The sequence below is a fragment of the Dasypus novemcinctus genome, chromosome 1 (genome assembly GCF_030445035.2).
Source record: "Dasypus novemcinctus isolate mDasNov1 chromosome 1, mDasNov1.1.hap2, whole genome shotgun sequence".
NCBI classification, from domain to species: domain Eukaryota; kingdom Metazoa; phylum Chordata; class Mammalia; order Cingulata; family Dasypodidae; genus Dasypus; species Dasypus novemcinctus.
In genome coordinates this window covers 139,798,631-139,870,719 of record NC_080673.1, presented here as the reverse complement: position 1 = coordinate 139,870,719, position 72,089 = coordinate 139,798,631, and the positions used below count along the sequence as shown (strand labels likewise).

Here is a 72,089-nt window from a genome sequence, read left to right as displayed (position 1 = left end):
TTATAAATATTAGAATTTCTTCAGTTCAAGGAGGTAGTTTCTGGGGTCAGTAGGCTACTGATCTCCTTAGTTTACACTAACATAAATTCTCTTTCTCTTTGAAACCCCAGAGCCCCAGGAATCGGCTGTAAAGTGCATTGGCAGGAAGGAAAATGCTTTTGTACATTATCAATACTGGGAACAACAGAGAGATTTTTATTGTTTACACTAAAGCACATGACATCCCCTACAATTTCAATCTCCTCCCTATTCTACATTTTCCTTAATTCCTATCATGTGAACTTTTAACCATACTTTAATTTATTACCTTATTTTGTTTGTTATTTATTTGCTGTCTGTCCCTGCCACAATATAAACTCCACAAAGTCAGGGATCTTTGCTTTGTTCACTAATATATTCTGAGCACTTAGAAGAATGTCTGGCTCTTAATAAATACATGTGGAAATAAGTAGGATTTATATGACATGATTCTTTTTTTCAGGGATCTTATATTGTCATTGGAAACCCAGAGAAGCTTACTAGAAATAATTCAAAGGGGTGAATTGGAGTTTTTTTTAAGAAAAGAAGTCTGGTCAACAATGATAAATCTAACTGGAGGGGTCAAAGAAGCAGTGAAGTAAAATAGACTTTTTTTTTTTTTTTTTTTTTAGATAGGCTTCTAATTCTAGAATCAGACCACTGGGAGAAATTGAAAGAGGAGCAGAATCATATTTTTTCATATTGCAAGTATTATTGTTATGTATTTCGTAGACCCAGGTTTTAAAAAGCAGAAGCGCAAAATCCAGTTCAAATGGAAAAAGAATTAGTGAGAGATGGATCATGCAAGAACCAGGAGCAAAGCCTTTTTAAGTCTTTAAAGTAAAGGAGCTTATGAAGATAGGAAATGAGAGGGAGAGCCGTGACACAAGAAATGCATGCCTTAAGGCCTCTCTTATCTATTGACAAGAATGTTATATATTAAGAAAGGACAAAGGCAGAGATTCATATCCTCCACTTAGGCGAAACAGTATCTTCCTACAAATACCTGTTTAGAGGGTTAAAAATTCAGTGTTCTTTAATCCCTTTTCCAAGGAGAAAAATTAATGATAAAAGGAAATTTTAAATATTAACCAGCAAAATTTTAAAAAATGGATAAACTCCACTGGACTTCAAATTCCCTTCTATCCCCACAAAAGAAACAGACTCTACATGTTAGTGACTTTGCCAAGGTTTTAACATTCAGTAATATCCCACTAGTGCACACTAAAGAAAATGGAAAGCAAATGCCATGCCAAGATTAGACATTTGCAGTTCTGACTGCTTTTCCAAGTCTCATCATATGCAGACACTAGGGAATGAAACAACATCATTTTAAACTTAAAAGTAAATTTTGTCATGTGAAAATTGAAGATGAAATAAATCCTAGATAAGCATGCCCTTTTCTCTTAGGAAAAAAAAAAAGTAAACCGGATTATAAGGATCAATTTGCCCCACAGGTTTGAGACATGTTCAAATATTCAACGATGCACTATGCATCTGCAATTTATGCATTCTTATTATACTCCTCTTTTGCCATGTTCTAATGCAAGATAAACAGATTCTCTGTAAAATAAACTCACTGAAGATAATTTAAAACTAGGTCATGTGCATTTGAAAGCCAGCAAATGCAAAGCAAAGGCATCCTCTTGGTACTTAGATTGCCCAGCTGGATAAAGAAAACACTACATTCCATTTTATGGTTAGGATTTCCTCAGAATTTTGGATGCATGACTCTTTAATATTTTCACAACAGCTTTATTGAGATATAATTCACATACCATACAATTCACCCATTCAAGTGTACAAATCAATGTTTTTTAGTATATTCACAGATCTGTGCAACCATCACCACAATCAATTTTAAAACATTTTTATTATCTATAAAAGAAAGCCCATACTCTACCTACACCCCTGAAATCCCTATCCCTCTAAGTGCTAATTTACTTTCTGTCTCTGTAGATTTGCCTATTCTGGACATTTCGTATAAATGGACTCATATAAAATATGGCCTTTTGTGACTACTTTCTTTCTCTTAGCATAATATTTTCAAGGCTCATTCATTTTATAGCATATATCAGTGCTTCATTCTCTTTAATGGTTGATTAATATCCCATTGTATGCATATACCGCATTTTACATATTCATCAATTGATGGCTATTTTTGTTGTTTACACATTTTAAATAGTGTGAAAAATGCTGCTATGAGCATTAGTAAAGCATTTTTGGAAGGAAAATGTTTTTGATTCTCTTGGGTATAAACCTATGAATGGAATTGCTGGGTCAAATGGTAACTCTATGCTTAACCCTTTGAGAAACTGCCAGGCTGTTTTCCAATATGGCTGCACCATTTTACATTCCTACTAGCTGTCTATGAAGCTTTCAATCTCTGTACATACTGTGGTACATTGAGTTATATAACCCAGAACAGACATGTTCTTAACCTTAACCCCATTCCTTTGGGTGTGAACCCATTTTATAAAGGACATTTTGAAGATGTTATTTTCAGTTGGTTTGTGGACACCTCAAACAGGGTGTCTTAATCCTATTACTGATGGCCTTATAGAGAGAGAGCCATGAGGAGAAGCTGGAGGCTGGAAGTCAAGGGGATCCATAATAGAAAGACCAGGACAGCACTGTCTATCAGGAAAGCCAAGGAATCTGAGGATTGCCAGTCAACAAGAATGCTACTGACCCTGGCAGGAAGCGATCCTTCTAGACACAGAAAGCATGAGTCTATAAATTCATGTTTGTAAACCAACCTATTGTGTGTTATTTGTCATAGCAGCTTGGAAACTAAGACATAGTTTTATCTGACTTTTTAATATAGCATCCTGCTAGATGTGAAGTGTTATCTCATTGTGGTTTTGGTGTGTACTTTGATAATGAAAAATGATAATGAGCATCTTTTCATGTGCTTATTGGCCATTTGATTATGTTCTTTGGAACAATATTTATTCAGATACTTTGCCCATTTTTAAATTAGCATTTTTGACATTTTATTATTGAGTTTAAATGTTCTTCATATACTTGACATACATGAACCTTATAAGATATATGATTTTGTAAATATTTTCTCCCAAACTGTGGATTGTCCTTTTACTTTCTTGATCATGTCCTTTGTAGCATAAAAGTTTTTGATTTTGGAAGAAGTTAAATTTTTCTTTTTTTCACTTTTCAGCTTGTGCTTTTGATGGGGCACAAAAATTTAACCCCAGGTTTTCTTTTGAGTTTTATAGTTTGATCTCTTACATGTGAATTTTTGATACAATATGGATTAACATTTGTATATGGGATGAGGAAGTGGCACATCTTCATTATTTGCTTATGGATATCCATCCAATTTCCCTAGTACTATTTGTTGAAGAGACTACTTGTCCCCATTGAATGACCTTAGCAATCTTGTGGAAAATCAGTTGACCTTAGATATCTATGTTTCTGACCTCTGAATTCAATTCCGTTGATTCATATACTTATCTTTATTCCAGTACCATACTGTCTTGATTACTATTGTATTGTAGTAAGTTTGAAAATTGAAATGGGAGTCCTCTAATTTTGTTCTATTTCAAGATTGTTTTGAATAGTCTGAGACCTTTGAGTTTCCACGTAAATAATAGGATCAGTTTGTTTCTAAAATGAATACAGTTGAGATTTTTATAGATATTCTATTGAATCTATAGGTAAATTTGGGGAACATTGCAATTTTAACAATATTAAATCTTCCAATCAATGAATATGAGATACCTTTCCATTTATTTAGATATTATTTAATTTTTCAACACTGTTTTGTGGTTTTAAGAGCACAAGTTAATCTTTTGTCAAATTTGTCTCTACATATCTTGTGTTTTTGATGCTATTGTTAATGAAATTGCTTACTTAATTTCATTTTTAGATTGTTCATTAAAATTATATAGAAATAAATATGACTTATTGAACAAATCAATTTTATTGATACATTTTAATAAGTCATAAATCATTTCAAAGTGTTCAATCAATGATATTTGGTATAATAACATAAAAGTGCATTCATCACTTCAATCATTTTTAGAGTATTTTCATTATTCCAATAATAATAATAAACAAAAACCAAAAACTCATCACCTCTCAATCTATCTGTGCCTCCCCACCACACATGGCTCCTATTGTTTCCTTCTCTCTAGTTTATTTGTATTTATATTTTGTAAAAACAGTCTTATATATGCAATATCACCCATATTTGTATTTTACATGAGGTTTCACTATGTCATACAATGCCATGGTACTTTTTTAGCTTTCCTTCTATTGATAAACCTGTCCTTATGCTTATGCTTTTTCATCACTGTCATACCCATCTAATAGCTCTGTTAGTTACAAACACAGTGATGTGCTTCCATCATTTCTATTTATTCCATACACTTACAACAAACTTTTTACCAATTCTGCATAAATTAACCCTCAGCTTTCTATTCTCTACACTCATTTTGTTTTCTGGTCACCTATAGTCTAATTATTAAGTCCATAAATTTATACAATATATTTAGTTCATAACAGCGCAGTTGTACAGTATTTGTCCTTTTGAGTCTGGCTTACCTCACTCAACATACTATATTCCAGGTTCATCCATGTTGTCATATGCTTCATGACTTTATTTCTTCTTATTGCTGCATAATATTCCATCACGTGTATACACAATTTGTTTATCCATTCATCAGTTGATGAACAACTGCATTGTTTCCAACTTTTGGCAATTATAAATAAGGCTCTATGAAAATCATGTACTGATGTCTGTTCATGTCACTGATAATAGTTCTTCTAGGTATATACCTAGCAATGATATTACTGTATACCATGGCAAGGCTATATTCAACTTCCTTAGGAACTTCCAAACAGTCTTCCACAGTGGCTGTACCTTTCTGCATTTCCACGAACAGTGAATAAACATATCTGTCCCTCCTCATCCTCTCCAACACTTACAGTTTTCTGATTTTTTAGTAGTGGTCATCCTAAACGATCTAAATGATATTTCACTGTAGTTTTAATTTGCATTTCCTTATCACTAGTGATGCTGAACATTTTTTCATGTGTTTTTTCACCATTTGTATTTCTTTAGACTATTGTCTTCTCAAGTATTTTGCCCATTTTTAATAGTGTAGTTTATCTTTTTATTGTTGAGTTTTATGGTCTCTTTATATATCATGAATATTAAACCCTTATCACCAGAGTGTGGACTTGTGAAACTTACAAGCCACTTATATGCTTCCTATATACCATGGAGGGACAGTCATAAAATAAATATACCAGTTGCCATTGGGAGAAACTGGAAGGAAAACTGTGGTCAGTGGTTCCAAACTGTTCCAAAAAACCTGGAGGACACACCTAGATTAGATTTCAAAGTCTGAGAGTCATCTGTAGAATGGTGGTTTTTTACCTCAGGCCATACCCTGAGGGACTTTCACAATGACCACGTTTTAGGCTCTACCTTATCTAACATCTCCTTGGCCACCCACCCTCTAAGAACACAGGAGTTATGGCCACACTTTCCTCAATCTCTAGGTCATAAACTCAATCCCCTTAGCGCAGAAGGATGAGAGCCAGATTCTCCCCAGTGTCTAGGGAGTGTGCCCCACCATTTCTGAAGCCTGGGGCAGGAGCACTCTTCTTGAATGATCAGGCAGAATATCTGCCCTCTCCAAGGATAGAAGCATGCTTACACTTTTTATGCACATGGGTGGTGTCTTTCTCTTGGCACACAGGGATGTCTCAAACCATACCTTAGCTTCCACAGTTCTGCCCTTGAAGTAATTTTTCCTTCAGTTTCTCCCTTTTCAGTCCCTTTTAGTCCAGGCTGGCATTAGATGAATTCATAAAACTCTCACAAAAAGTCTTTGTTTTGAATGCTGTTCACAGGAGTTCCAACCATCAAACAATAGACTTTTCCACAAATCCTTTCTAGATAACTGCATTTTCAATCCTGATTTACACTGAAATGACTGATTTATTCCAAGTTCAATTAAGTCCTCACATGGGGTACCTATCCCTGGGGACTAACTTTTGAGAAGCTTGAAATTTCCCAAACCATCAATTTCTGGTTTGTTTGTGCCCAGGAGTTCCATTCTCAGCTAATCCCTTTTCTCTCACATTTTACTGTTAGCAGCAAGGAAAAGTCAGACCATGCTTTCCACATTTAGTTTGGAAATTTACTCAACTAAATATCCAAGCTTATTACTTTCAAATTCTGCCTTCTGTCCAACATCAGAACACAAATTTTGCCAAGTTCTTTGACACTTTAAAATATGGGTTGCCTTTATTTCAGTTTGCAATGACAGTCGCCATTTCTGTAAAACGTTTCATCAGCAGTATCTTTAGCTTCCCTTTTTTTTGCCAACAGTCTTGTCAAGGAAATCTAGGCCTTTTCTATCAAGCATCTCATGTTTCTGCTAGAATCTTCTTATCCAAGCATAAAACTATTCCAACATATTTGGTATTTGCATAACAATACACACACCACTCTCCTGGTCACAAGTTCTGTTCAGTTTGCTAAAAGCTGCTGTAAGCAATATACCAGAAATAGATTGGCTTTTAAAATGGGAATTTATTAAAAGTTTACAGTTCTGAGTTTGGGAAAAATGTCCAAATTAAGGCATTGGGCAAAACTGTCTCCAAATGTCAGCTACTGGTGATCCTGGATTCCTGCCATGTGGCAAGGCACAATGGTGACTCTGCCAGTCTCTGCCTTCTCCTCCAGGCTCACGTTCTCAAGCTCAGCTGAGGGCAATCAAGCACATGATAGTGTCCATTTATCTCTCCTCTCCCATGCCTCTTTGCTTCATCTTCTGGTTGCTCCATTTGTGGCTTTTCTCTCTTCTGAGTTCATGAATTTCACCTTATAGAGTCTTTTCTCTGTCTTACAGCTCTTTTTCCTATGCCTATGGCTTTTAAAAAAAATTATTTTTAAAGGACTCCAGCAAAATGATTAAGACCCACCCTAAGATATGCCCTACTAGAGCAATCTAAACAAATGGGCTTGCAAATCTAATCTAATTAAATGTTCACAATAGGTTTAAATACAAAGAAATGGATTAGCTCTAAGGACATATTTTCTGGGATCTGCCAAGCTTTAACTGTCACATTAGTATAAATTCTTCAGCTTTCTTATAACTGCTGTTCCCATGTTCTATATTTTTCCATCCTTATAATTTCAATCTATTTTTATGTTTGAATCTAAAGTGTATCTCCTATAGAGAACATATAGTTGGATCTTTTTTTTAATAAAATCTGAAAATCACTGCTTTTTTATTGGATTGTTTATTGCATTATTTATTATTAGTACGATATAGTTGGATTGATGTCTGCCATTTTACTTTTTGTGTTCAATGTCTTATATATTTTCTATTCCTGTATTTTTCTTTACTGCTTTTTTGTGCATAAAATGAATGCCTTCTAATGTAACATTTTAAATTCTTTAATGATTTTTCACTACAGATTTCAAGCTATTTCTTTAGGTTTTGCTCTTGGGATTACCATGTACCTCTTCACTTATCAAATTCTACTACAGGGAGAAATGTGGGGAGATGGCATGGTATGGAGCTCCAGATCTCAGTTACACAGGTATCTATTACACAGATAACAACTGTCTGAAACAATAATTTAAAACTCCAGAGGCCAGAAAATCATTATATAGCATCCAGAGAATAGTGGAAGGAAGAGGCTGATAAATTAGGGTAATATATAATAAATTGCTCTCTGTATATGATGACTACTTGCAGATTCATTCCCCTCTCTTGCAGCAGACTTCTGTAGAGTCCAACACCTGGCTAGCTTGCTGGTGACAGAACTAAACAAAAAAAAATCCTCTTCTGCAAGGACAGGTATGTACACCCTGATCACAGCTTATGATTAGCAAATTCAAATAACTGGATGCTCCACTGGATGCCCAGCTCTGAGGACAACCCTTATTTCAACCCATACTGGAAATAGACAGCAGTAGCTGTTGTTTCAACCCACCTAGACAAAAGGGGCAGCAGCCATTGTGTAAAACCACACTGGACATGGATAAGAGTGGTGGAGATTTAAAGATAGTGTTTTCTCAGGACTGTGGGGCAAAATTAGTTGAAGGGCTATATTTTATGGGTAGGCCAGGAAAACACAGGTTTGGGAAGCCATCAGAAAAGCTTTTGGAGCCTTTTCTGATCCAATGCCCAGGACACTTTGGAGTCAGTCTGTGACAAATTGAAGGGTCCCTGGTGCTGTTGTCACTGGAAAAGAATGACTTAGGGATGTCTTCTCCATTGTGTTTTCCTCCAAGAATTTGACCTTCAGGCAAAAACTGCTACAGACAATGAAAGGAGTCTAAGAATCTCTAGAAGAGGTCAGTCTGGGGCAAAGACCCTATGGCTTCAAACACATGGGAGACAGAAGTCTGTCTCCTGGGAAAAAGAGGGTACAACCAAACCCCTTTAAACAAGGAAAATCTGCAACAACTAAAAAATAAAAGCCCCGGACATGAAAGAGCCCCAGTAAGACAGGAAAACCTGCATACTGAATTGACATTGGACAGACCTTTCTGATAGGATGGATGAAGTTCAAGAAAATTACTGTCTTAGGAAGAACTGGTTACAAAATCAAGAAACAGATATTTCAGGAAATAGATCCCAGTGTTGATATTTAAAATACTGAAATGTACAATGTGTAACAAGAGTACAAGGAAAATAAAGAAGCAAGAAATTGTGACCCGTTAAAAGAACAAAATCAAAATCCAGAAAACACTAATAAAGAATGAAATGTGGACAGAATAAAAAAAATAATAAAATGATTTTAAAAATTCTCCAGGAAATGAAGGCAAATACTGAGAAAAAGCTAAGGGATATCAGGACAACAATGAATGAGCAATATGAGAGTATTAGTAAAGAGATAGATATTTTAAAAATGAACAAAACATAAACTACTGGAGTTGACAAACTACTGAAATGAAAAATTTACAGGAGTGTTTCAAGACCATTTTGGAACTTGCAGAAAAAAGAATCAGTGAAATCAAGATAAGATACTTGAAATGAGTCAGGTTGAGGAACAGAAATAAAAAAGAATTTCAAGGGCAAAAATAATCTGACACCTCTAGTGCACCATCAAGCACACCAATTTACACATTATGTAGTCCCAAAAGGAGAAGGAAGCATAAAAAGTGAAGAAGGAATATTCAAAGAAATAGAGACAGCTTGAACTTAGCAAAAGACATGAATATGCAAATCCAAGAAGCCCAGAGAACATCACATGGGAATAATATGAAGAAAAATGCAATCCATCATTTATTGATCACTCTATGAAATGCAAAAGATAAAGCAAAAGTTCCGAAAGGTACAAAAGAAAAGTAATAGTAGATTAAGGTAAGTGTTGAAATAAAACAACTGCTAGCCATGAATATTATATCTGGTGAAACTTTCTGTAATTTATTCAGAAAATATTTTTAAATAATGTCATATATTTTGTTTACTGCTAGCAATTATAATTAAATAGCAAATGGCAGACTATATTAATTGATAGAAATTTTTACTTAATAAAAATTTTGATTCAGGAGTCTTTGACCAACTCTGTTCCTGTGTAACCTCCAATTTGCTTCAGATTTGTTGAAAAATGACAACTGGTTTATCTTTCCTTATGCCAATTCATATATAAGACATAGGTCACAGTTTAAGGCTAAAAAAATACATTTAGACTGCTATAGCCTTGTTTCCTTTTAATCATGTTCTCTATTTTAATATGGATTAATAATATTTATAGAAAGGTTTAAAGAACCTATCAGACATTATCTCCTCACTTAAAAGATACATTTTACTTACATTTTACCACATTAATTTTGAAAGAAGTTATTACCAAAATGATTCTTAGTAATAAATATCTTTTTTCTGGTTCTTTTCTGATAAAAAACAATTAGACTGTCAATAAATTGTAGGAAAAAATATATATACACATACACACATATTTCTGGTTTAGTTTCCTGGGTTTCTCAAACATATACCATGAATTTATTTGTTAATGATTGTGAGGCTAAAAAAAAAGTCCAAAGAAAGGTGTAATCAAGGAAATGGTTTTTCTTGAAGATGGGCTTTCTGAAGTTGGCTGCTGGTGATCCTTGGTCCTTAGCATGTTACATAGCAAAGTATGTAGTGACACCTTCTGGTCTCTCTCTTCATTTTGGGTTCCATTAATGTTCAACTTCTGGTTGCTCTCACTGTGGTTTTTGCTCTATGTCTGAATTTCACTCTTCTTATAAAGGAGCTCAGTAATAAGATTATGACCCATCCTGATTGGTCTGGTCCATATCTTAACTGAAGTAACATCATCAAAATGTCATACTTACAATGGGTTCACCCCCACAAGAATGGATTAGATTTAAGATTTTCTTCTGGGGTACATATAGCTTAAATCAACCACACTCAACCCTCTTGACCCCCAACAAACATGTTCTTTTTACAGACAAAATACATTCATTCTATCACAAGATCCCAAAAGTCTTATTTCAGAAACAATAAATACAAAGTCTCATCAAAATCAATTATAGATGTGGTCTCTCCTAGGCACAGTTTCTCTCCTTGGACCTTTGAAACCTTGAGAACAAGTTGTCTACTCCCAATATAAAATAGAGGGATGAGCATAGTATAAATATTTCCATTCCAAATGGAAGAAATTGGGAGGAAGATGGGGTTCAGGGGTCCCAAACAATTCTGAAACCCAGCTGGGAATACTCCACTGGATTTCAAGGTCTGAGAGTCATCTATGGAATTATGATTTATTTTCTCGACCAGATGAGGCAGTAGCACCATCTTTCCAAGTGCCTCTCCAGCTTCCATGCTTTCCTCAAATGCTGGGGTTACGGCTCCATCCAAGAATTGGGATTGCAGTCAGGATTTCCATGAACCCTAGTAAATGGTCCCACTATTTCTGATCACTGAGGTGATGGCCAGACTCTCCAGGACACTGAGGCATAGTTCTCACCCTTACTAAGCATTGGGGTGACAGCATTCTCCCTGAACATCAGGGCAAAGGCCTTTTCCACACACATAGGTGTGCCCACTCCCTTCGCCCAAGGTTATGTCTTCAGTCCAGACCTCAGCTTCCATGGTTCCATTCCTGACTTCCATCGAAATGCCTGACTGTTTCCTTGATCAGTTAAACTCTCACATGGAGATAACTTTTCTCTAGAGATTTGCTTTTCAGAAGCTCTGAATTTTCCCAAAGGAATGGATTAGATTTGACAACTCTTTTTTTCTGGGCACATAGAGCTTTAAACCACCACAACTTCCATCTATTCCTGAGTATATTTCATTAAAAAAATACATCATAATCCACATAAGTTATAATTTTAAGCTAATTTTTCCTTTTTCCTTGAATATAATGTTAATTTGGTACTAATAGTACAACCATAAAGCAAATCAATACTGTTTTTGTTCATAATGTCTCTTTCTTAGCCTTATACAGAAGTACATAATTTATGTCATTTCAAGCTTATTCTTTTTCTTTCTCATTATTGTTGTCATTACATCTGCAAACATATCAAGTTTGCTTGATACACAATTCTAGTTAACCAATATGCATTTAATATAAAAAATCAGATAATGTCCTCTCCTACTAACAAAGTTAAATTAAAATCTAAATGGACAAGACAGACAAAACAGGGAGATTGGACATGTAGTATGTATTCCCCACCCACAGATACACACAGAGGCACACACACACACACATTCAACAGACACATTCAGACAATATGACAAATTGCTAGAATTTTTAACCAACTTTATATGTTAAGTAATCCAGAAATGAGGTTAAACATGTGATGCCTTCTTATTATAGGTTACCCAATATAAGTAGCTGTAATAAAGCCATCTGGGCATATCCACATTTGCACAACTTGGCAGATTGCACTGCAGCTTAAGAAAGTCATATACTAAGTTTGGACTTTCAGGCCTTCCAATTACACTAAATTTTCAAAGGCAGATTTTGATGAATGGATCTAGGAATTCAATGCATGAAAATAATTAGCAATATTTTTTCATTTGACATATTAAAAATTGATTGCACATTCAAAATGTAAAGATGCAGTTATGTGCTTTCTAACCCCATACTAAACACATCACGGGAAGTCAGTTTTAGAGTAATTGCTTTACAAGACAAGCAGATTAGGTTCTTAAATGTGTAATGCAAAACTGTGTTTTGACCAAGCATTGTGATTAATTCCATAATGAAAATTAACTTCCACTGTTTTTGAAAATCTAAGAAATTGCAGCTAGATAGATGATAGGTAGGTAAGTAGGTAGGTAGATAGGTAGGTAGGTAGGTAGGTAGATAGATAGATAGATAGATAGATAGATAGATAGATAGATAGATAGATAGAAGCTATTCGAGACTGTATGTGCCCCAGAAAATCATATTTTTAAAGCTAATCCATTTCTGTGAGTGTAAACCTATTGGACGTAGGGTAATTGCTTAGTTTACTTTAGTTAAAGCATGGCCAAGTATGGGTTTTAATCCTCTTACTGAAGTCCTTTATAAGTAAAGAGAGAGAGAACCACTGAAGGAGGAGGATGGAGGCAAAGAAATTTAGGAGAGAAGGGAAAAACCAGCAGATGCCTCTATGTGTCTTACCATGTGCAGATGAGTCTAGGATTATGGCTGCTGGTCTTTGGGGAGAGAGCATCACCTGATGATGCCTTGATTTGGACATTTTTCTTAGCCTCAAAACTGTAAGCTTGTAAGCTAATAAATCCCTGCTGTTAAAAGCCAACACATGGGAAGCAGACATGGCTCAAGCAATTGGGCTCCCTTCTACCATGTAGGAAGTCCAAGGTTTGATGTCCAGGACTTCCTGGTGAAAACAAACTGGCTTGTGTGGTGAGCTGGCCCATGCAGAGTGCTGGCCTGAGTGGAGTACTGCCCCATGAAGGAGTGTTGCCCCTTGCAGAAGTGCTGCCCCACACAGGAGTGCTGACCCATGTGAAGAGCTCGTGCACCAAGATGATGCAACAAAAAGAGACACAGAGGAGACATAAGAGACACAGTAGATCTGGGAGCTGAGGTGGTGCAAGAGAATGATCACCTCTCTCCCACTCCAGAAGTTCCCAGGATCGGTTCCCAGGGCTGCCCAATGAGAATTCAAGCAGGCACAGAAGAACACACAGTGAATAGACATAGAGAGCAGACAATGAAAGGAGAGGAGAGAAATTTTTTTTTTTTAAATCTAAAAAAAAAAAAAGCTAACACATTTTATGATATCTTCTGTCAGCAGCCAGCAAACTAAAAACAGATTTCAGTACCAGAAGAGTGGGGTGCTGCTATTGGAAATACCAACAGTGTTGTAAGGAAAAAATACTTTAAAATTGAGTAACTAGTAGAGACAGGAAGAATTGCGTGGTATTTGATAACGAAGTCTTAGATTGCTTTGAAGAGACTGTTGGTAGAAATATGGATGCTATAGATACTTACAGTGAGGTCTTACACAAAAATGATAAATACGTCATTGCAAATTAGAAAAAGGTAACCCTTATTTTAAAGTGGCAGGCAACTTGGCAAAATCAAGCTCTGGTATCAGATGGACGGCAGAATTTGAAAGTGATGAGTTTGGATATTTAACTGATTTCCAAACTAAGTAAGGAAAGAATAGCCTGGCTTTTCCTTGCTGATTATAATAAAATGTGAGAGAAAAGGGATTAACTGAGAATAGAATTCCTATACACAAAGAAGCCAGAAATTGATGTTTTGGAAAATTGTGAGCTTCTGGAAAACAAGTCTCCAGAGAATAGTGTTCCATGTGAGTATTTAATTGAGCATGGAACCAGTCAGTCATTTCAGTACAAGTCAGACTTGGAAATGTAGTTATCTAGAAAATATTTATGAAAAGTCCTAATGTCTAATGGGTTGGACCCCTGTGTGCTATATGCAATACTGACAAGTTTTTATGAGGTCTGTATGACCAAAATCACCACCAGTCTGGACTAAAAGTGACAGAAAAGGGACAGATTGAAATAAAAATGACTTCAAATGAAGAACCAAGGAAGCTGATGTAAAGACCAAAGATATCTTCTCCAGTCAAGAGAGCAAGCCCACCCTGTGTGTGGAAAAAGCGTGTATATCTCAGCCCTTGAAGAGGTCTGACTTTCTTTCCCATTGTTCAGAAAGAGTGTTTCCACCCAAGTTTTCTCAGATGTCTGGGGAATTGTGGAGATCCTGGCCACCCCAGTGCTTGACAAGATTGGAGCCAACCTGATATTTGACATGGGTAGAGCCTAGAGTCTGTCATAACTACAATGCTTGAAAATGTTGAAACCTCATCCCTTCATCCCAGTGTTTGGGGAAAGCACGGTCACTGTGCAAGCCCTTGGAAAGGGTGGAGCTGCTGCTCCATCAAGCCTGGAGGACAAACCATAATCCATATTTGATTCTCTGAATTGAAATCTAATGGAGTACATCCTGCAGATTTTTGGAATCATGTGGGACTCATGACCCCTGTTTTCTTTCCAAGTTCTCCCAATGGAAATGGGAATATTTTCCTATGCCTCTCCCTGCATTGTATACTAGAAGCACATAAATTCTTCTCTAGGTTTCACAGATCCACAGCCAGAGAGGTAATTGTGCCCCAGGACAAACCACAACCAAAACTAATTTTGAGGAGACTTTGCACTTGTTACTGAAATTATTTAAGGCTTTTGGGATTTTGCGATGGAATGAATGTATTCCTCATATGGGAAGAACAAGTCTTTTTGGAGTCTAGAGGATAGAATATGGTGATTTGAAACTGTATGTACCCCAAGAAATCCTTTTTTTAAAGCTAATCCATTTTTGTGGGTGTAAGTAGGGTTTTTTAATTGGGTTACTTCACTTAACGTGTGGCCTTGTTTGGGACTTAATCCTCCTACTGGAGTCCTTTATTAATAGGATGAATACAGAGAGAGAGATGAAGCAAGAAACTGAAAGCAAAAAAAAAAAAAAAAAAAAAAAGACAGAAGAGAAGGGAGAGACCAGCAGGTACTATTCAAGTACCATGCCATGTGACAGAGGAGTTCAGGATTGCAGTCAGCCAGTCTTGGTCAAGAAAGCTTCGCTTTGATGATGCCTTGATTTAGCCCTTTTCATGGCCTCAAAACTGCAAGGTTGTAAGCTAATAAATCCTTTTGCAAGAAGTCAAACCATCTTGTGGTATTTATTTTAAGTAATAGAAAATGGAAACAGGTATATGTTATTTTGCAGTGGTTCTAACTAAGGATGATTTTGCTTAAAAGGGGACATTTGGCAGTTTCCATTTTTATTGTTACAAATGAGGGAGGGAGTGCTACTGGCATTTAGTTGGTAGAGGCTAAGTAAGCTGCTGAATATCCTATAATGCACAGGACAGCCTTCTTAATTATCTAGCCAAAAATGCCAATATCCCTGTAATAGTTTAATATTTGATGATATTTTATTGTGATATCATTACATCATAATTATACACATGGCCTTTTGTGTGTTATATGCCAGAAAAAAGAAGACATCATTGGATAGGCTTAAAGCAGATTGGATAGAGCAGAAGAAAGAATCAGGAATTTGGAGTCTGATCATTAAGAATTATCCAGTCTGAGGAAGTGGGGGAAGAAAAGATTTGTTAATAATAATAAAGAAAGCCTCAGTGGTGTGTGAAACATTATAAGAAGATCTCAAAAATATCTCTTTGTAGTGCCAGAAGTGAAAAGAAACAGAGAGTAAGTCAGGAAGAGTATCTGAAGGCATTGTGGTCAAACATTTCCCAAATTTGGTGTTAAACATTAACTTAAAAGTCCAAGAAGTTTGGTGAACTTCCAGAAGGTTAAAAACAAAGAAAAAAATGTCAAGGAAAAACATAGTCAACATTTTATAGTCAAAGATACCTTGAAGTCAATCAAGAAGAGAAAAAGAAAAAGATATATCACATACAAAGAAACAATAATACAAATGACTATCTCTCTTCCAAAATTGCAGAGGCCAGAAAAGAAAGGAAATGATGTCTTTAAAAAGATTTTTAAAAAATATTGCCTCACCACAAAATCCTGTATCGAGCGAAAATGTCCTTCAGAAATACCAGCTAAAATGAGACCTTTTCAGAAAAAAATGCAAGATGAGAGAACTCATTTTTAAAAATGTGCCAGAACAAATAAATAAGAAAGTTAATCAGGCTGAAAATAAATGATATCAAATGAAAAGTTAGATTTAAAAGAAGTATGAAGAGCACAAAAATGGAAAATACTTGGGTGAATATAAAGACGATTTTCTCTTAAATATTATAAAATAAATGACTTTAAAAGAAAATGAATATAATTATAATTGGAATTTATATCATTTGTAGAGCTATAATGTATAGCAATACTTGCCAATGTTGAGGAGATAAAACAATATATTTCTAAATTGTTCATATATTTTAAAACGTGGAGTGTGATGTGATATGGCAATTATTCTAAGTAGACAGTGTTAAATTGAAGATACATATCATAATCCCTTGAGTAACCTCTAAAATACAATCAGAATATATTTGGCCTAACATCAAGTATAGAGAAAAATTTTTTAAATAATAGATTTAATCCCCAAAAAATCAGAAAAATAGGGAAAAAAAGGAAACAAAGAAAGACGGTCAACAAATAACAAGTGTTTAGACTCAAATACAATATAAAAATAGTTGCATTAATTGTAATAGACACCATTTCAATTAAAAGACTTAGATTATCAGATATAGTTTTTATAGAAAACTAAAATACATTGTCTAAAGGAAATGGATTTTAAATATAAAGAAACTCATTTGATGAAGTTAAAACTGTGGGAAAAGATGCATCATGCCAATAGTAACCATAAAATAGCTTATTTGGCCATATTTATATCAGATAAATTAGACATCAAGAGAAGGAGCATTATCAGATATGAAAGGGAATTTTATAATTATAATGGATTCAATGCAACAAGAAGGCATAACAATCAGAAATGTGTCTGTACCTGATAACAGAATTCAAAATTCATAAAGAAAAGTTAACAGAACTAAAAAGGGAAATAGACAAATCTGATATCACTTGGAAATTTTTATACATCAGTCAGTAAATGATAGACCAACAAAAAAATCAATAATGATATAGAAGATCCAAGGAACAATATTAGGTAATGATGTAACTGAATTTTACAGAGCAATACACTCAACACTGCTGAATACATGTTCTTGTCAAGTGTAAAGTTCACCAAAAGTAGACTATATGCAAAGTCATAAATAAATTTTAAAAGTAAGATACATTATAGAATATGAGACAAATTACAAAATTAACTGAAAATAAATAATATATATCTTTAAAAAAACACAAATAGTTGGAAATGAAACACCACATAGCTAAACAACCTATAAGTCAAAGAAGACATTACAAGTGTAAATTAGAATATAATTTGGTAATGGTAATAGACAGTATATCAAGTTTATGGGATGCAGTTCAAGCTATACTTAGGTGGAAATCAGTAACTCTAAATGATTATTTTAGAAAAGAATTGAGTTTTAATATCTATGAATTTAAAGGTAAAAGAATAGCAGATTGCATATAAAATAGGTACAAGGAAGTTAATGAGAAAGAAATAATAGCAACTTAAATAGAAAATAGTCATGTTATTAGGGTAGGATTAAAATTTTGTGACCCTGCACAGTCAATGATAAGAAATCCCTCTGCTTTTAGTGTCCCATATTTTATTGTTGTTGTTTAGCTCTTAGTTGTTTTGCACATTTTAAAAGAAATATGATTATTTTTGTTTCATTGGAATTTCAGGAAGGAATACAAATAAATGTAGGAGATCAATCTTCCATCTTTACCTGAAAGCCCATCTATTTAAAAATGTATTGATTTGAAATCAAATCTCTTGTACAATATTCTTAATATTATAGTGTTGTGGAATTTAAAAGAAGTTCAATTATTTGAGTATAGAGAGGCCAGGACTCAGGAATGATTTTGAGAAGGAAAAATGGTTTATTGACGGCCGGCCGGACTCGGGAGCTTTCAGTTTGAATCCCGAGCCCCGAACAAGATTTTCAAACGTCTTTTATACAGAGAGGAAAGGCCAAATGGTCCCTTTGTTTCAGTTCTCAATAGGCTTCAATTAGCATATATCTTCCACATCTTAGGTAAGCTTTTAGCATGGACTCCAGACATTCTAGATAAGCCTTTAGCATATTTGGTTTTTGCATTTCCCCTAAATACTTAAAGTTTATAGCCCCCGCATTGTTAAACATTTCCTGGGACTGGAGCTGCTGCTAGTCCCCAAGGGCAGGACTGCAGCCCCCCACCGTTCCACACCCACAAGTCAAACAACTTAGTTATCTCTGAAGAGACAAAGAGCCTTCCACCCATAGCCCACATCAATAGTAGAAAAATATTTCGTCTAATAAAGGTAATTGTACAACCTTGAAAATATTTACAATTTTTACACAAAACAAATATTTTGGTTGTGTATGTTGGGTCTAAACACATGGGAGATTTTGAAATAGAATAAAAAAGTATAAATTAGTTTGAACCTCAAAGCCTAGCTACTCTCTACATAATGTCATCACCAGATCTCATACACCATTTATTTTTTTTCCCATCCAAATTGACTCAGTATATCTGCAACAGTTTGAAGCTTGGTGGGTCCCAGAAGGTAGTGTCCTTAAAGTTAATCTATTCCTGTTCCTGTAAACCTATTGTAGGTTGAAACTTTGATTAAATTCTTTAGCTAAGTGCATTTTATTAGATTGCATGATCCAGGGTGCATCTTAACCCTCTTACTGGAGTCCTTTATAATGGGAGAAACATGTATTTGTCTAGTGACAAACCACTAGAAACTAAAAGAGAAGGCCCTGGGAGCAGAAGCTGAAATCAACAGAACACAGACGCTAATAGGAGACCACTAAAGCCAGAAGCTGTTTCAGCATCACTGTTCAGCAATGAGGCATGGAGGAGAGAGGAAAGACAAATGGAGGCCACCGTGTGCCTGATCGCCCACAGCTGCAGAATGAGCAGAAAGCATCTCCTGATAATACTTTAATTTGGACATTTTTCTCAGTCTCAAAATGGTAAGCTTTTAAACCAATAAAATCCCTATTGTAAAAGACCACCCATATTTAGTATATTATCTTTGCAGCCTTTAGCAAACTAAAACAAAATTTAAGACTTCAAACCTGTCAATTTTCGTGTTGTTACAGATATTGCTGCCATTTCATAGAGAATCTGTCATTCCATTGTTTATCTTAAAAATACTACCTTGTCTTCAAGACCTAGCTCTAATATCACCTCTGGTAACTGTTATTCAAGCCCCGTCATTATCCCTCCCTTTATAAATCTAATTAATTTCTAATCTGAATACTATAATATTTGTCAACAGTGCTATCTGTACCTAATATTTGGCCTGGCACCTAATAGATGCCAAAAACTCATAAATATCCTAATTTGAGTTGAGTGGTAGTAAGAGGACTTCATATACATACTCATATAATCAACATAAAAGAATTACTGGAATATGGAATCAAAGATTCTCATTCAAGGACCTTTAGTTAAATTCTTTGATCATCAGAAAATAATTCAACAAGAAAATCTGCATATCCTTTCTTCATAAATATTAAAGAGATTGCTTTTGAATATAGCAAAGGTACAAATATTTTATTAAGCTGATTGAGATTATTTCTCATACATGATTTTAAATAATACAGCATATGAAATAAAATACCTAATATACTTTCTACGATTGGGACTTCTGGGAAAGTCACAGACATGCTCAATGGTTATCTCCCAGTCCTTGCCTAAATTCTTCCTCTTCTTTGTGTAAAGATATTTCCATACATTTCCATTCTGCAGCCTGGGGGAGACTTTATGTCTAATGAATGTCCTGATAGTACCTTGAACACTAAACCAGGAGCAAGCAATCCTACCTACTCTCCAGGGCAGGAACACTATAGAAAGTTTGATTGATACATCAGTGGCAGGACCCCCTAATCCTGGTTTATATAAATATGCCTCCCTTAGGCAGCATGGATGTCTCTCATCTTTGAAGCTAAGTGGGGCATAAGGAGCCACCATCCTCTGACCCTGATCCAAGCAGTTGGTCTACCCAGGGTATAAGTCACAATGGGATCTCTTCCTCTGTTCTTTTGGAGACTTAGTGATATATAAATAGGAAAGTGGTCATTCAGTGAAAGTCTGTGTTTTGCCTGGGCCTAGGTCCCGAAGTTAGCAACTCACTCCACAGGGACACTCAAAGGTGTTGTCCTAAATATTACAAAAATCAATATAAAATATGCAGCACATAGTACTATCTGCAATATTAGCACCAATAATTCTGATTGAGAGGCATATAATTCTATTTAGAAATGCATCAATAAAGCTAGATATTTTGGTTCTAGCTTCACAGGGAATAACATTTCTGTATATTATACACTTTTGTGCGAAGTATTTGTAATTCCAACCACAGTGGCATTCAAATTTTATGTCTAGTTAATCATGTTGAGTCAAAATTCATATGGAGTATTTATGGATGAAAAGTACAACCTTTCTTGTCAAAATATGAAGCACAAAAATTTTTCTGAATTTTTTTTTTTTTAATTTTAATTTCTCCGCCTCCCCTGGTTGTGTGTTCTTGGTGTCTATTTGTTGCGTCTTGTTTCTTTGTCTGCTTTTGTTTCTTTGTCCGCTTCTGTTGTTGTCAGCGGCACAGGAAGTGTGGGCGGCGCCATTCCTGGGCAGGCTGCACTTTCTTTTCACGCTGGGCGGCTTTCCTCACGGGCGCACTCCTTGCTCGTGGGGGCTCCCCCACGCGGGGGACACCCTTGCGTGGCACGGCACTCCTTGCGCGCATCAGCACTGCGCATGGCCAGCTCCACACGGGTTGAGGAGGCCAGGGGTTTGAACCGCGGACCTCCCATATGGTAGACGGACGCCCTAACCACTGGGCCAAAGTCCGTTTCCCTTTTCTGAATATTTTGTTCATCTCGTTCATATTTATCAATCAACATAAATGTGTTAACCAACAGACAGAATGAGAGAGACTTAGTCAATATACCTTGCTTTTCATTACCATACTAACACGAGCAGAAACAGGTAATCCAAAGAGATGATAATCTCAAAATTGCATATTTCTACTTAAAATTTTTATTCATTGGGCATATGTGTTTTAAGTGGAACAAATTCATTCATTTCCTATTATGTAAATTAGGTTAAAGGTACAAAAAAAAGAATCAAATGAATTGGCATTCTCTGAGGACACAATGAATAAGAGAGATTAAGAATGAATTTTGTCCTGGTAAGTGGTAACCAGAAGCCAGTTGGGAATTAACCAGTTTGTTAGAGGTACACAGAGATATAATAGTTAACTGTTTTTGGAGTAGTTACAGAGTCCTAAAGCAGAAATGTCTGTGATCAGGTTTTTTAAATAAAATTTATTTATTGATTGATTTTTATTATTTCGCCCACTTGTGGTTTGCTTGCTGTCTGCTCTCTGTGTCTATTTGCTGTGTGTTCTTCTGTGTGTCTATATTTATTTTTATTTTTTACCCCTCCTGCAGCTTGCTTGTTGTTTTGCTCTCTGTGTCCATTTGCTGTGTACTCTTCTGTGTTTTTTTTTCTCACTTGTCTCCCTTTTTTGTTGTTGTTGTGTCACCTTGCTGAGTCAGTGGGCAGCACTTTGTGGCGCCTCAGGGCCGGGGATTCTCCACCGCGCCTGTGGGTTAGCTTGCCTTCACAAGGAGGCCTCAGGATGCAAACTCAGGGCCTCTCATATGGAAAATGGTAGCCCAACTGATTGAGCCACAGTCGCTTCCCTGTGATCAGTTTTAATACCAAAAGCAGTTCTTCATTTTCACTAATTTATTTAAACCATAAATATTGTGTTTCTGATTGCTCTGAATTGGATTATGTTTCCCAAAATGGTATTTTGAGGCCCTAATGCCTAGTGCCTTACCATGAGAACTTACTTGGAAATAGGGTCATTATACATGGAATTAGAAAAGTTAAAATAATTTCATACTAGAGTGGTGTAGGCCCTTAATTCAGTGTAAAGTGTATACTTATTAGAAGAAGAAATTTGGCAAAAAGAGAAAGAGAGATAGATACACAGACAAAACAATACCATGAATTGCTGGGAAATCACCAGAACGGATTCTTTTCTACAGACTTCAATTGAAGTATTGTTCTCTGAACATGTTGATTTTAGAATTCTGGTCTCTATAGTTGAGACAATAAATTTCTATTGTTTTAAAGCACTCGCTTGGTGATATTTTGATACTACAGTTCTAACAATCTAAGACACTGTTCCCTTAAGTTTTTATAATGCTAGAGGCATTTGGTATGCCAGTGTCATCCACAAATTTTGGACCATGCCTCACAGTAAGTAATATGCTTAATTTTCTGTCTCTCTCTCTCTCTGTCTTTCCCCACCCCCTTTCTCACACAATTATAGAATAAAAAATGTTTCAAAAAATATTACATTCCCTTACAATAGTGGTCATCTGTTCTATCCTGCCCTATTGTCTATCCTGTTCTATCCAATTTCAATTCTATCTAATCTCCTATTCCCTCCCCTCCCCTCTTCTACCCTATTCCCTTCCCTTCCATTTATTTAATTATTTTGCCATTCTAAAGTATTCTATTCTATTTTATTCTATCCTATTATTTTAATGCTGGGCTGATTCTACTAATGAGTAGATTAACTCATTAGTGGATTAACTCATTAGTAGATTAACTATTAATCATTAACCTATGAATAACTCATGATCTACAGTTTGAAAAATAATATTTTAGACTATAACAAACATAATTGTAATTATTGAATTAAATAAACCTATTTAGATGATGATGTTGTGAGAAGTTTTTAACTATATTCTGTTTAATGTGAACATTTTAATAAGGTGATTCTTAAATGGTTCATTTGTGAAGTAGATTTGTGATACATGATGTGCCACTCATTTCTGTAACCCTATTTCATCTGAAATTAAATAGGTTTTATGCCTAAGAAGGCTTTCTCGATGCATATTGAAAAGGCAATATGTAAAGAGATATGTGAAAGAATGGGAATTGGAAATAACGGTGAAAAGAATTGGAATAGAATAAGATCAGAAAATAATCATAAAGAAAAGTACAAGGCGGAAAAGAGAAAATAAACATGTGCAAAAGGCTTGACAAGCTCAATAAAGAAACAAAGATAAGAAATATGACACTGAAATGAGGAGAATTTTAATATGAAGATCCTTTCAAGAGAGAACTTACAAATAGCAAAATTGTGCTGAGCACTTCTCACCTGTTAACTGTTGTTTTAGGTGACAGTTATGTGTTAACTCATTTATAGTCTCCTAACAACCATAAAAGTTAAGTGTCATTAGTATATCTACATTTTAGAGGAGGACCCTCAGGAAGATTTCCAGAGTCACACATTTTATGCTTTATCTAGGATGTGAACACAAATTTTCTAGTCGCAAATCGCAGACTCTTAACTATACTTAACTACTTTTTCCCACTACTTAACTACTTTACCAAGTACTTATATACTCTGAACTACTCTCTCATACTCTACAGTTACTATATTGTGAGTTGGATAAAATTTGAATAAGGAAACTTCTCTAGAGTCATACCAACATAAGTGAGAGAGCCAAGCCTCAAACCCACATGACTCTAAGTATAAAGCCTTAAGAGCTATGCTATACAGAAACTTACTAGGAATTTAATTCTCACAATGACCTTATGGAAAGCAACTATTATTATCTCTGTTTTGTGCATGTGTGAAGACATTGGGGCACAAATGTTTTAATAGCTTAAACAAGGTAACACAGGTAGTAAATAAGAGAGCTTGGATTCAAACGCAAGCCGTTTGACTCTAGTCCTGGCATATTAACCAATATGCTACAAAGTTCATCAATAAGGATGTGCCCATGGACATAATATTTACAGCACAGTGTTTAAATCTTAGAGATTATATGTTTTATGGGAAAGATCCAAATTGAGAGAATTAGGGACCATGGCAGAGGAAAAACAGACCATGCTGTCTAGAGGATCTTTGTAGCTCTGATAGTTAAAGCAGTGAAATAAAAAGAACTGTGGGATGTTACCAGTCCCAGGAAATGTTACACATAGGAGAAGTGGCTGTAAGTAGGATACAGAACTGTGGTTAGTGTGCATAGTTAATGGAAATAAGTCTTTATATAAATGGACAGAGAAAAGTCATGATAACTTATCAGAGACAGTGAAAACTCTGTTCCTTACAAAACTCCAAAGACTAAGATAAATTCCTGATAGATTGAACAGCTAAAAGAAAAATAAATAAAAACAAAAACAGTAAAATAAGAGTGAATTTCTTTCAAGTGGAAGGTGTTTAGGAATCATAAAAAAGTAAAAAAAAACATAAAGAAAACCTACAAAATATCTGTAAGTTTTAAAAATTCATCTTCATCAAAGGCAACCAAATAGCAAACTGCAGGGGGAGGATGTTGCAAATAAAAGAATAAAACATTGCTAAATTAAATGTTCTGTATGTTCATACAAATTAATACAAAATACACTAAGTTACCTTAAGAAATATACTCCAAAAGGAAAAGTAGAAAAGGTAGCACATTGGGAGAGGTACAATGGCCTTTTCTATGCCAGGACATAGATCATAGAAAAATGGAGTCTTTTTAAACATCAAAGTGATTAAGATTTTTCATTCAGAATTTTAAAAAATTATTTTATTTTATTCAAAAAGAAGTTTTAGATTACATAAATGTTACATAAAAAAAACCACTCTGAAATCTGAACTAAGTTTGAATTTAGATTCACCTACCTCAAGGCCACTGTGGTCCTGGGCTCCTTAGAGTCCAAAAGTCCCTTAGGAATTTGACTGCATTCTACAAAACCTCACTTCTTATTTAATTGTACATTCTTTCCTTCTCTTTGGACTTTTTTTTAAAATTCAGATTACAATACCAGCATGATTCTTTCACATTGCTTCCTATCCTTGTGTACTTGACTCATGATTCTTATAAGTAACTAGTGCCTTATCTCTTCTTCCTTCTGTTCTCTTGTTCACCTCTTTCTATTATACTGCCCTGTCCCTATCTCTTGAAAAGATATTTTAATGGAAGGAACAATGGACAATTAGCTGAATTAATAGAAATGAATGATACTTAATATAGCACATGGGAGGAGAAGTTATATTTGCAGATGAAAAGAAGTGGGATTGTCATATACAACACAGGACACACAGTTAAACTTGAATTTCAGCAAGTAATGAGTATATTTGTGACATATTGGGACAATGTAATATTTTGGAAATACTTGTACTAAAAAATGTTGTTTATCTGAAATTCAAATTTAATTTCATGTCTAGAGATAAGGCATGTAGTAAATAAAACAATCCTAACCTGGGAAAACTCTATTATAAAACTGGCCTATTTTTGAAGTTGACTGAAATGACAACCTGGCAATTTGGGAAAAGTGAAACTGAAAAATTTGTAAAATAAATCAGGCTGCTGTAAAGAGAAAAATGTTTTAAAGCATGGAATGTGATGTAGAATTCTTCATAAATCAGAAGCTGTCGGAGTGTTTTGTATAGTACAAATAAAATGGCTGTCCCTAAGGTGTATGTGGTAGATTGAATTGGAAATCTACAAAACTGCAGTTGATGGGTTCAAAATCTTAGAAGAACAGGTTAGACATTTTTAACATCCCTAAATACTTACAAGATCATGGATTTTTGCGTTATGTAATTTTAAAAGAAAATGTTTAAAACTGTAAATAAATGTAATATCCAAAGTATCAATTCTTAATTGATTCTTGTTTTCAAATATAATTTAAAATTATTATTTCATTCATTAGGGCACATGTTTTACTACTGCCTTACACAAGAACAGTTTATACACTTGATAATTCTGCAATGAAAAAAGACTCTCTCCTGCGTCCTCTCATAGGAAGCTCTGAATGGGATTCTGAAAAATAAGTAGAGATCTGATCAAGAATATATTTGGGACAAAGGCAAGTAATTCAATAAAACTGACAGAAACTATGAGCAAGAAGAAATAAAGTTTGTTAAATATAGGGGTAAAGAAACTGGCTTTGCTGATTGGATAACTAAAAATTACCTTGCAAAAGTTAGATTATTTTTAAAAGTGATGTGGAAGTTATCTAATTCCTTTGAGAAGAGAAATGTATTACATGGGAGATATAGAGAATAAAGAAAGGAACCTATTTTTATTTTTATTTCAAGGTGGCAAAGTATGAGTATACCTTAAAATAGAATATAAAAAACATCTCTCACCAAAAGGAAGCAAAGCTCTAGGATTTAAAAAGCATAAGTAGGTATTTTCAATTGCAAAATCATTTAATGGAGTTGAAAGGCAGAACATAGAAATTGAAGAAAAAGTAAGCAGTAGAAATAGTTCTTCACATACACTGTATTTTCCTTTCCAGGTATTCTGGTCACAGATATTTATCATACTCTCTTCTTGGTCATGTCCATCTGTTCCCATAGCTTCAGATACCATCTCTATTCTGTTAGTGTCCACAAGGAAAACAGACATCCCAACATGTCACAGAGATTGTGCAGATAGTGTGGTACATGGTTGCCAGTTCCCAGTTAAAGCTATTAAATGCAGTTAATTATTCATGTTAATACTGCAAATCTTCAAGAAGGCAAGCTCTACAAGGTCATGAACTTGATTGTTTTCAAATTTTTTCATACAGTTGACCCGACCAGCGGATCAGTCGAACCAAGACCTGAGGGAGGGATCGGGAATGAAAGAGACAAGAGACACAAAGAATGGAGACAAGACAGGATTCTGATCAAGTCTCGTTTATTGAGGGTCAATCAGGGGTATTTATAGCCAGGAATGAATGAGGTTTCACACCACAGATCTGATTGGTCCACGTCAGGAAGTCTTTTTCGCGGACGTTTCAAAACATCCTCTGCAGATGCGCAAGGCAGGAAAGACTTTCGCGCTCTTTAGGGAGTGCCCAATTGGAGCCCGGGGGAGTGGCGCAAGGATAGAAATTTAATTACTTCAATGAGGATGGGGAAATAGAAACTTAACTAGGTTAGACGTTATTTCACGAGATGGCTGCGACTGATACTGGCGCCAAAAGCAGCCTCCCACATACAGTAACTAATACATATCCTTCCAAATTCTAGGATCTTAAAGTAATCTCTTGAAAAAATTATTCAACATTTACTTACTAAGGATTAATGTAGAAATCATGCTCAATGGTAGGGATAGAGTAGAAGAGAAGAGGGCCCTGGTCTCAGCCTTCATGAAATTATAAACAGTTAGTATGTGGTAGTGACCCATTGTAGCAGCAAAAGAGAAAATAAAAATGGTGGATGAAGAGATTCAGTGTGAAAAAATAGGCAAGATTCATATCAAAACTATGCTTTCACATGTTATAATAAGACTTTGGACCAAATACTATAAACAATGGGATACAGTTAAAGATTTTCGAAGCTGGACAAGTCCTTCTTTACACCAAGAGTATTAAAATTTGTGTGTGTGTGTGTGTGTGTGTATATATATATATATAGAGAGAGAGAAGCAATAGGAATTATATTTGCATGGCACATTAGTGCCAGTCACCTCATTCTGAAATGTCTAAATGTTATAGTCCTCATGGTTAGTCACTATATTGGGTGTAAATATGCTAGAAAAGAGGAGCACAATTTCAATATTGTTTCTCTTGGAAACATACTCTTAAAAGTCGATGGGGCTATACCACATTACCCTGGTTATGAGCATATTTGGCAGAGGGAAGGTGAGAGGTATATCTCTCATTTAAGACCCTTAGTTTTCATGTAGTGGTTAGCATAGACACTGAGTTGAGTGATAGTGGGTTTGCAGTGCAATCTACAGTGATAGAAAAGACCCCTGTCTCTGTTGTAGAATTTGAGAGAGGTTCAATTATTTGCGTATAGAGAGGCCAGGACTCAGGAATGATTTTGAGAAGGAAAAATGGTTTATTGATGGCTGGCCGGACTCGGGAGCTTTCTGTTTCAATCTCGAGCCCAGAACAAGATTTTTGAGTCCCTTTTATACAGAGAGGAAAGGTCAAATGGTCCTTTTGTTTCAGTTCTCAATAGGCTTGAATTAGCATATATATTTTCTACATCTTAGGTAAGCTTTTAGCATGGACCTTAGGTATTCTAGGTAAGCTTTTAGCATATTTTTTTTGCATTTCCCCTGAATACTTAAAGTTTATAGACCTTGCATTGTTAAACTGTTTCCTGGGACTGGAGTCCTTGCCATGGGACTGCAGACTTTTATCATCCCACACCCACAAGTCACAGAGAGTTTAGATTATCTCTGAAGAGACAAAGAGCCTCCCACCCATAGCCCACATCATCTCCACAGCCAGCAGACAATGATGGAGTGCTGCCTGGCCTGTAGTTTGCCTCGATCAAGGGCAAGTCTGAAACCTGGAGATTGGTAGCTGCTTACAGTCAAAAGAAATTTCAGTCAGCTTGAAAGTACCAATGGGTTCTGTCCAACACAAGAGTGAGATTTCTTCAGTAATTGCATCAAACAGCTTCCATAATTGAAGATGAGCAAAGAGCTATCTAGAGGATGCCAAGTACAATGCCCAAATCCAAGGATGAAATTTTTTCACTATGACTGATCATCTTTGTCCTATTTCTGTTACCATCCAGCCCCACCTCCACCCATGTCATAAGCCCTAATTTTTACCTCATAAACACATACTGTAACACTAAATAATTTTATTCAAATGAGATTGAGCATCACTTAAGTAGACTAATTATATTATTACACAAAGTTAATTTTCTTCAACTCTTTTTTGTACTATACCATGAGTGATTCTTAAAAGGAAGTAATAAAAAAAGTAAATAAAAGTAAATTAGTTAAAGAGCAACACTTCCTTTTAAATATAAGTCATGGTATAGCTGAATTTTACCAGCCCAATACAAACAATTCTATTCATTTTGCTGTGTTAAGTAACATCTGGTAAAAATTACACTGATCGAGTATCATACACATTCCTTGGCAAATGTGCCTCCAGAATTTTGGTAATGGAGGAAATTGGAGGAGGCAGTATTGTTGAAGGGCGGCTAAGGTCCTATCTTGAAGCTGTCTCTGCACTGGGAACACTTTTTCACTTAGAGGAAATGCTTATTTAATAAGGGTTTGGTGGGACTGGAGAAAACTTTTACAATGAATTTCCTAGTATCCTGAGGAGTGCGTATCTGAAACTGTTTATTATGCTTTTAGAACTGATAAATGCAGAAATTATGACTGGCAGTTAAATGTGAAATTTTACTTATCCAAGCAGTATGCAAGATCAAGCTCTGTAAGTTAAAAGTTGTGGGTGTGCATTGCTAACTTTCTTTAGATTCAGATTAAAAAAATAGATAATGATTGCCAGTTATAATCAGGCATAGGGCTAAAGTACTTTGCTGACATTTGATCATTGAAATCCTCTGAAAAATCTGTGAGGTAAATATTATTATACCCCATTTGTAGATGAGAAAATGGATATTGAAAGTGGTTAATTAACCGTCTAAGAACCAGCAATTAGGATGAGCGATTGATCTAGCATTTGAATATCAGTGGTTTTATAATTTGAATTCTAATGCTTTTGTTGTTGATGATGCTGTTTTTTCGTCTTTTTGTTTGTTTTAACTCTACCTTTTTAGGCACCAAACTTGAAAGCCAACCTATATTCCAGGGACTCTGACATTCAGCTCTTATTCTCTTCTCCCCAAATCCCTTAAAATTAAAGAGATTGGAGTTATTACTATTATTACATTTCAAAATAAAAACCAAGACAAACCCAGTTTAGCTCTCTGGCAGATATCCTAGTTCTAGGCTGAATTAGTCATTAAACCTGCTTCTCCTTTGTATGTTTTTGCTGTTTGTGATTTTTGAGGACACCAAGTTAATGAAATGCCTTTCAATTTTTTCTCTTGAAAATGTGCTTATGGCCATGGATGGTAGACCAGGTGTGGTAGCAAGTTAATTAGCAATATGTACATCGGATACATCTCAGAAAGCTGCATAGCAATGTGAATTTTCAAGTGTTTAATGATCATTTAGACATGTGTAGTGATTGCAGCATTACACAAAGTAAGAGTGGTGTGAGCTTATGAACTTGAGCAGAGTTTCCTTGTGGACTCAGGAGAAAACCGAAAAAGGCAAGGTGGTAAGACCTTTTACCAATTCTTTTGGAATTGATTCTTACTGCATTAGCCAGTAGGATACACATCTTGCATAATAATAAAAACCTTGCTATGAGAATGCTTCCTTTGAATTGATTCAATACAAAATATTCACTTTATATTGAGTGTGTGCTGCCCCCTGAAAAATATCCATTTTCAAATAAAATGCTAGAGTCATATGACAACCATGACTAATGCTCCTGTTTACAGTTGAGTTATTACATCTTATCTTTAAAAATACCTGTAATTTCTGTTAGGCTTTTGGGGTTAGTAAATTATACTTTTTTTCATGCACAAATTTGTAACAAATTGAGAGACAGACAAAAGAGTCTGTGTCTGAGAAATAGAAATCAAAATAACATTATTCTTACTGTAAGCCAGTTGGAAAATGTAGCCTTAGATTTATGACAAAAAGGACTTCTGAGTGCCAGAATTAGGTTAGAATTTGGTAGTCACAAGCAGCACTGGACAACCTCAGACCTCCTCTGTCAGGAAGAAACCTCTTACTGTACAGTAGAGAAAGTGCAGAATGAAATCATTTTGCAGATAAGAGTATCCGGAGAGGTCAAGGTAAGGGCCTAACCATGCTTATTTACTTCTCCCAAATTCACCAAACACATAAATCGGTTATGGTGTGAAAATGTCAAAATTCTCTACCCTGTAAGAGAATATCATCTTGCTTTGTTAAAACACAATGCAACAAACAAAACAAAAACAAACCATGACAAATTTTAAAGTACACTAATTTGAAAATTGGACAGTTGTAAAAAAAAAAAACTAAGGAAGATATGCAACACTCTGGGTCTTTTTTTTTTTTGGAGGGTGGGAAGTATGACCATTGACCATACTTGAAGATCAACAATATATCTCAGGGAAAAGGCCCTCTTATTCAGTAAGCCCCAAAGAATTGAAGGCATAATAGCAGGTGATCTTACTATAGAACTTCATTAAAGCATTTCCTATATGCATGTATATTTCTCGCACATCTGCAGTAGTTGCATTCTAATATTTTAGGTATTTACAGAGTCATGATACTCTTCGGATGACAAAGATGTGACTATGGAAGATTAAAGGCCACAAACACACTGAAAAGGGAAACCACAACAAATGCTTCATATATTCCGATTTTCTCCATCTCTTGTTGTAGAAGACGAGAGAGGTTCAATTGTTTGCTTATAGAAAGGCCAGTACTCAGGAATGATTTTGAGAAGGAAAAAAAAAATGATTTATTGATGGCTGGCCAGACTTGGGAGCTTTCTGTTTCAAACCTGAGTTCTGAACAAGAATTTTTAGTTTTTGTTTTTTTTTATACAGAGAGGAAGGGCTAAATCGTTCTTTTGTTCCAGTGCTCAATAGGCTTGAATTAGCATATTTATCTTCCACATCCTAGGTAAGCTTTTAGCATGGACTTTATACATTCTAGATAAGCTTTTAGTTTGATTTTTTCATCTCTGAGGAGGTACTGTGTGCTCCATTCAGTGTACAATGACCACTATCACAAGGCTTAACAGGAGTTTTTCTATTATGACAATGAGATAGTTGTGAATTCAGGGACACAGGATGGGATGAAGGAATCTTTATTCATCATCATCTTCCTCTACTGCATCTCTTGCTTTCTCTGAAAGGGTATTTGCTAAAGGACCAGTATACTTTATTCTGGCGAGAAGATTGGTAGCTGGAGGAGAAGGAGAAAGCCTGGAGGAGCGCTATATTCTTCATATATATTCCTAGGTGACTATTGGAAAAGACTGTGGCTCTTTCTAAAGGCAAATCATGGCATCGGGGTTTTTGCATAAGAACTGGGTCAGCACCCATCTACTGTGCCTTCATTTACATTTGAATTTGCTGTAATTTGCTTGCAATCAATGTCTCATCAATTGATTAGTCCCAAACACATCCCCTGGGCACAAGGCTTCAAGATGCATTTGTTGGTCCCTGGAAGGCACGCTTTCCACATGATGGTAGTGCCTACGCAGTCTGTTGTCTGGTGGGCTTGGGAACGGCCTTTCAGGTGGAGGTGGAGGAGGCTCTCTTAAGGGTGGAGGTGGTGCTGGGAATGGTTTGTCTTGTTTTCTCACCATGCCAGGAGAAAACTTTGGTGAACTAATTGGACTGCCACCGGGAGACCAAACTATCCCTTTCTGAATTAAATCTAAGTGGGGAGGCACTGGTGGCAGGCACAGATGTGAGAACTGAAGATCTTGATGCAGTTTTCTTCTCTGTGATGGGGGGGAAGATCCTGGTGATGTGACTAGTGTATTCTGCCTGTCAGTGCACTTGTGAAAATTTGCCAACTGATTCATCATCAAGATTTCCTCTCAGTCATTATCATCATCCAATTCCACCATCGGCATACCAAAGGGGTTAAAGATGCTGCAGCACCTGGAGCCTTCATCTCTCAAGTTGAAGGGATTCACCATGGTGAGCTCTGTTCCTTTTATTTCACAGCAGCAGAAGGGGCAACTCTTGTTGTCTGACTCCTTCCATGCTGTAAGGTAAGTGGTGCACATCAAGTGTCCACAATCTTGACGTCTTTGTCTCTTGCACAAATTTTACAGAGCTAAAAAGTGGACCCTGTTTCACAATATATTTCATATTGTTCCTGTGTAACTTTTATATGATCATGGGGTGTACGATCACATAATCTAGTTACACCAGTATCATAACACTTTCCCTCAGAAATAGGATAGAACCCTTCCCTGCTATCACCAAACAGGGCTTGAAATAATGGCTTATTATGAGGTGTGGTATGTAAACTGTTGCCATCCCCTGTCACATAACCAATGGCCCAGTGTCCCAATCGAGTGCAGCATAACCAGCAAATGTAGATTCCAGGTTTGGTGCTGTATTTCTGTAATCGTGCTTTAACTTCATCAAGTGTAAGAAACACCATGTAACCTGGATGTGTTACAACTAAGAAATTTCAGTTCCATAAAATGGAGCCCCAAGGCTGAAACAGCCTGGTAAAAATATCAGATTCAAAACCTGAAATGTAATCATTGCAAGTTAAATCAATTGTTGACTTTAGAACCATTGCTTCTAAACCAGAGCTAATCTGATATACTTCATGAAGGCACTGTCTGAATTCTTTCCATGGTACAATAGTTTTTCTCCAAAAATTTTCCCCAGAATTCAGCAATATCTGCTTTTGTAATATGAAAATTATCTCCCTGGAATTGACTATTTGGAAAGTTTGCTTTGATTTTTGCCAGCATGTGACTGAAGATGAAGGACAGTTTTGTGAGATTTAGCCTCTTTTGTCTCCTGTCCTGTCTCACCAAATATGTTAGCAGAATGCTCTGGGTTCTGGGCTTCTGTGTTCTTGGCTATGCTGCAAAATAGGAATTTAAGGACATGCCAAAGGCAATAGAGAAAATAATTTATTGAGAAATGAGAAAAAAGAAAAATATACACAACCCCAGACATGGGTGCAGGCGTGCTACAAGGTGAGACACACCTCTTTATTTATTAGTGAGTGCAAAACTGCCTGTCTGTGCAGGTCAGTTCAGCACACTGAAGAATAAAGGATTTATGGTTGGCTGTAAGTAACCACTATAGTGTTCATTAGAGAAGGCCCATGAGATTTAAAAAGTGTGACAAATGAAAAATATCCTCATGAGCATGTACATTAAAAGAAAGTCATGCTGATGTTACAGTCTAATGTATGCATTCTCTATCACTAGTATAACAATGCAGCACAATCTATGGCTTTGAAACAACACAAATTTGTAGTTTTACAGTTCTGGAGGTCAGAAGTACAAAATGGATTTTCCTGAGCTAAATCAAAGTGTTGATAGGATTATTCCTTCTGGAGGGTATAGGGAAGAATTGAACCCTCTCTTTTTTCAGTTTCTAGACACACCTGCATTCCTTGGTTCATGGTTCCTTCCTCCAAAATCAAAGCCAACAGGCATAGCATTTTCTAAGCTCCCTTTGACCTTCCTTATTCCCTCTTAAAGGGACCCTTGTGAAAACCTTGGGCCCATTGTGATAATCCAAGACAATCTCCTCATCAATGTCCTTAACTTAATCATAAAACAAAATCCCTTTGGCCATTTAAAGTAATGTGTTCACAGAGTCTAGGGAATGCAATATGGACAGTTTGGGGAGGCCATTATTCTGTTGTTCTAATGCATTTTAAATAACTTGATGAGTATGAGTTTTGTTCATATTATTAATAGCACCTACAATGAAATCAGAAGATCTGGCTTTGGGAATTACTGACAAATACACTGAACATACGTTTAATGGCATTATTAAAATAATTTACTAAAATGTGTCCATTTTTGTTCAGTAAATTAGATTCCCCTTAGTTGAACAACTCTTTCAAGAGTTCTGATACCAAGTTGAAAAAAAATTGTTAGTAAATTCCTAGTATTTTATTGGAGCTACAATCAAGTAATGGCAAGGATAGAAAAGTATGAAAAATAACTGAGTTTTATTTATTTTTTGTGAGCAAAAGCACTTGAAAATATTATGCCACTAGGAGATGTATTAAGAACTGACTGTTGAGAACATTGGACAAACTCATTTCTTGTTCCTCATGTTTTATTGAAATTTTTTTTAAAGGTTTATTTTTTATTTATTTCTCTCCCCTTCATATTTTGTCAGCTCTCTGTGTGTGCGGCGCCATTTTTGGGCAGGCTGCACTTTCTTTTGCACTGGGCAGCTCTCCTTACAGGCTGCACTCCTTGTGCATGGGATACCCCTGCGTGGCACAGCACTCCTTACACACATCAGCAATGCACATGGGCCAGCTCCACACGGGTCAAGGAAGCCCGGATTTGAACTGCAGACCTCCCATATGGTAGGCATATGCCCCATCCATTGGGCCAAGTCTGCTTCCCTTTATTGAATTATAGTGTATTTTTGTCTAAAAGTATTCCAAACCAAAGAGGGAGGAGGAGGAGAAGGAAGAAAAGGAAAAGAATTTTGTTATTTTGAATATAAGCAGGTTTTGAAATTTATCATTTTAGAGTGCGAAAAATTAAGCCGTAAAACTCTGGCTTAATTTTGTTTCTCTAGTTTCCTACAAGTTTTGTTGACTTTCAAAAATAACAGTGGCATTATGACAGCAAACTCCAACACACAGCAAGAAACCATCCTATAATATAACATTTCTAGGTAAGAGGGCAGGAGAGAGTTGTTCTCAAACATGATGAAGGAACAAAAAATTAGATGATTGCTTAAATAATAATTGTTAGTTTAAGAAAGGAATGAAGTACAAATGTTTTAATACCATACAATTTTCACTATTTGTAATTTTATAAAATTTCTATGGCATCATAATCATTTAAATGGTACCTCTTCACATTTTTTTAAAGAAGTCAAGATTGTTTCCTGAAATTAGCACCAATCACATGTGGAGATTAGTACAGATCATATCGCATATATACATACATACAGTGAAATTAATCAATTCCAGTGTGGAAGGTCATTTCTACTATTTACTGTTGGGGGGAATTAAAAATGCTCCTACTTTGAATATTCTTACACATGTGTTTTGGTGGATATAAGTATGTATTTCACATGACATAGTGGAATTTCTTAGGCAGAATTTCTTAGGTGGAAGGTGTACATATGCCCAGTCTCGTTTAATATTGTCAAAAAGTTTTCCAAAGTGGTTATATCAATGAAAACTCCCATAACATTCACTAAAACTTAAAGTTGCCCCACACCCTCATCAACACTTGGTATTCTACAAACCATACTTACAGTGGTTTTAATTTGGATTCTCCTAATGACTAAGGAGATTGAGCATATTTTCAAATATTTTTGGCCATTTGGGGAGTCCTCTTTGATGAAGTGACTTTAAATATCTTGGTTTTCCGTCCTTTTTATTGGTTTCTTAAAGTTATTTTATATTTTATATTTGTCCTTTTTCTATTATATGCATTGCAAATATCTTCTCCACTTCTGACAGTTAAATTTTTATTATTTATTTTTCAATTAGCAGAATTTTTAATAATCATAAATGGCCAAATTGATCAAATCTATTAAAGATAGAGCTTATGGTTATTGCTTTATGGTTAACATAATCTTATTGAAAAATGTATATGGAAATGTCAAGGGCCTTGAATCACTAAACCAAAATAAAGAATAGAGTTGGAGAACATACACAGCTAGTGAAATATATCTTTTCTCTATTAATTGCTCATGCTTCAAATTGTTAGTTATTATGTTAATTTATAGGTACATCAGCTATCTTTTGGTTAGTGTTTGAGTTTATAATGCCTTACAATCTTTATTTTCAATGTTTTCAGAGTCCTTTTATTTGCGTTCCATATATAAATATACAGTTTGACACTGTGTTGATTTAAATAGAATATTTATTTATACATAATGTTAATTATATATGTTTATTATGTATGCTTTCAATATATGCTTTCCACATCCCCTATCTTTTTATTTCCCTTATCATTATTTTTTGGATATTCATATTAAATATTTTAATACTTTATTTTATCAGCCATGAACTTGTTTATATTTCTTCTTATTATTAAGCAATTGCTTCAATACATACGAAATGCAAGTTTGACTTATTATAACCTAATAATTTAATGCATTTATCACTTTCCTGGTTATGCCAGGTCCTTAGTGCATTTTAATTCCCTACCTCCTTACTTTTGTGGTGTCTCTGTCAAGCATTTCTTTTGTATCTATGTTAAATTTTTTAAAATTGTCATATTTTGTGCAATCAAATCCCTTTTAGATTCTCTACAGTTAGTTTTTCTTTTTTTCATTTTTGCCTTTGCGTGTTTCTGCCTAGGATCATTTTGTTTCTGCCTGAAAACATCTTTCAGAGTAGATCAGTGCATAGAATTTTTTTTCTGGGAAAAATCTTTCCTTGGTTTGTTTTCATTTTTAGGAGAACTTTTGTTAGGCATAATATTCTAGGTAGACAGTCATTTCCTCAGTACTCTAAAGACACCATTCCATTAGGTTATATCTTAGTATTACTGTGGCTAAGTTGAAGGTGATGAGTCTTTTTTTCCTTAGCTGTTTTCCAAATTTTTCTTTTTGTCCTTTGATTTTCATCAGTTTTAATATAATAGGCTTGGTGTGGTTTTCTTTATATTTATCTTGCTTAACATTGTACAGCTTCTTGAATCTTTGGTTTGAGATCTAAAAACAGATTTGGAAAACAGATATTATTCTTTCCAATATTGTTTGTTCCTTATGCTCTTGTGCTACCCTCTTTGGGGCTCTTATTTAATGTATATTATTCAACAAAGTCAGACAAGTCTATTATACACACTTCCATATTTTGTATATTTTAGTTCTCTAGCTGTTAGTTCACTCACTCTTCTAATGTGACCAACATGTTGTATTCATCTATTTAGTTCTAAACTTATGGTACTAGATTTTAAAATTTTACATTTCTATTTGATTTCTTAATTATTTTCTATTTTCGGGAAATGCTTTTTTATCTTGCTATCTTTTTTATTTTTGACAGTATTAACCATAGATCATTTAAACACCACTTATGACCCTTCCTCAAAGTGGATCATCTGTGAGTCTGTTAATATTATTAGTTGTACCTTTCGTTCTTATTCTTGACATACTTGGTTATTTTTTATAGGATGACAGACATTTTATAATGTAGAGACTCTGCGTAATATCTTCTTTCTCTAGAGAGGTTTTTATTAATTATTTGATGGAAAGGGTATTGTCAAGAGGGACTGAGTTCACCAGAAGCTGGATTACAGTCTTATAAGATATGTGGGTATATTCATAATGGTATAGCTTACCTGACTTCATACCAAGATCTGGGTTATTTTCTAGGGCCTTTTCTCTTTGGAAATCCCTTTGGAAATTTCTTTTTCTTCTCAGTATGATGATTCTATTGAAAACTCTATCAGTGGCTTTTTGTCTATTTTTCATTTATATGCCTCAAAAATTTCACAATGCTCCAGTAGGAAAATTGACAATATCAATATTACTTTACTGTGCTTCTCTTCAAAGAAGGTGATTGTCAATCTCCTAATTTCTGGTGCAGATTTGAATTACTCAAAGACAAAATTAGTGATTTTGAAGACAGAACATCTGAACTGGAAGAGATAGGAGAACAGAAAGAGAAGAGAATAAAAAAATTGAAACAGAGTCTCAGGGAATTGAAAGACAGTGCAAAATGCACAAACATTGATGTTATCGGTGTCCCCAAAGCAGAAGAAAATGGAAAAGGGGAAGAAAGAATATTTGAGGAAATAATAACTCAGTACTTCCCAATCCTTAAGAAGAATATAAATATTAATATGCAAGAAAGACAATGCACCCCAAACAGAATAAATACATTACTACAAGTACCAGCTGATGATGTAACTAGAAAATGACCTTGAAAGAAAGGGTGAATTCAGACCAGCAGAATATCTCAGTCTACATATAATACCAGGATTTATAAATGGTTTTTGACCTGAAGAAAAGGGGGAAATGGAAAGGACAAATGAGTTTATATGGCTATGAGTCTCCAAAAAGAGCTGGGAGGTTATCAGAGGGGTTGCCCTTATGCACACCTGAGCAGAGTCCCAGAGACAGATAAAGTAGATACAACCCCAGGTATTGGTTCTCCTGAGAGCTACAGAGACCCACAGGTTCTATGGTCATGGCAGATGGAGTTCAGTGCCATCTCAGTTGGCCCTACTTTGAAGTTTGTGATCCTGTGTGATGGAGCTGGACTTAGATGTGATCTTTGTCCACAAGTCTCTCCTTTTATTTTTACTGGAACTTTAGTTGGTGCTGGGGTTTAATGTATACCCAGAGAACCTGAATCTCTGGACTGACCATGTGATAGCCAGGCCCTGAGCCTCAACAGACTTGCAACTCCTACATTCTGGTTTATTGGACTTACCCCACTCATCTAACATGGAGGTGAAGAAGGTCAACCACCACACCAGGGAGCCAAGACTTCCTGCAACTGAAGGCAGGAGAATTGCATCCAGCATCCATGTGGAATCTAAGCCCCCTCTTGACATAGATGTGGAGTGGACACAATCATTCTAAGGCCCACAGGATGGAGGAATAGAGTATGGATTAGCGTGGACTTACTGATATTTTATTCATGAACTGTTGTGATTAGTAATCGAAGAAAATGTGGCATTGGTGTGGAGAAAGTGGCCATGGTGACTGCTGGGGGTAGGGAGTGAGAGGAAGAGATGAGATGTGGGGGCATTTTCAGACTTGGAGTTGTCCTGGGTGATGCTGCAGGGCAGTTACCAGACATTGTATGTCCTCCCATGGACCACTGGGTGGAATGTGGGCTATGATGTAGACCATTGACCATGAGGTGCAGCAGTGCTCAGAGATGTATTCACCAAATGCAATGAATGTCTCATGATGATGGAGGAGATTGTTGTTATGGGGGGAGAATTGGGGCGAGGGGGGTGGTGGGTATATGGGGACCTCATATTTTTTTAATGTAATGTTAAAAAAAGAAAGAAAGAAAAAAATACAAATAAACATACCCTGGGACTCTTGATATTCAGAATGACAAATATTGGAGATATAAGGATGACTCTGAAAACTGCAAAAGGAAAACATATTGTCACAGACAAGGGAAACTCGATAAAATTTAGTGCAGACTCTCATCAGGAACCATAGAGGGAAGAAGAAAGTGGTATGAGGTATTTAAGATACTGAAAGAAAAAAATTGCCAAACAAAAATTCTGTATCCAGCAAAGCTGTCCTTCAAAATTGTGGGTGAGTTCAAAGACTTCAAAGACAAACAAAAACTGATCAAGTAAGTTACCAAAAGACCAGATTTGCAAGAGATACTAAAGGGAGTGCTGCAGCCAAAAGGAAAAATCAAGGGTGAGAGATTTGGACAAGAATTTATAAATAAAGATTATTTGGAAGGGTAAACTAAAGAATAAGAAGACAATAGAACAATATGACAGCTGTGAGCCAAAGGACAGAATGGATGAAGCAATTCAAAGCTTTCAAGCAAACCTTCACATCTATCCAATGAACCCTGAAATATGGAAAGAAAACCTTTCTTGGGCAAGAAGACTCCAGAAATAGCAGATACTGGCACAGGGGGTTAAAAAAAGTAAATCGTCAGTAAAAGTAACAGATTTCTCACTAAAGTCATCTTCTGACTATGACTTTGAAAGTGATGAGATTGTTGCTCTTTGTGTAGCTGTTGCTGAGAAACAGAAGATAGCATCAAAAAATAAAATAATGGTTACTGTGCTCCTGGAATTATGGAGACTATAAATGAGAAGGAAAATGGTACTCTAATACCAGATGGTTCTGTTTTTATCAAAGCCTAAAGAAGGAAAATGTATAACAAGAATTATTTGAATCTGTCTTTTTTGATTATCATTGAAAGTTTTAAACATAGGGACATGTATTCTGGAGAAACAGGGCAAAACTGTAAGAAAAGTTTTTCAGGTGAAGCATATAAATTGAAATGGTAACATTATTGTATAGTGTTTGGACTATACTTTGATAAATTATGGTTTATACTTAAGATTAGAATTTTGAGAATAATGTATAAATTTAATATATTTCAATTAAATGGATGGATACATTCTATTTTATTTTACTATTTAATTTTTAAGGATAATTAGATTACATAAATATTACATTAAAAATGTTGGGAATTCCCATATGCTCTACCCCTTACCCCTCCCTCTCTTTCCCATATTAACAGCATCCTTCATTAGTGTGGTACATTTGCTATAATTGATGAATACATATTGGAGCATTGCCACTAAGTGTGGATTATAATTTACATTATAATTTAAACTCTCTCCCACACATTTTTATAAGTTATGGCAAGATATATAATGGCTTTTGTCTATCACTGCAACATCATTCAGGGCAATTCCAATGCCCCAAAAATGCCACCATATTACACCTATTTTTTTTTTAAGTATACTTAGGTTACATATATGTCACACACAAAAAAACATAGGGAATTCCTCTATGTCCTGCTCCCCATACCTCCCACATTTCCATATTAACAACATCCTTCATTAGTGTGGTACATTCATTTCAATTGATGAACACATTTTGGAGCATTGCCACAAATCATGGATTAATGTTTCCATTGTTGTTTATGCTCTCTCCCACCCAATTTTATAAGTTATGGCAAAATTTATAATAGCCTGTATCTGTCATTGCAATGTCATTCAGGAAAATTCCCAAGTCCCAAAAATGTCCCTGTATTGCACCTATTTTTTCCTCTCTCTGACCTTGGAACCTCCAGTGGCCACTGCCTCCACATCAGTGATATAATTTCTTCCATTGCTAGAATCACAATAAGTCTATAGTAGAATACCAGTAAGTCTACTTTAGTCAATAATTCATTCCCCAATCCTGATGATTCTGGGATGGCGATAACTACTCTGCCTCTAACTGAGAGGTGGCTGTGATCCTTTAGGGCTGATGGATGGGACTTTCTTCCTTACAGTCGTAGATGTTCTTGGTTACTTGGTATGGTAGTTGTCCATCATCACCTCCTTGTTAGTTGTCCTGAGTGAGACCAATGAACTGGAGTGCAGGAGTAGTAACTCCATTGAGATTTGGAGCCCAGCTGGCACATGGGCAGCTCAGAGATTTAAGTATCTTGTACATACACCTACCAAATCTAGTACTAATTATAGGTTCAAATAGAAAAACAGAAGATCCATGTGTAGGGAGACCACAACCGAGTTCAACTCTGTCACCCTGGGGAGCAGAGTAGGGCCATTGGTAAGGCACCAAACTTCTGAGCTATTTGTGCTGACTATAGTATCTGGATATTTCCAGAGCCCCCAGAAGCCCTGCTATTTGGTGTAGTATCTACTTTGGCATTCAATGAGATCCTGCTGACACATGCATAAGCATAACTTCTGAAATGACTTCCTGACTCACTTTGAAGTCTCTTAGTTGTATAAGCTCATTTGTGTTTACCTTTTACTCCTTTAGTCAAGCTCTTCTTCCAGTTGCATTGCTAGTTGGTGCTTGGTAGCAATCCCTTGGTACCAGGGAGGCTCAACACTGGTGTTCATGCCCCAAGCTGGGGGGAAGGTAATGTATTCATATGCTGAGTTAGGCTTAGAGAGAGGCCACATTTGAGCACTGAAGAGGTTCCCAGAAGGAAACTCTTAGGCAACCTATAATACTAGGCTAAAGTTTCTATTTCAAGAGCAAAGGTTCATAAGCATAGTCATCATTCTCAAAGGCCTTTAAATGGACCATCCTCCTTCACTTGTCATTGCCCTCTACTCAAGGGATTCTTGGTGTTCCATTAGAGAATTTGACAGTGCTCTCCAGGATGGGAATTGATATTCCTTCAGTTATTGTGTAAATCTGATGGATGGATACATTTTAAAGACATTAATTGAAAAGCAAATTCTTGAATAGTAAATAACTTGATCAGTGTTATTAAATGTTGACTCATTGACTTTTGTTTCATGATAAAGGAAATAACGGATTATTTTCTCTTCTAGAAATATACTGCTGTTGCTATTCACTATTTTCCTTTCTTCTGTAGAGTAAGTTTGTCACAAGGCTTAAATGTTTTAATATGTATTTTGATTTAAAGTTGTGGTTTTGTTATATGTGGAATCTTTGAGAGTTCAGCCAAAAATGCATTTAATTCTGATTTGTGCTTAAGTTTTTGGCTTTAAAGAAATTATAACCATGGTAGTTGCTGCTTTCAGTATTTGTTAGATGTCTGAAGTACTGATAAATGTCACAATGATGGTTTTATTTTTTAGATTACTACTGTATGTAGATTAGTCCTTACCACAAGTGAGTCATTTTTTTCAATGTGCATTTTTTTAAATGTGTGGATTTAACAGATACATCATAATAACTTGCATTGCTACATTTAAAAAAAATAGGGGATGATGAGGAAGAGGGAAGGGGGTACATGGGAATCCCTCATATTTTTATGTAACTTTTCTTTACTGTTAAACCTCTTTAAAAATAAAGTTTATTATATTAAAAAATATTTTTTAAAAACAGCACCAACTTAAATCTATGTCTTTCTGCCCTTATGAAATTGCCAAAAGTTCTGTTGTTTTTTCTACCTCTTAGCAAAAACTGCCTCCTGGACACACTTTCCAGATGTTTAGCCTTCCCATGCACCAATAATGTCAGATGCCCTGGTTTAAAAGTAGCTACAGATAATCACATCATCTCTCTGTAAATCCCTGCTTTCTGGGATGTTAGTCCCTCCGATCTTGCTTGACTTGGCAGTTTTATAGTTCCATCAAAGAGGCTTTTTTTTTTCTTCAGGTTTTCATAGTTATTCGTGGCAAGGTTATTATTTTACTACAAAGTATTCCATCATTCCTACATGATTTTGCTTTTTGACTATTCTTAGGCTAAATGTCAGTTGTACGTACAACTCTGAAAATTAAATGGATAAACTAACATTCTTTTCCATTCTTTATCATACTGAATAATAAACACTTGAGGGCATGTAAAAACTTGGGGACCTCTTTATTAATAATGTGCTGGGAGCAGTTGGTCAGATTTAGGTCTGACACAGCTACTCCAGCTTGCTTCTCCACACTCCTATAGAATCACTCTAAACCACAGTCCAATATTCAGAATTAAACAGCAGGGGAGTGGAAGTGGCTCAAACATTTAAGTGCCAGTTTCCTATGTGAAGGCAATATGGCTCAATTGTTTAGTACTGGCTTTTTACATAAAAGTTTCTGGGTTCATTCCCCAGCCCTGGTATCATTAAAAAAAAAAAAAAGACTAAACAGCAGTGGCACCTTGGGACAATTTTGTAGAGAGGGAATCATACCAGAAAATGATATAACGAACTTTTTCTTGATAATTATACAATTCCAGGATTAGAGGATGTATCAGGGTTCTCTAGGGAAACAGAATCAACAAGGGATATCTTTCAATGTTATGTGTTTTTATGAATCTCTCACACAGTCATGGGCATGCATAAGTTCAGGTACCTCAGGCAGGCTGTAACCAGCAGCTCCAATGATAGTCTAATGAAGGTTCTTGGTGAATTCTGGGATACACTGGCTGTCCAAAGACAAGCAGGGAAATTTTCTCTCAATGCAGGAATCACTTCCCCTTTTAAGGCATTCAACTGATTGGGTTAAGTGTCACTCATTGCTGATGGCAATCTCCCTGGTTGATGTAAATGTAATCAGCTATCTATGATTTACCACTGCAGTAAAGTCAATGGTGACTAAAGTCCATAAATGCCCTTGTGTTACAGTTAGTCCAGTGCTTGCTTGACCAAACTATTGGGCATAATTACCTGGCTGAGTTGACACAATAGTCTAACTATCACAGTCCACCCCTTGTCAACTGGGCAACCCCACACATTACATTAAACCATACATAGTCTCTAAGTAAAAACAATAACAGACATGAATATATATATTTCCACCTAACAATGTTTGACTCTCCTGTACAACTGGAAATGCATTAGTTACATACAGAATAGGGTGCAAGTTCTTAGATAATATTCACTCTCAAACTTGACATCCTCAAATATTATGACATGAGACTGATACAATTTGTTACATGATAAGGGAAAAGTCTGGGGAAGAAGACAAAGAAATTTGTTTTGTGTACATATACAATCATCATCATCATGAAATAAGGAAGAAAGATTCATGGCTATTATAGTCCTCATTTGTTAACTGGTCATGTGGTTGAAGTTCATATTTATCACTGCCTTCTTCAACTACCCATTCCATGTTTCCATTACCATCAGTAAATACTTCAGCTGGCTGTGGTTCTTTGCCTGGTGGAGTGACCCAAACTTTCATTCCTGAAGACTCTGGGCCATTGTTAGTCCTGCTTGGATTGGGTTGTTGCAATTTTCCATTGACTTTAATCAAAGGACATGGAGGTACTAGGAGATGCCCTAGAGGATATCCTGTATTCCATGCAAATTCTTCTTTACCCCCATTATGTAGATGCAATCCTATTTCCCCTTGATAGGATAAATCTCTCCAGCCAGTACAGTAATGCCCTTCTTTGACTGTTGATTTAGAGGTAAGAGGAGCCCAAAGTGGACAGGTGGCAGTTGTAACTTCCAGTTTAATGGAATCACTGTCCCCTGGTGACAGCACACCTCCTTTGGGGGCTAAAACCTGTAGACCAGCAGAGTTTGAAGTTGCAGGGTCAGGAAGCAAAAATTTTCCTAGTGGGTCACTAGGGGTAATAGTGAGTGATACTAATCCCATATCCACCCCTTAATTCCTGGACCCATGGATCCTAGTTGGGGAGAACCTGCACCTTAGAGTGGATGCTGATTTAGGGCATACACAGCCTCCTGGAGAATACTGCCCCCACCCTGCAAGGGGTTGCAATGAGTTGGTGCCATAATTTAGCCTTCAGAAAGTCATTCCACCGTTTTATCAATCCAGCTGCTTCAGGGCAATGGGGAACATGGTAAGACCAGTGAATTCTATATTCATGTGCCCATTCCTGCACATCATTTGCTGCGAAATGGGTTCCTTGATAGGAATCAATGCAGTGTGTAATGCCATGGTGGTAGATAAGACATTTGATAAGTCCACAGATGGTAGTTTTGGAATAAGCATTCTGTGCAGGAAATGCAAACCCATATCCAGAGTATGTGTCTCTTCCAGTTAAAACAAACTGCTGCCCCTTCCATGGTGGGAGTAGTCCAATGTAGTCAACATGCCACTGGGAAGCAGATTGGTCATCTTGAGGAATGGTGCTATATCGGGGTCTAAGCGTGAGTCTCTGCTGCTGGCAGATTGGACATTCAGCAGTGACTGTAGTGATGTTAGCCTTGGTGAGGAGAATTCCATGTTGCAGAGCCCATGCATAACCTCCATCCCTATCTCCATGGTCACTTTGTTCATGGGCCCATTGGGCAATGACATGAGTGGCTGAGGAAAGAGGCTGAGCACTAGCTACAGACTAAGTCATCTTAGGTACTTGATTATTGAAATCTCCCTCTGTTGAAGTCTCCCTCTGGTGAGCAATCACATGGGACACAAATATTTTCATGTCTTTTGCCCACTCAAAAAGGTCCACATACCTCTTCTCCAAACCTCTTTGTCACCAGTTTTCCAATCATGTTCCTTCCAATTCTCTGACCATTCAACCAAACCATTGACAACAGCCCATGAATCAATGTACAAACACACCTCTGGCCATTTCCTCTTCCAAGCAAAATGAACAACTAGGTGCACTGGTCAAAGTTCTACCCACTCAGAGGATTTACTTTCACCACTGTCCTTAAGGGATGTCCCAGAAAGGGACTGATTGTAAAGGACTCCCCAAGAGGCCAAAGCTGTGGGCTGGGAAAGAGAAGGTAACACGGCAGGGGTGGTGACCATGGGCATTTTGGCTGCCTCCTCATGTAAATTACTTGTGCCTTCAGGACCTGCTCAAGGTCTATCTTGTATATATCACTTCCACTTTATTATGGAGTTCTGTTGCATATGCCTAATTTTATGGTTTGGTGGCTCAGACAACACCCAGCTCATGATAGACAACTCAGGTATCATGGTAACTTGATGGTCCATGGTTAAATGTTTAGTCCACACTAAGTCCCAGAAGCAAACCAAAAGCTGTTTCTCAAAAGGGGAGTAGTTATCTCTAGAAGATGGCAGGGCTTTGCTCTAAAATCCTAAGGGTATGCCTTGTAATTCTCCTATAGGGGCCTGCCAAAGGCCCCAGACAGCTCTCTATTTGCCACTGAAAATTTCAACACCATTGGATATGATGGATCATATGGCTCAGGAGGTAGTGAAGCTTGTACAGCAGCCTGAACCTGACACAGAGCCTCTTCTTATTCTGGTCCCCAATCAAAACTAGCAGCTTTTCTGTCCACCCAGTGGACAGAATGGGCCAGTGTAGCAGATCCAAATGAAGAAAGTGTTGTCTCCAAAATCCAAAGAGACCAACTAAGCATTGTGCCTCTTTTTAGGTTGTAGGAGGGACCAGATACAACAGCTTATCCTTAATTTTAAAAGGGATATCTCAAAATGCCCCACGCCACTGGACACTTAGATATTTCACTGAGGTGAAGGACCTTATATTTTAGTTGAATTTATCTCCCATCCTCTCTCACACAAATGCCTTACCAATAAGTCTAGAGTCTTTGCTACTTCCTGCTCACTAGGTCCTATCAACATGATATCAATAAGATGGACCAGCATGATGTCTTGTGGGAGGAAAAATCAATATCCCTGTAGACAATATTATGACATAGGGCTGGAGAGTTGACATAGGAGAGAGTCCTGAGGCAGGACAGTGAAGGTGTACTGCTGGCCTTGCCAGCTGAAAGAAAACTGTTTCTGGTGGTCCTTACTAACAGAAATTAAGTAAAAAGCATTTCCAAATCAACAGCTGCATACCAGGTACCAGGGGATGTGCTGATTTGTTCAAGCAACGATATCACATCTGGGATAGCAGCTGCAATTGGAGTGGTGACCACCTGGTTAAGTTTACAATAATCTACTGTTATCCTCCAAAATTCATCTGTTTTCTGTACAGGCCAAATAGGAGAGTTGAATGGGGATGTGGTGAGAATCACCACCCCAACCATAATAGTCCTTCCACCATTATCCCATACCCTTAGTATCCATTCCCACACATATCCCCTTGATTTCTGTCTGTATAAGTTGGAAAACTCATGCAGTTCTTTCTGAGTATACCTTACTTCCACATGGGTCACACTTTGCATTTCACCTTTGAGGACTTGTTGTGATTTTAGTCTAGTAATAGGTCTCAAAGACATGAGAGGTGGTGGGGGTGGGTAAGAAGGATTAGAACTGCCTTGTAAGCTACTGACCTCAGCATTCCCTTTTCCCTGGTCGAGTCTAGCCCTCACAGAGGATTTTTCCTAATTTTTAAGTTTAAATTTAAATAACTTTTTGAAATAACATATGCTTAATGTAGTCCAACTTCATTTTATTTTTTAAGTGAAACTATTTTCACACAAATGACAGTGATTTTTTTAAAAACACAGACTTAATGCCAAAATGAGTTCAATCTGGTTATTACTGGTTTATAATGGTCCTTAAACAGAGTTTGTTCCTCCCCACCATGCACACACAAACTGCTTAAAATTCTTCTTGTTTGATTTCCGCAAGCAATATTTTTAAATCTTTATTTGAAAGTGCTTTTTGTTTTCATTTTTATATTGCCCATAAGCTTTCTTTCCTCTGTCATTAAATTGGCTAAATTTCAGTCTGTCTAGGACACTTTAAATGATATTAGGAAGTTCATTTATCATGCTGGGTGGGGGAATGTAAAGAATAAAAAACTCTTCTAACAAATTTCTTAAGAGCTGGCTCCTTAATCCTTAAAATTGTAACATATCTTGCAATCAGAATTGTATAAAGCTTTTTATACATTTTCTTTGAAAATTCTGAGGTAAATAAGCAATTTCAAGTTCTAGTATAGAAGATAAAGATAGAATTGAAAGAATAGGGAAATAAATGCCATTTGGGTGTTGTTCTAAGTTTTCAGAAGAACAGTTATAAGTCTTAAAATGAAACTACAAACATTTAAAATTTGATGTTTCAATGTTAACTTATAACATTTCTTCAAACAGAAATCATTTCCAATATATAAAAGAGGGAACAATAGTCCAAGTTAGTGCAGAAAGAAGGTGTCATAATAAGCATAAAAAGTAAAATATTGCCCAGTTATTAATTGTGGAAATATGTCTCTTAGAAGCTGCTTAGATGATGACAGTAAATCAGAAGTAAGGAAAAAATCAAGTTATGACGGTACAGAAAGAGTTCCAAGCCTAGGGAATAGGTAAATGGGATCTTCTCAGGTAGAATTACAGTCAGAAAAGGAATTTGAATATATTTCCTTAGAGGAATTCAGAGAGCAGGCAGGGAAACATAGGTGAAATGAAAGTGAGAAAATGACTTCAGGGGTGCAGATGTGGCTCAGACTATGGGCAGTCACCTCCCATGTGGGAAGTCTCAGGTTCAGTTCCAGTGCCTCCAGGAGAAGACAAGCTAATAATTAGCAGACAGATGAATGAACCATCTGGGGGAGGGGGAGACAAATTAAATAAAGTAAATAAATAAAATTTTTAAAAAACCTTTAAAAACAAAGGAAAGAAAAGAAAATGACTTCAAAAGTAGAGGAGGCATGATATTACATGGCAATACCAGACCCATAATCAAACCATAACTGTTTCATTCTAAATTGATGGTTTATGACCTTGGTCTGAATTTTTACTCTCTTCAGAACAGTTGTGTGTGTGTAAAATTTGATGTAATCATCAGGTCTGCAAGTCTGAAGAAATAGAATAAAAAATATTACAAAGTAGCAGCAGATCTCTAGGAGAAGTAAAAGTTTTCAATTTTTTATAATGAGTCAAATTCATTTCACTTCTAACATAGTCTTACCTTGTTTATGACTTATTGATGAGGAATTGAGAAAAATGGAAACTAAGAAAGAATAGAATTCTTTAACAGTGGTCGATGCTTTGTCCTAGCCTCTAACTTTAATCAGGGCTATGGATAACGAAGCTAATAAAGGCAAAGAGGTTAATGAATTCTCCACCTGAAATAGCTACCCTGAATACTGCTACCAGAAATATCGACTTCTAGATATAACATTGCTTTGTTTACAAGCCCTGCTAGGAGGAAAAAGACATGGTTCTCGTAATCTCATAAAAAAAGCATGTTCGCTGGAAATTTTCTGCCCAGTTTTGTAGCTGCAGCATGTTGCGTCTGTATAAGGTTGAGGAATTTATCTGAAATGAGCTTCTGAACCTTTCAAGTTTTCTAACATAGTTTTGGTACAAAACACATTTCATTTGTCACAATCTGGAATGTGGAAATACCTTCTTAGGGAACCAATGTCAAATGTGACAGTCTTTCTGGTATTAGCAAAACATTTATTTTATTTTTTCTAAAAATCCATCAATCAAGGAAATGAAAGTCAGGAGATTTGATGGACTATACCTATATTCCAGTGTGTTAAGAGATTTTGTCAATAAGGAATACTCACAAGCATTAGTTACTGTACAGAGTATGTATGTGGTCATTTCATAAAGCAAAGTTATTTAACTCTTTAATAAACAAAATCTTTTGATTCCACGTTTTTCACGATATCAATTCAGAATGCCACTGCCTTTAGAATGAAACAAAAGGAAGTTAGTTCATTTTGAAGTCAAATTCATGTTCAGAATTACATGTTACATTAGAAGACGTGGGTGAAGACACCAAATTATGAAAAATGAAATAAAAATGGTGATTGGAAAAATAGTTCTCATGTGCTAAATTATTTTAACTAATTAGTAATCATTTTATTTTGAAATAAGTTTAGATTTATGGAAAAATAAAAAATTTTCCCATTAAAATCTTACACAACCAGAGTACATATATCAAGACTAAGAAACATTGTTACAAAACTAATAAACTACAAACTTTGTTTGAACTTTTACCAGTTTTCCCATTAATATATTTTTTTGTTGTTGCAGAATCCAATCCAGGATTCAACATCGTGTTTAGGCATCATTCCTCCTTAGTCTCTCCTATCGGTGCCAGTTTCTTAAACGTTCCTTTGTTTTTTATGACCTCCGTAGTTTGGAAGATTGTTAGGTACTTTGTAGAAAATCCTGAAATAGGGTTTGTCTGATGTTTTCTCATGATTAGACAGGGATATGAGTTTCAGGAAGATGACCATAGTGATGAAGGGCCATTTGCATTACATCATATGAGGATGTGAGGGAGTACAAGATATCAACATGGGAAACGGACTTGGCCCAGTGGTTAGGGCGTCCGTCTACCATATGGGAGGTCCGCGGTTCAAACCCCGGGCCTCCTTGACCCGTGTGGAGCTGGCCATGCGCAGTGCTGATGCTCGCAAGGAGTGCCGTGCCACGCAAGGGTGTCCCCCGCGTGGGGGAGCCCCACGCGCAAGGAGTGCGCCCGTGAGGAGAGCCGCCCAGCGTGAAAAGAAAGAGCAGCCTGCCCAGGAATGGCGCCGCCCACACTTCCCGTGCCGCTGACGACAACAGAAGCGGACAAAGAAACAAGACGCAGCAAATAGACACCAAGAACAGACAACCAAGGGAGGGGGGGAATTAAATAAATAAATAAATCTTAAAAAAAAAAAAAAAAGATATCAACATGACTTATTATTGGTGATATTAAACTCAATCAGTTGGTTAAGGTCGTTTTGCCAGGACTTTCCACCACTAAGTCATTATTTTTCTCCTTTCCATACTCAATTCTTTCTATCCCACATATGGGCAGGGGGTAAATACCATCCATGGTGTGTGGGGGGGACCATCAGCATATATTTTAAATTATCCTGTAAGGATGAGTTGTCTCTTTTCCCCCATATACTTATTTATTAAATAGCTTTTATGTCAAAAAGACTCCTGTATTTTTACTTTATTCTTTGGATTATTATTCTATACCATAGTTATTTTGCTGCTGAATTTGTTCCAGCTTTGATCAGTGGGAAGTCTTCCATTCTGGCTCCTGTGTCCATTTGACATACACATTTAGTTATTTTTTTATAGCACTTCCTTATTTTCTGGCCCTAAAAAATCTTACAGTCTTATCATATATTTTCCCTGTCCTGATCTTTAGTTCCTTTTAATACAGAATGGTATGTGGAAAACAAGGTTTGAGTGTTTGGTGTGTTTGTTGTTTCTGGTATGGCAGTGCTTGTAGATCCATTCTGGTAACAGTGCAAGCAAATATATGTGTGTATACTAATGTATGAACTTACTTAGTTTTTTTTTTTCTATTTGTGTCTATCTATCCTATATCTACCCATATCTATGTATCTATTTATCAATATTAAAATAAAATTGAGTCTATACTAGTGCTCTGACTCTAATTTAGTACCACAGAGGTCTTTCTAGGCTCTGACTCTCCCCTTTCTTATTTATACTTTCTTACACAAACTGTGAAAATCCTGGGACCTATTATCTATAATTAGATACTTATTTGTGCAATTTGCATATAAATTGGCAAATTTCAGAACAGGTAGCCCATTACCTGGTGGGAAAAATAAGAATGATAAACTGGAATTGGATCTAACAAACTTTTTCAGTAAAATGGAAAAAAGTAAATATTAGGGTTTTAAAGAACAACTTTTCATATTGTATTTAATTGTAATGTATGTAACTGAAAACAGCAATGAAAGTCATTTTGAGATTACGAGTAGTTGTCATTTTACATTGTGATAGGTGGAAATTCTTAGGTGTCTTCAAGATAGTGAACATGATGGATTTCTGTTGTTGTTTTCTGTAAAAGAGAAGTTCTGGGTTAACAGAACAATAATGCATAAAATAAAGGATTCCCATATATAGCCCTATTATTAACACTTTGCATTAGTGTGAAACATTTGTTACAAGTGATAGCACATTTTTATAATTGTGCTATTAACAATAGGGTTAACATCTTAATGTAGGGTTCACTATATAGTGTAGATCCATGTTTTAAAAAAATTTTTTTAATTAAAAAATTCTCTTACAATATATACAATCTAATATTTCCCCTTTAAAAACACATTCAGATATGTGTGTGTGTGTGTGTGTGTGTGTATTTCACTGCTGTTAATTATTTTCACAATGTTGTGCAACCACCACCACTTTCCATTACCAAAATATTTCCACTATTTCAAATAGGAACCCTGTGTATTTTAAGTCTTAACTTCCCATTTCTTATCACAACCCCATCTCCTGCTAACCTGAATTCTGGATTCTGACTTTATTAGTTTGTTTCTTCTAATTGTTTCTAATGAGTGAGATCATACAATATTTGTGCTTTTGTGTCCAGCTATTTCACTTAACATGATGTTTTTGAAGTTCATCCATGGTGATGCATGTATCAGGACTTCAGTCCATTTTACAACTGAATAATATTACATTGTAAGAATACATCAAATTTAGTTATCATTCTTTGAATGATGTACCCTTTCACTTCTTCGTTTTGTAGCAATTGTGAATAATGCTGCTATATACATTGCTGTGCAAATATCTGTTTGTGTACCTGCTTTCAGTTCTTTGGGATATATACCTTATAGTGGGGTTGCCAGATCTTATAGTAATTCTATACTTACCTTTCTGAGAAACTGCCAAACTGACATCCACAGCAGTTGTACCATTTTATATTGGCAACATCAATGACTGAGTGTTTCAATTTCTCCACATCCTAACAATGATTATTTTCCAGATTTTTAATAGCAGCCATGCTAATGGGTGTGAAATAATATCTCTTTTTTATTTTGATTTGCATTTTCTGATGACTAATAATGTTGAGCATCTTTTCATTTGCTTTCTGGTCATTTGTGCATCTTCTTTGTGGAGATGTCTATTCAAGTCTTTTGTCCACTTTTTTCATTGCATTATCTTTTTCATGTTAAATTGAAAAATTTCTTTATACATTCTTGATATTAAACCTTCATCAGATATGTGGTGTCCTGGTTTGTTTTTTGTGGACATATTCTTAAGCTAGTCCATATCTGTGACCTTTTTGATTAAATTAAGGAACCTTTGATTAGATCACTTGATTAGATTGCTTTAGAGACTTTGATTGGACTTGGTCAGTGAGACACAGCCCAGGTTGTGTCTCTGCGCTTTTCTGGAGTCTTATATAAACTGAGAACTGGAAGCAGAAACAAAGAGAAAAAGAGAGCTAACACCATTTTTGACCCTGCCAGGTGAGAGAGAAGAGTTCAGGAACAGGAGTGAGTGGCTGCCATCTTGCCCTGCCTTGTGGTGGGACTTGAGGATCTGCCAAAAGATGACCATTCTTGAGAAAACATCTCTGATGGCATCTTGATTTGGATATTTCATGGCTGTAAGATTTTACCCAAATAAATTCCCTTTTTAAAAACCAGCTCATTTTTGGTAATTTTGAATCAGTAGTCTTAGCAAACTAAAACATGTAGATTCTAAATATTTTCTCCTATTGTGCAAATTATTATTTTACTTTCATGATGAAGTCAATTAGGCACAAAAGTTTTTAATTTTAATGAGTCCCATTTATCTATTTTTCCTTTATTTACTTGTGCTTTGAGGATAAAGTATAAGAAACCACTGTGTAACACAAGTTCCTGTAAATGTCTAATTTTTCTTCTAGAATTTTGATAATTCTGGCTCTTATACATTGGTCTTTGATCCATTTTAAGTTGGTTTTTCAATATAGTGTGAGGCGGGGTTCTTCTTTCTGATTTTTCAAATGGAGGTGCAGTTTTCCCAGTGCCTTTTGGTGAAGAAACTCTTTTTTCCCAGGATCTGGACTGACCACTGTCCTTAAATGAAACACAGCCCAAAGCAGGTAGCCTCCTGCATAATCTAGACACTCACTAGTTAAAAAGTAATAAGCCTTCTTGGAGGAAAGAATGTACTTATGGTACTGCAAACTCTAATCTTCTCAAGGCTGTATACTCCCTTCCTGTGATAACATCACCATATCCTATTTGTACACTTCATCTAAATCTTGCAGAACTTCTGTTCTCATACCCTGAGGTTTTATTTTGAATCGTTTTTTTTGTCCCATCTTTTCCCACCTCTGTGTGGCGTGGTATCTTCTTCCTCCAACCAGCCACCACTGGAAGTCTCTTCTGTTCATAAGTCCCAATAAAGCTCATGTCAAATCCTTTGCCTGGTGTGTTCTTGGTCTTGTGACTGCCCTGAACCATGTCCTTCAGGAGTTGGGTTGGAACCAGTGTTCTTGTCTTTGCACCCTTTTGAAAAAGCAGTTGGCCATAAATATGATGCATAAATCAATTAATTCCAGTATTAGGTACTTATTTAAGAGATAAAGTAAAGGAATTTAAGATTGGAGTCTTTAAATTGGCCCACATTATTTGTAGAATTATACAAGCCAGACTTGCAAATAGTATAATTACAATTTCCAAGCATTTTCCACTTCCTAATGCATTGTATATTTTATTGTATATTAGGCAAAAGAAAGAAAAACAAAGCAAAGGTAACTAATTTTTTTTTTCTGGCTAATTGTTGTTTTCAATTTTCATGCTCATATGCATTTATGGATTCTTGTTGTCTTCAGGTTCGAGATTTCTCTCAATTTGAACTCAATTGATTTTCATTCTGATTTCTTTCCTCCCTGTATAAATGAACGTGTCATTTACTTTCCCACCTGATTACATATATTCCAGCTTCTTCCAACTAACATTCTCCTTTCTACTCATGACCCAAATGCTTTGTCCAAATTTGACCTTCATCGTGAAGATTTTCTAAACACTTCAGGTCTAAGGAATTTAAGTAATTTCTTTGATCATATTAAAATGTGATTTTATATATCAAACATTTGATATTTATAATCTTGCTAGTTATTGGAGATTTTGCCTTCATGCTCATGCTCTCTTTATCAATTGGGGTTTTAGTGTTTATAAAGGTCTTTAAAAACAAAAATTAAACTGGTTATAATCACAGAAATACAAATTAATGTAACAAAAATAGTATTAGCAATTTTTAAAAATTATACTGCTAAGTATTCTTAATGGTGAAATAAGATCTTGCCATATACTACTTGAAAAAAGAAAAGTTGACAAATGTTTCTAGGAAAAAAAGTAAATTATTCACATTCTTTATATTATTTTGGACCCACTGAGATAAAATTTTTATGTAATAATATTTATCAATTTTAAGTAGGTGGTTAAAGAATTTTGGTAGCTACATAAATTCAGGTGACCACAACCACAATCAAGAAATAAGAGAAAGTAAGAAGATTCCATCCATCACCATAAAATGGTCCTCATGCCTTAAGAATTGAACAGCCCTAACTTTTCATAATCCACTTTATATAATATTGTACCATCTCACATAGAATGCAGAACTATTGCAATGCCTTCATCTCTTAAGTTATAGGTTCTGTATAAATTGCATCTACAAACATTAAAAAACCCACAAAACTGTCTTATAATTTTGTTTTAAGCATTTATATGATTTTTAAAGCAATAAAGAGGGAAAAAAGTCAAATGAAAGGATTATTTTTCATTTACCCAGATATTTACCATTTCCAATGCTTTCCATTTCTTTCTGCAGATCTGAGTTTGCAACTTGTCTTATTTCCAATCAGCTTGAAGAACTTGCTTTATAATTTCTTGGTGTCTAGGTCAGTTGGTGATTGTCAGGTTTCTTAATCTGAAAATTTTTTCCTTCATTAATGAAGAATATTTATATGCGGTATGGAATTATGCATTCATACTTATTTTTATTCAGCACTTCAGAGATGTTCCACTTTCTTTGGGTATTCTGAAGTCATTTGAATTGTTCTTCTCTATACAATGTGTTGTTTTTCTCTCAATGATTTCTATAGTCTCTTTATCTTCAATTTTTAGTAGTTTGACTATGATGTGTCCATATAGTTTTCTTTATATTTATTATTTTTGGCATTCATTGAGAATTTTATATCTGTAAATTTCTTACTTTCATTGAATTTGAGACGTGATCAACTATTATTTTTTAAAATACATTTTTTTATCTCATTCTTTTCCTCCACTCATTCTGATATTCTGATTACCTTTATGTTAGAACAATCATATTATTAAACAGATCCCTGAGTTCCTATTTTTATAAGTTTCTTTCTTCCTCCATTCTACAGTTATTCTAATGCAGTAATTTACTTTAATTTCAGATATTGTATTTCTCATTCTTAAATTTCATATGTATTTTTATGATTTCTATTTTTCTATTGGGATTCCCATCTATTTATTCATTGTTCCTATATTTTATTTTACTTAATTAAGCTACTATAACTGCTGCTTTAAAATCTTTTGCTGATAGTTATCATAACTCTTCAATTTTCTCTCTTTTCATTGTGCCCAAAATCCATTATCTCTTGCTTGGATTGCCATAATAGTGTCCTAATTAATCTTTCTGATTCTGTTTTTACATGCTCACAGTTCATTCTCCACAAAGAAGTGAGGATGTTCTTTAAAAAAACAACAACAATGGCAACAACTATAATACTTGCTCTCTTTCTTAAAATCCTTCAATGGCATTCCATTACATTTAACAAAACAAAAAATCTTTGGCCTACAAGGCTCTGCATATCTATCATAATATTAGCTTTATATCCACATCATCTACAGCACTATCCTTTTTTTTTTTAAAGATTTAATTTTATTTATTTTTTTCCACTTTTCTCCTGCCCCCGTTGTTTACTCTGTGTCCATTTGCTGTGTGTTCTTCTGTTTCCACTTGTATTCTCAGTGGCACTGAGAATCTGTGTCTCTTTTTGTTGCATCATCTTACTGTATCCACTCTCTGTGTGTGTGGCACCACTCCTGGGCAGGCTCCTTGCGGGGTGCACTCCTTGCACATAAGGCTCCCCTATGCAAGGGACTCTCCTGCATGGCACTCCTTGCACAGGGCAGCACTGCGTGTGGGCCAGCTCACCACACAGGTCAGGAGGCCCTGAGTTTGAACCCTGGACCTCCTATATGGTAGGTGGATGCTCTATCATTTGAGCCATGTCTCCTTCCCAGCAGCACTATCCATTTTACAGTGAGATTCACAAACTCTACAACACTGACCTTCTTTCTATTCCTAGAACATACAAAACCTGGTCCACATTTAGGATTTTTACATGAACAAAAACTCTTTGTCAGAAACACGCTTAGTCCAGCTCATTTCAAGGTTCATTTCTTCTTTACTCTGAGTAATTATATAAATGCCATGTATTCCAAAGATCATTTTTACTTCCTATTATTTCTTGGTTTATTTTTCATCTATTTGTTTAATAATTGGCTTCTATCATTAGAATGTAAGCTCTACAAGAGCAGATGAATTTGTTGTCTTTTGTACAATGCTATATCTCCAAAGAGAACAAAAGTTCTTGGCACATAGTAGGCACTCAATAAATAATTGTTGAATCAGGTAATGACTGTAAGGAAAAAACCAATTAATATGGAAAACCCCAGAAATTTAGTAGAAAGAAATATTCTTCTGAAATTTTAAGTTAGAAAAATTTTCCCAAGTGCCTTTTAAACTAAAAAAAGTTCCCTTAAGAAGAATAACACAATTTGTGAAAAATTATACTATGTGGGAGAGAGGAGTTTGACTTGTTGACCCAGGTGCAAGAGCTGAACCTAAAAGCACATGAGGTAATGTTTCTTAATAAAGCTTGTGATTGAGACTGGAATCCTCTTTCCACCCAGTTACTCTAGCATGGACTCTTTCTTTGAAAAAATGCCTAAGTATGAGCTCATGAAGGAAAACTAGCTTTAATCTTTCAGATGAAGGGTGGAGCAATATTTTCCCAGGTCCTTAGCCTGACAGAAAATACCTGCTACACTGGACAAACATCCAGTGGATGGTGTATAATCAGTGCCCATTAACAACTCCTGTGACAGTGGCCAAAGCAATACAGAGATTGACTTTGATTTTTACCACTCTGCCTGATATTAGAAAACATCATTAAAATATTTTGGAATCAATAAGCCATGCCTGCAGTTTTTGATGATTCCAGGCAAGGGTATTCTCAAGGGGAACATAATGGATTACCGTCTAACAAGGTCAGAAGGAAGTCAATGTGATTAAGTAGAATACTATAACTCTATTTGTATTCTAAACTGGTAAATTAGGTTTTTCCAGTTACATATGAGATGGAATAGTAAGTAGGTAGTACATTGAGATGGAATAAGACTTTTATATAAGATGGAATAATATGTAGCTAGTACAATGTTTGTAAAGTGTTTCATAAAATTGGAAAATATTTATATTTGTGTAACACTAAGCAAAGAATATCTTGTTCCAAAGTCATAAAAACACTGACCACACACAAACACATGAGCCTGCACACATACACATGACATAGTATAAAGTATTCAAAACCATCAAATTTGTATATCTTTGGTTGATGGTATGATATAGAACTGTAATTTTCCTTTTTTATTTGCCAAATTTTTTTCCAATATCTTAGAATGTGAATACATTGATCATAATCAGATAAGTGGTTTCAAAATGGAAAGAAATAATTTGTGAAACCCAAGTGACTTTCATACTTTGTAACAACTCACTCTTCCAACTATAGGGACTCACTTTGCAGAGAATTCAGAGAAATATAAATTGCATTTTAAAAATACTTCATTTTTAGTGATTCCTAAAATCACTGAATGATAATAACAATTTTAGCTAAATTCATCTGGGTAAATTATCCTTAGCAAATTCACCCATTGTGATATTTTTATATTATAACATAATTACCTGAAATTTGGAAATAAACCATTCTTCATGTGCATTTGCATCTGTTTGCTATCCAAACAGTCAATCTCATGAGGGTGACTTTCTGTAGAACATCAAGCATAATATGCAAGAAATCTTCTGAATTATTGATATGACAGAGGCATGTCATTGCAGCTAACACTGTGTATTTTTCTCTTATTCTGATTTTTCAGATTCTCTCTTAATTTGGTGAGTATTTTACAATTTAATGGATAGTGATAGCCACTTAATTTTTCTCAATATCACCATGCAATGTTTTTGAGATTAAGAAAAAATTGTATTGGTCACTCCCCTCTTTAGACACTTTTTGCTCTAATCTGAATCATTACCACTTGGAGATTTAATATTATATCATTTACCATTATAGGTATTAATAATTATCAGTACTTATGCTTTATTTATTTATTCCCGTGCTTGATTATAAACACAATTAGCAATCTTATTCTTCTCAGATAGGGCATAATGAAAATGACAGCTGAACTCTTGAGAAAATAAAATATATCTGCTTACTAATATCTCAAAAGTTTCTTTGACAAGGTGTGGATGCTGATAGAAATCTATGAACAGAAGATTTTTTCTTTCAAATATGAGACTCATATATGTAGATCAAATAAAATTATCAGTAGCCTTACTATAGCATAGAGTTAATTTAGCTTCTCATGTATCATTTTATATACAGAAATAAACAATATATTATTAACTCAGACTTAACTGTGAGACTTCATCAGTAGCTATTTTACATGAAATGCCATCCCAAATTTAGTGGCTATGACCATGACTCATCTAATTGAGATTTGGTTCACTTGCTCTTGATTTAGTTACTTTATGCACCTAGGGTCAGAAAGAAACTCAATTCTTGTCTGAGCTTTTATTGGAAAAGTTTGCTCTATATGTCTCACATCTTTCTACCAAAATTGAGGCTAGCTTAGGTAAGACATTCATCTGATATTATTAGAAGAGGCACAAGAGTGAATAAGCCCAATTGTGCAAGCACTTTTTAAGGCAGCTTGGTTATATCTACTAATATCCCGTTGGTCAAGCACTTCACATGGAATTGCCAAGGGGCAGAGTATGGTGCCTTGCCCTCAGTAAGAGGGGAAAGATGCTAAAGTTATATGGCAAAGAGAATGGAGACAGGCTCTAAGAAAAATTTGGACATCCAATGCAATCTCCTGGAGGTGAAAAAGTGGGGAGTAACAAATGTTGCCTTGTGTGAGATAAAGAGAAAAATACAATTAAAATATTTTACAATTTAACAAGGAATTGTGATCTATTTCTATACATACAGCTAACAAAAATAATAAATGAACATACAATAAGAGAGAAAGAGAATATTGTGTTCTAGTCAGAACTTGAAACAGATAAATGCCACAAGGTAGGAGAAAGGAATAGATAGGGCATAGTGAGTGGAAAGCATGGCTTCTTAGACTGAAAAAAAACATGATTGGAATAGGAAACATAAAGTTGGAAGGAATAATAAGTAAGATTAAATATGTTGGATGGACTATATTGTAGAAACTAAGCAGAAAGTTAAAGCCATGATAAGTAAACCATGGGAGTAAATTCATTGTAGCTTTATTTCTTGAGGTAAAAGAAAAAGAGACTTGGAAGACTGTGTGGAAATTTTTGCAGCAAAATCAGGTATGCAGTAGTATTGAGGAGAAAGATTTAAACCATTTTAAAAAGCAAAGCAAAGCAAAAATCAGCAAGATTGATGACTATCAAGATAGAGTCATTCATCGCAAAAGAAGGACTGCTTGTTAAAATTTAAATAGTGTACAATCTGTGCCCTTGGAGGTGTCATACTAGATTTGGAGTGACAGACATAAAAAGAAGTTAGCCTGTCTCTGTTAAAAGTGATATTCACTAAGATAAGTAAGTCAAGTAATTTTATTTTAGGTGGAGTTGGGCAGGTAGGATATGGAAAATATTCCAGACATGAATTTGTAATGTCCTAAAGAAGTATACTTTCTGAGCCACTCACATTAAAATTAATAGCAAATCAATTTACCTTATTGATATTTTTTCTCCTTGATTGTAATGTCATTATTTCTATCAAATCAAGTCACAAATAAATAACAATATAGAAAAACATCTAGTACCATTTCTAGTTAAGTCAGCATTTATTTGTGAAGGAGAGCAAACTTTCAAGGTCATTGTCCTACAAATCAGTAAAAAATGAAAGTGCTCAATTCTGTTTTGGTACAAGATTTACAATCTTCCTATTCATCACACTAAGAAAATAAAGAGGCAAAATATTTTATGAAAGTTGTTCTCAATGCACAATTTCATTGTTGCTGAAGAATTTAAGGTTTGCAGTGACCTTGTGGGCCTCTCTCCCCAGTCTAGCCTCTCATAGTGATAGCCAGGTGTGCATACAATAAAACCATTTTTTTTTCTAATTGATTACAGAACTTGATGTGAAAGGAATTTAAACTCATTTTGGTGTTTTTATTTAAAATCATGAAGACTTTTGCAACAATGGATTTGTATACACTGTTGTGTATAATAATTTTTTTTCTTTAAAAAAATAGGGAGATTAACAAATAGCTTTACAGAAAACCAGCTATAGAGTCCTTGTCCAAAATAAACTTGTCCAAAAATGAGGAAATCCATGGTATTTGTTCTGGTAAATGGTGCCAAATATCACTCACATTTCCAAATTCTTACTATACATGCAAATATGCTATTTTTAGTAAAATTTCATAGGATTGAGTAGTATCAAAAGAGAATTCTGTTTATTCATATATGTATGAATGTGAATTAAAGGCTGTAAAGTTTACAAATGAACATAGAATTTGTCTTTCATATGACCCTGAACCTTCTGGAGACTTATACTGATATAGGCTATGGGAGGGGTGGCTGTTCATCTCTTTGTAGATAACCTAATCTGTTTGTGTCCTGAGCTGTGCGTTTGGAACAGTGAGAACTGCAGCCCTGCCCTTGGTAACCATGACAACAACTCCAGTCCCAGAGAAACAGTTTAGCAATCCAAACTCTATAAACTTAAATATTCAGGGAAAATGCAAACCAAATGTGCTGAAAGCTTATCTAGAATGTATGAAGTCCATGCTAAAAGCTTACCGAGGATGTGGAAGATATATGCTAATTCAAGCTTATTGAGCGCTGAAACAAAGACTCATTTGGCCCTTTCTCTGTATAAAAATAACTCAAAAATCTTGTTCAGGGCTCAGATTTTGAATGAGAAACTCCGTGCCAGGCGGGTCATAAATAACTCCTTTCTCCATTCCAAAATTATTCTCAAGCCCTGGCCTTTCTATATGAAAATAATTGAACTTCTCTCAACTTCTGCAACAATACAATTCATGCTAGACTTCTCTAAGAACCATGCATCAAGACCAACAAGAATTTCGATGTGTATTATAAAAGTACAGTCAAAAGAGCAAAGCATCAGTGTAAAGATAGACACATTGATAAATGGAGTTAAGTTGAAAGTTAAAAAATAGACTGCCACCTCTATGGTCAACTGATGTTTTATAAAACTATCAAGTCCATTTTTTCTGGGACAGGACAGTCTCTTCAGTAAAAGGTGCTGGGAGAACTGGATATCCATAATCGAGAGAATGCAACAGAACCCCAATCTCACTCTCTATACAAGAATCAATTCAAAATGGATCAAAGACCTAAACATAAAATCCAAAACCATAAAACTCCTAGAAAATAAAATAGAAAAACATTTACAAGATCTTATAGTAGGTGAGAGTCTCTTAAACCTTACACACAAAGCATAAGCAACAAAAGAAAAAATAGATAAATGGAACCACCTCAAACTTTAACACTTCTGCACCTCAAAGGACTTTGAGAAGATGGTAAAAAGAAAACCTATTCAATGGGAGAAAATATTTGGAAAACACACATCCAACAACATTCTACTATCCATGATATTAAAAAGAGATCCTACAAGTCAGTAATAAAAAGACAAATGACCTGATTAAAAAATGACAAGACCTGAATAAACATTTTCCTAAAGAAGAAATATATTTGGCAAAAAACACATGAATAAAAGCATCACTGGCTTTTAGGAAATGCAAATGAAAGCTACAAGGAGATATTATTTCACATCTTCTAGAAAGGCCACTATTAACAAAACAGAAAACTATAAGTTTTGGAGAGAATGTGGAGATAAGAAAACTTATTCACTGCTGGTGGGAATATAGAATGGTACAGCCAAGGTGGAAGTCTGTTTGATGATTCCTAAGAAATTTAGATATAGATCCACTATGTGACCCACCAATACTGCTAATTGGTCTATACCCAGAAGAATTGAGAAGAGTGACTCGAACAGACATTTGAATACTGATGTTCATGACATTATTCCCAATTGTTAAAAGACGGAAACAATCCAGGCATGCATCAAATGACAAATGGATAAACAAATTGTGGTATATACATACGATGGAATATTATTCAGCTGTAAGAAGAAATGAAATTGTGAAGTATATGACAACATGGATGACCTGGAGAACATTAAGTTGACTGAAGCAGCAAGGCACGAAAGGACAAATATCGTATGACTTCACTATTATAAACTAATAAAATAACAAACACATGGAGTTAATAACTAGAATATAAGTTTCCAGAGATAAAAATGTGGTTAAAGAATGGAAAGCTGAGGATTAATCTGTACAGCATTGGCATAAAGTAGTTTTTAAATATTTGGAAATGAATAGATTGATGAAAGCATATCACAGAATTTATAATTAGTAGCATTAACATATGGGTATGATAGTGGTTTGTATATTGTGTATTTTTTGGAGTTATGAAAATATTGATTGAAGAGATAAATATGCAACTCAGTGTTTATACCAAAGGCCATTGATTATACACTGTAGATAAATTATATGGTTTATGAATTAAAAAATAATAAAGTGGGTTGGGAGAAAATAACTGATTGCAATATACAGACTATAGTTGGTAGCAATAGTGTGACAATGCTCTTACAAATGTTTCACAACAATGGAAGGGATTTGTGGAGGGGTGATGATTGGGAGCCCTGTATGTTGTTATGTATTTTTTTTTATAGGTTCTTAAATTTTACTATCCACTTATTGTTTATGTATGTTCATGTTTGAATGATATACTTCAATAAGTTGTTTTTAAAACAAAAAACAGAACCAACCAGGCTCTTAAACTCAGATTTTGTTTGTTTGTTTTACTTTCTTCTTATTGTTTTTCATAGTTCCCTTTAAATTTCTGTTGTTTGCAGAGACCATTGAACTCATTTTTTTTAGTGACGGAACTCATCAAGAATAAACTCAACTTTTATTTTCAGCTCTGGTGCTATTTGCTTTTTGATGTGATTTATTTGATTTCCTCTTCCTCATCCTCTACAACTAGATGATTGCCTAGCCCTACCCATTTCTTCTACTACGTGTATTTAGGTTCCTTCTATGTCTTAATACCTCCACTGTTGGAATAGCAAATAAACCATTGCTATGACCCTACGTTACTATACTAGATTCTTAACTTTCACCCTTGTACTTGCTGACAAAGTCAGCAAGTAAAAATGCTCAGAGGCTGTCTCCTGGCCCTTGCCTATCCCTGCTACCTCTTCTATTGTGTGACAATGCTTCAGTCTATTTATATTCCACAACCTAGGAGAGATTTTAAGGCTAAAGAAAAGACCCTGTCAGACCTTAAACTGGAAACCAAAACAGGCAGTCTCAATTGCTTCTCGGAACAGGAATTCTCATTGGTAGGGTCCTCTTTCCCATGGTTGGATAAATACCACACTCAAACAGCATAAATTTGTCTTTGTTTGCCAAGGAAAAGTGGGGCATGAGACACTACCATCTACCAACCCCACCCTGAGCAGTTATGGCCACCCCAGGAAACCATTCATGATTGGACCTCTTCCTCTGTTCTTTGGGCCCATTGTGCTGTGTAAATAATAAGGCATTTGTTTGCTGTAAGTTTCTGTTTTGCCTGTATTCCCATGACGTACCATGTCATGTTTACCCTTCTTGAATTTGTTCTCAGTAAAGCTTTCAGAGGACAATGTCTCTTAATGCAAATGGTATCATGGCAACTAACTAAGCAAATTCAGAAGCAATGAATTTTCTTTGGGTAATGATCATAATCTTTACTAGTCTGTTATGATTGAATTTTGTCTCCAAAAGAGATAAGTTGAAGTTCTAATCCTCAGTACCTTAAAATTGACCTTATTTGCAAATAGGATTGGTATACAGATGGAATTTGAAGAGATAACATGATATCATACTGCAATAGAGTAGGCCTTTAATCTGTTATAACTAGTGTGCTTATAAGAAGAGGAATCTTAAACACAAACTTTCCAATCATGGGGCAAATGCCATGTGACAACTGAGCCAGAGAATTCCATGGATTGCTGACAAGTCACTGCCAGGAACAAGGAGAGAGACATGGAACAGATTTTTTCCCTATAGACTTCAGAGGAAGCTTGGCCTGCTGACACTTTGATTTCAGACGTCTGGTCTCCAGAACTATGAGACAATAATTTTCTCTTATTTTAAACCACATGGTTTGTGATACTTTGCTATGGCAACCCTAAGATACTAAGACATATTCTATAAGGTTTGTCATAATTTGATAATATTTTTCAAGTTCCTCTGATTCTGTTGTATGCACTGCTAGCTAAAATTGAGCTATATTTGTTTTTCATTCCCTGACACATGCCAGGCTTGCATTTTTGGCATCATATATTCCAAGAACCTGGCAGTGTCTGGCACACAGTAGGCACTGAGTAAATATTTTCCAAATGAATGAAGAATTAAATGAGTGAATGTTTATTTTTGGCAATCCCTTGGCACTTTACTTCAAGCTTTGCTTTCATGATTCCTCAGATCCTTCTTGTATATCTACACATCTTAGTCCAATACTGATGGGAATAACTTTGTTGTCTCAGTTCATATTTTTGAACCAGGCCACACATCATATTTTATGGATTGCTTACCTTTGAATCAGATATCTAGTGCTGGTCCACACAATTATGGCCCTAGTGAGGGAGCCCCATTGTTTAGAACAATAGTCTTCTTATTAGAAGACTCTGGCTAGAGCTATGAGTAGAATCTAGGTGACTAACCAGAGTTTCTTCTACTATTTTGACTGCTCCTTTTTGTTGTTGGTGGTGGTTCCTTCTCATCCCCTAGACTTCTAAGCTTGTCATTAGTCCTGATGTATTCTCTCTTCCTTCTATATTTAATTGCTTGATGATCTTATCAAATCACTTGATTTCAAATATAAGTGTATGAAAAACTTCCAAATATGTAGCTCACTTTGGTGTTCCATTGGATTCCAGTCCAATCAAGATTTACCTGATATCTTCTTGCCTATTGGCCCGTCCATTATAATAACCATTTCAAACACATCATGTTCAATATTGAGCTCCTGAAAAAATCCCAGATTTGCTCTTATCATTGTTTTCCCCATGTCAGAAAATAGCAGTTCTATTGTTCTTTATACTCAGGTCAAATATCTTGAAATTATATTTTGCTCCTCTTTCACTCTTATACCCAACATCCAATCTATCATCAAACCCTGTTAACCATACTTTATAGTATGTCTATACTTTACCACCACTGTTAATACCCTCTGAAATTCTTATCTAAGTCCCCATTGTTGCTTACCTAACCTTCCAAATTTCTCCCTTTCCTCCCTTTGTTTATCCCAAATGTAAGAGCTATATTACTTCTTTAAAACATAAACCTGTTCATCACAAGTCATCACTTAAAACCCTCATATATCTTCATCTCACTAAGAGTAAGAGATAAAGTCATTAAAATAACCCATAATATTCTAAAATGTTCCCTGATATCTCTCTGACTTCGTTGGCTCTACATACGTACATGTTAGATTTAAACTTGGTATGCTCTCTGCCTTCATTCACCCTTTCCATTACCAGGTGGCATATTAAAAAAGGAAACAGAAAAAATGAGGTTCATCTCTTAATGAACTGTGTACATGTTCGTTACAACTAAATAAAATATATAACACATTTCATTAGTCAAGAGTTTTTGTGATTTTTTTAGCAGGATAGAGTTTGCATTTGAGTTTGTGAGAGGATCATGATAGATAATCCTTTTCCAGAAATGAATTGCATGTGGCCTGGAAGAATTACTAGTGTACTTTAACACATATATTTATTTGTATTCAAAAATTTATAAAGAGCATAAATGAGCCTCTGAAGGAAAACTTCTGAGACTGTGACTCAAAGTCCATTTAAGGATCAGAGATATAAAACAATAAATGAGTCTCTGAAGGAAAACTTTTGAGACTGTGACTCTAAGTCCATTTAAGGATCAGAGATATAAAACAATATAGAGGGACTAGTGGTAATCACCGAATAGTATAAAAACCAGACTCATTGTCAGGGTCTCAATATTTAGAGAAGAGAGCTTGTTTCAGTACAACACATGATTTATCTATAATTAATACTGAAATATTAACTGGGAATGATGCACATACTTTTAAAATTTTTCTGTTAATTTTTTAAATTTAAAATAATTTTAGAATTACAGATATCCTGAGTACTCCATACTTAGTTTCCTCTATTATTAACATCCTACTATAATATACTTATCAAAATTAATGATCCAAATGCCCCAGAAATCACACTACTAGGTATATACCCAAAAGAATTGAAAGCAAGCACTTGAACAGATATATTTACACACCAATGTTCATAGCGACATTTTTCACAAGTGCCAAAATATAGAAGCAACCCAAGTTTCTATCAATTGATGAATGGATAAATAAAATACGGTATATGTATATACAATGGAATCTTACTCAGCTATAAAAAGGACTGAATTCCTGATACATGAAACAAAATGGATGAGTCTTGAAGATACTGAGTTGAGTAAAATAAGCCAGACACAAAAGGACAATTAGTGTGTCATCTCACTGATTTGAAATAATTAGAATAAGGAAACTTACAGTCAGAATCTAGAATATAGGCTATGAGAGAGGATAGGGTTGCATTAGGGAATGGCAGGTTAAGGCTTAGACTGTACAGGGTTCCTCTGTGGAATAATGGAAATGTTTTAGTAATGGATGGTAGTGATGGTATCACAACATTGTGAACATAGTTAACAGCACTGAAATATATATTTGAATATGATTTAAGATGAAATGTTAGATTGTATACATGGTAAAAAAAATAAATTGTATTATATTCTCATAAGCCTTAAGTTAAACCATGAACTATAGTTAATAGTACAATTATAAAATTGTGCTGTCCTCAATTGTAAGAAATATTCCACACCAGTGCCAGGTCTTAATAACAGTGCAGTATATGGGAATCCTGTATTTTTATGCCTGGTTGTTCTTAAACCCATAACTTTTATAATAAAGAAAGAAACATTTGAAAGATCAGAACATTTAAAAAGTTAATGATCCAATATTGATATACTGTTATTGAGTAAATCAATAATTTATATGGATTTCCTTAGATTTTTACTTTTCTGGTTAAGGATACCTTTCGGGATGCTACATTATGTTTAATCGTAATGTCTCCTTAGTCTTCTCTACCTTGTGACAGTTTCTCAGACTTTGCTTATTTTTGATGACCTAGAGATTTATGAGGAGTATTGGTGAGATATTTTGTAGAATGTTCTTCAGTTTGGATTTGTATGATGTTTTCCTCATGATTAGACTATTGTGTTTTCAGGAGAAGGAACAGAAAAGTAAAGTAGCATCTCAAGACATCATATCAAGGATCATTATTAACATGACAACACTGACAATGTTAGCCTTGACCATCTGGCTGAGGTAATGTGTGTCAGGTTTCCTACTATAAAGTTTCTCTTTTTCCCCTTTTCCATACTGTACTTATTAGGAAGCAAGCTATTTGCAGTCCAAACTTAAGGATTGGGAGGTAGTGTTGCAACTCATCAAGGAGTTAATATCTCATAAATGATTTGGAATTATTCTGCATGCTAGATTTATCCATTTTTGCCCATTTATCAATTCATTCAATCATTTATGGATATCAATATGTATTCATGGTTCACATTTGAAATGATTATTGATATATTTAGTCTAAATTCTATAAATTTTATAACTATTTTGTAATTTTGTTATTTTCTTTGCTTTTCCCTCCTAAGCCATTATTATTTTTCAAATTTTTTTTTTTTCCTCTTCCAACTTCAGTTCAGGAAGTTTCTATTAACCAATCTTCAAATTCATTGATTCTTTCCTTGGCTATATTAGATTAACAGATAAGCCTACCAAATGCTTTATTCATTCTTGTGCTGTGATTTTTGTTTTTTGCATTTCTTATTTATTCTTTATTTTTAAATTTTCACCTCCCAGCTAACATTATCCACATGGGCTTACATGTTGTCTACTTTTCCCATTAGATCCCATAAAATGTTGGTCATAATTATTTTTAATTCCTTATCTAATAATTGCAACAGCTATGTCATATCTGCTCTGATGCAAGTTTTATATCTATAAATTATGTTTTATTCTTACCTTTTTGCATACCTTGCAACTTTTTTTCTGAAAAGCCAGAAATAAAGTATTAGGAAATAAGTATTGAGATAAGTAGTCCTTCACGGCTATGAGTTGGGATGTGCTTAACATTTGTTGTACTGATAGATGAGAGAGGTTTCAAATTCTTCTAGTGTCCTTATTTCTCTCTCTTCTCTTGGCTTTGGGTCTTCCCTTTCAATTGTTCTTTTGAAAGTTTGTTCTTGAACTTCTTTGGCTATAATTCCCTGTTATAAAACTCAAGGTAAATTCATGTAGTGGTATGGGATGATGGTGAGGGAGTTGTCTATAACCTTTGATTAAGTCTCAGTCTTTTAGTGGTCTTGTGTTCAATAGACTTGGTTTTTCAAGTATTTCTGTCTCTACTCCAGCTTAGTTTTTCTCCTGTTTCTTAGTCCTTTTCCTGGCCAAAGTGTTCTCAATCTATTTCCCTGAAGCTCTGTCCCCCTTAACCTTGCTACCCCCCTCCCCCATCCCCAATTAGGTGAGACAGTGAGTTCAGTAGGATGGGCTGGGAAGAATTTCCTTTTCCAGAAGAGATGAGATTTTGGAATCATCCCCTAGCAAACTATTTCTGTCTAGAAACTAAGCTTTTATTAGGGAGGGGAGTCTGGGAGGCTTTCAAGAACAATATTGTCCAGACCAAGAGGAGCCAAGAGTGTATGTTTTTCAGACCCACTTCATGAGTACATGGTTTCTAAAGAGAAAGTTTACAGGCCCCTGGGAAGTTCTTACTCTTATTTGGAACTCAACCTGCAGGAGTTTGTTGATATTAGAATTCAAGTGTTCCTACCTATTTATGGTTTCTGATGGCTTCTGCTCTTGATAAGGTATCCTTAGATACTGTATAACTCTGGATCCCTCAATTTCCCCAAATTTTAGAGCAAAGTTTGCCCTGTAACCTCAGTTTTATGAAGGGCCCAAGAAAAGTTTTTGGTTTTCATGGTGTACAGCTTTTTCTTGATTGTAAGGATAGGAGTGAGGGCTTCCCAGTTCTCTACATGTTGGAGATAAAATCGCAAATCTCCATGCATTTATATAGGCGAAATGTGTGCATGGATATAGATTGACAAGAGCTGTGTCATTAAGTAATTATAACCAGTCATCACCATAGTATTCATGTATAAGTGCAGGAAAGGAACATGATCCTGCATAGTCAGCAGGACATAGCAATCCTATGGAAGGCTTAAAAATCAGAAAGTAGGAATATCTTGGATCAGCCATCCAGAATATAGTGCTGAAAAAATCACAAAGAAGCAGTAAATTGTAGAGGTTAAAAATTCAGGTTGGGGAGCCAGTGTAACTCAATGGTTGAGTACCTGCTTCCCATGTACAAGGTCCCAGAGTCAATCCCCAGGCGTCCTAAACAAAAATAATACATAAATAAAGACTTCAGAGGTCCTTTAGAAAGGAGGTGAAGATATTGATAGACTTAAAAAAATTTCTTGTTAAAACTCAACAACAGAGAAGTGGATATGGTTCATTGGATACAGCTTCCATCTACCATATAGAAGTCCAGGGTTTGATACCCAGGGCCTCCTGGCCCTGTGGTGAGCTGGCCCACATGGAGTGCTGCTGTGCAGAAGGAGTGTCGCTTTGCACAGTGGTGCCCCCCACACAAGGAGTGACCCCCACACAAAGGAGTGCAGCCCCAGGCAGGACCACCCAGGAGTGGTGCAGCCCACATGGAGATCTGACACAGCAAGATAATGCAAAGAAAGAGGCACAGAGAAGAGACAATATAAGATGCAGCAAACTAGGGAGCTGAGGTGGAGCAAGAGAATGGTTGCCTCTCTCCCACTCTGGAAGATCCCAGGATAGGTTCCCAGAGTCACCTAATGTGAATACAACAGACACAGAAGAACACACAGTGAATGGACACAGAGAGCAAAAAATAGGGTGGGGGGACGGGGGAGAAATAAAAAAAACTCAACAGCAAATATTGAGAATTTTTAAAAACATGGAGATTTAGTTCCCCCAGCGTCTGAAATTTCTTCTTTAAATAAATGTATAGACCACAAAAATATGTCATTCAGAGACAGGTCAGTGTTCATGGGTTTTTGTCATTTACAAGCATAATGTTTAATGCTAAAGAAAACAGTGTTTCATTTGTTTATAAAAATATTAACATCATGGTAATATTTTAGATAAATGCCTCTAGAAGTTCTTAGTTTCTCTTCTTATAGGAAAACAAAGTATCATGACAACATAATAGCAAGATACTTAAAACTGCACATTTTAACATTTTTAGGTCTTTAAATTTACCCATATGGGACACTCATAGTTCTATAAATTA

The 72,089-nt window shown here is 35.5% G+C and overlaps 1 pseudogene; it reads right to left on the bottom strand.

The window, feature by feature from the left end:
* Positions 1–31,590: 31,590 nt before the first annotated feature.
* Positions 31,591–45,320, bottom strand: LOC101438917 (E3 ubiquitin-protein ligase CBL-B pseudogene; annotated as a pseudogene).
* Positions 45,321–72,089: the final 26,769 nt, after the last annotated feature.